Genomic DNA, 72,089 nt, shown 5'->3' on the forward strand with positions numbered 1-72,089 from the left:
AAGTAACTGCAAACAGCAGCAGAACAGCATGGCTCCTTTCACTTGACCCTTAAAACAGAGAAAAGGAAACTAAAATTGCTTCATAAGTCAGCCCTGGTCCTTGCCCAATTGCCCCATTATTTATTGTAGCTTTACACTGTCCCTGTCTCTGTATAAGGTTTCCATGACACAGGCTGTTTAAATGAAGTAATTGTGTTGATTAATTAACTTCTGGGGCTTTAGTGCTCTTTTACACTTTAAGTCTCAGCAATCCTGGTAACACACAGTCCGGTCCATTGATGCTGGCATCACCCCAGCCCTGGGGAGCTCACTGGGTGGGACAGCATCTCCTGCTGGGTGGGACCAGCCACCCCCAGGGCAGAGCCACACTCCCTGGGGCAGCACCAGGCGCAGGAGGTCTGGTCTCAGCTGATACCACTTACTTTTATGGGTGATCAAGAAATGGGAAGTTTCTGAATATAACACTTCATTTTGCCCATCAGGGGTTGAGCAGTGCCCACTGCACCATATTTTGGAGGTCAGACCTCCCTGACCCAAAGAGGAACACGCACGGGTTTGTCCTGAGGCTGCAAAGGACTGTTTCACCTTTTGTTCAGCTGAAACCCCACAATGATTTTTTTGTTTCCTCTCCACCTTAATGAAAAAAAAAAAAATGTAGAAATAGATGGTGCTACGAAAAGAAAGACGGCTGTGAGATGGCCGGCTTCAGATGACATCAGTAACGGGGGCGAACGAGAAGGGTAGAAAATGTATTTTCGTGTAGTACAGATATTGTTCTTCAGAGACAAATGATACCAGCAAACACAAGCTCCCTGCCAAGATATAAATATCAAGCTGCTGATACAAGCCTGCTTTTGCTGGTAGCTAGTTCAGCGATTCGGAAACAACGCCAGAGGAGGGTGCAGAATTACAGATGTTGCCTCTGATGTCACCCACTGCAAAGGTGCTGAGGGGCACATTTATTTTCCAGGAATAGCAACATCATTACTAAAAAATTCCATGATGATATTGAGCTCTTCAAGTTGTACCAGCTTGTTTCTTTTAAAGGTAATATCAGACTTCACTTGGAAACATATTAAATTACAGACATTTTTCGAACCAAAAGAGGATGAAGTAAAGCGACCAACATACTCTGCTAGTACTGCTTTATCTTTTCATTTTGGCAAAATATTTGCTACTTGTCTTCATGCTGACCAGCAAGAGTGACCACTTCTAAAATACTGTCCTGAAAGACATTTTCACATTAAGGATATTTAAGAATTCCCAGAGGGAATGAATTTGCATGCAGTCCAGTATATTATTAATCACATAAACCAGACATGCCAAACACAAAGTGAAAAGGAAATACTTAGAGGAGCTATTCTCTGCCAGTCTGAAGTAAAAGGATAGTTGGCAACTGAGGTACAAACTTTACTGGAAGAACAGCTTCTGTAGTGCTAATCCAATCTCAGACATTTAAATGCTTTGATTTTCACAACCATCAAAAACCTCAGTGGACAAAAGATGTGTGAGAGGATCCATTAGGCAGAGAAATCAGAGAGCATTAGAATGACTGAAAAGATGCAAAACAGCTAGAGGAGAGGAAAGACCATTTAGCTTATCCTTAGCAAAACAGAATGCTACGTGGCTTGTCAGTGTCGGTCTGATGTATCAAATTTAACACTATGTGTATATCGCTGTGAGCCTCCTCAATGCATTTGTAACTGCATCATTTTAAATGAGTCGCTAGTCCATAAAATACATCCCAGTATCTGGAAATAAAAGAGTATGTGCAAGGCTGAAGGGGAACGATTCAAACCGTATGAATAAATTTGCAATGGAACTTTTCAGTGCACATGGAAAATAGCACATCTGAATCACCTGACCGTGGCGGCTGCCAGCCAGGACCAGCCCAGTCTCCAGCAACCTGCTCGCTCTGAGTGGACACAGTTCTCAAGGGGATGGAGAGGGCTTTTGGAGGTGGGTTGGTTTGGTTGTTTCTTTTTTTTTTTTTCCTTTAAAACTTTAATACCTTCAGGACAATTAGACACACCAGTTCCCAATGTGTTTTTTAGACTCCTGAATCTATCTGTATGCTGTACACATGCACATGCCCATAGAAAGACATAAGAGGCAGGCAAAGCACTGAGTCTCCTCCTTTGGCTGCGAGAACCAAGCTGAGTTCAGTCCTCCCTTCAGTTCAATACCAAGATCTGAGCAGATCTGGGGTGAGAACACACGCTTACACATGGAGGGAAGAAAGGCTGTGCTGAATACTCACAACAGAGACAAAAACTGTCTTGTATTAGAAATCAGGTCAGAAAACCAGAGCAGTCACGTTCTTCAAGAGAGTCACTAAGTCCTAAAACACGCTGAGAGCAAAACAGCTGCAAATCATACTGACAGATCCAGCCAGCTACACTTCACATGGAAACAGCATTACCAAAGCTAATAAATTCATGATCCAACAGTCTTCATATCCATTATTTTACAATAAAATCCAGCTCATTTCAGAGTTGTTGCAGAACACCACTACAACCAAGTGCAGGACATCAAGGATGTCCTCAGGACCATGCTTCAGTCTGGGCTGCAGAGAACACAAACACAAGAGGGACAGAATTTCATTCAACTGGAATGAAAAGGGGCTTTGATGCTTCAAAAAGATACTGAAATCAAGTACAGCAAGACCTCTCCTCCAGCCTGTGCCTGTGCAGACCTTGCATGCCATCATTTCCTTTGCGAGATTTTCAGGACTTCATGCTACGACCTCTTTCCTCCCCTCCACAGCGCTGGTCCAAGCCACCACCGTGCATGTGCAAAGGCAGCAGCGAGGAGCAGTTTAACTCCCAAGGGCCACGCTCCTCCAGGGTACAGCAAAGCACCTCTCCTCCCAAACCCACTTCTGAAACTGCAAGGAAGCCACCGGCAAATGATGCACGTGCTGCTCCGTTACTGAAAAGTTTCTGTACATTTTCACCAAGCACCCTTGCTCCGTCCCGCTGAGGCTGTTCCCGGCTTGCCAGCTAACTGGCATTTGATGAGATGATTTCAGATCTGTTCAGAGATGTATTATAAATTTTAATTTGCTCTGTTTATTGAATGAAACTCATTGAGACTAATCCTCATTTTCTAGCAAGTGTAAAAAAATAGTTCCATTTAATTAAAATTAATGACCTTCACGCCTACAGAAGATTTTCGGGCTCAGAGGATTAGATTTAACACTTTGTGCAAGAGGCAAGTACAAAAGCAATGCTCAATTAGATGAGGAAAAAAATCTCTGAAAAAGACTATCATTTCTGCTGATAGTTTCAGCTTTTGCTTGAAGGGGAAAATATAGTCAGCGAAGGGAAAAAAAATTATGTTTCCTAATACCGGCTACTCTCTGCAATCATAAAAAATGCGTTTGTAGTTTAATTGCTTCCAGTAAATTTACTGAAATAACATTCATCCCTTCTTTTTAATTTTCATTTTTGAGAATTAATATCACAAAGAAAGAGAAAAAATTGAATATATCATCATTAAAAAGGCCTTCTTAATATGTGGGATTTCAGACATGGAAGATTTTAGAAACTAATGGCAAAATTAAATTATATTAAAGGTTCTGACATAAAACATGAAGACTAAGCAAATGGTGAATCACATTAGGCTGCTCATCACTATTATTCCCCTCGCACAAAGCCTATATTGTATATTGTTATCTATATGTATAATTTATTAGAGAAATGCCAGTGAAGTCCCCTTTACATTGAACGGCTGAAATTATTTTCAAAATAAATGGATACAGACTTTAAAAAAATAAAACAGTTTACATTCAAGGGAACACACCCTTAGTCTGCTGGGACACTGCTCAGAGCTCATCTCTTAATCCCACCCTCACATAAATATTAAGGTACAAAAATTAACATTATTGTTCTTTCTAAGAAAATCATCTTGTTTCATTACAACTGTAGGAAGGTACACTTCTATTTGTAAACAAGTTATTATGTGCTACTTTGCTGTGTTTTTCTGATTTACAGTTGTGTATTTTTAATGAAATAATGCATTTCTGCTTCAGGTAGATGTCTATTTTAAACTGACTGTGCTTTGCAGTGAAATTATGAAATCTTTTATTTAAATTACTGTGGCAAAGCAGAACATGGCAAATTGATGTGTGGGACTTGAATGTTCTTAATTTTCTAATTAGCACTTCAAAAAAAAATGAAAAACCAAAACCCAGAAGAAGCTTGCAACAAAAAGCCTAGCAAATGCAAGAACCATCTTAACATCATACTCAAACCAGCCAAAGGCTGAACCCCCTCCCAACCTGCTTTCATAATTGCTCTTCTTTCTGGGGGCATATTCAGGCCCTACCATTCATCTCAGATATTAGGGACTTAGTAGTAAATATAAGCTTTCATAGTCTAAAAGCTAGCAGCTTTCCATACTGATGTGCTTTTCAAACAGAAAAAAAGGAAAACAGAACCAAAAACCCATTTATTTCCACATTCATCATGTTCCCAAAGCCCCATTTCTTTTGGCATTCACATTTTACTTTTTAATTATTGTTGAAGAAAGTCAATTTTTCTTATGGTCCAGCTGATAGTCTTCACAGCTTGTTGAGTTTTGCCAAGATGCAAATGGTTTACATATTTTCACATTTATTTTTAAAAATGTAACTTTCAAAAATTTCTCCTGAAGCAACATCTGTGTTTGCATATATTTTAATTTTTTTCCCTGAAGTTTACTGGTTAGTGTCTTCTCCTTCTCCACACTTCAGTGATAAATTCTGAGGCGTAAATGAATAAATGCATTTTACTCAGTGCTGTCTTTTCAACTTAAGAAAAGAATTAAACCTGCATGGACCCTGTGCCATTCCTCCCTTCAGTTTGTCTTTAATCCATTCTGGTAGTACCACTGGCATCCTACAGGCAGTTGTTTTTAAGTAATTCTTTGTGATAACACCATTGGCAGTACAAAGTATACTCCAAACACTCCAATTTAACCACGTTTTCTTGCAAAGGAAATGCTAAGAGGGTTTTATAAGTTTTATAATGAGGGTCCTGAAGAAAATCCTCTCTACTAACCATCTCCAGTGGCCAAACACCTGGAAGCCCCCAGTGCTGCCTGTGCTTGGATCCCCTGTGCTCCTTGCTGCAGGGCACACACCAGTTGCAGCCACCCTGCACAGAGCCATCATCTCCCAGCGTCTCGCTGCCAGCTCACAGACTCAGGGCAAGGATTGCAGCTTGACAAGGAAAACCACAGTCCAATGCACAAACTCAAAAAAACAGCAGCCACTGGGCTTCCTGATGGGACACATGGTTTGATCCTGCTGTATGGGGCACCTCATACAGTAGCGAAATCAAAGCTTGGAAATACCTCATCATCCTCATATCCAACCCAAAAAATATTCTATGCAATTTTCAATGTCCATTAGCGTTTATTATCATAAGGCTCTATTACAACATGGCTAAATACAGTTTTCACTTATCAATAGCTGCTATAAAACAATATATGTAGGCATCACGGGCCACGTATAAGGGCTATGGGAACATCAGAAGAGATTTCCATGAATACGTGTAAATGCATGACCTCCTAAAATCACAGTACAGCCCTCTGTATTAGGACATCAGTGAGCCATTGCCTGCTGCAGATATTCAGCATCTACACTTCATCTGAGTTCCTGTAGCAACCTCGTAACTTGTCTGCAACACCCAGTTGGGCCGCATGTGAAATTAATGTTAACATCAAGCCATGCAGCAGTCCCCACAACTTCCCTGCCGAGAGCACAGAGCAGCCCCGTGCGCCGCTGGGCTCATTGGGTGACAGGGACGGGGGCTCAGCAGGAAGGGCAGCCCGTGTTGAGGGCAGGACTGGCAGCACCCCGCTTCCCGCTCTGCCAGGGGATCGCACTCAATGGAACTGAATATTGTTTTCTGCTCATGCCCCAGCCTTTCCCAGCTGGAGGAGGATGTTCACAACCAAAGACCCAGATGGGCTTATTCCCTCTGAGCTACTGCCCCTGCACAGGACGAAAGCTTACAAACTGCAAAGCAAGAGATTCAGAACAGGTTCCTAAAGATACACTTACAGTTCCCCTTGAAAAGGCAAAGCTGAAATAAAACAGACCCCAACCACCTCCCATCACTCAGTCCTCGTGCAAGCAAAAAGCCAGAAAAGACAGCAGGGGTTTATCAGGTGGCAGCAGGCAAATGCAGCACAGAGCACCCGGGGCTCATCTGTAACTCCAGCTACCTATCGCCAGTGCAGCTCTACGCCCATAATGATGGATAATGAAATTAAGTAGCAATTAGGACTGGGCTAACCTCTAAAGGTTACCAGAGATCCTTAAAGCTATCCAGATACACATAAGCTACATAGCACCTTTTGATTTACAAACCTAAGCTCAAAGAATTGGGCTTAGGGCCGAGGTCCCCTTTCAGCAATTACTCAGGTAAATTCTCCCAACAGCCCATTCGCATCCTTAACAAGGCCTCCACACCACTGCATCTTGAGTTTAAAGAGAAAAAAAAAAAAAAAGATACATTTTTTGTACCATTTCCAAAGAACAACAGCAGGGAAGTGTGCGAGGACAGGGACAAGCATGAAATCAGAAAGTTCACCTCTCTGTCTATGGGCATCTCCAGCTTGGGATATGATGCAGATAGCACATGGAGACACCAGATTTCAGCTGCTTCCATTAAAAAAAAATCTAAATAAATATTATCTATACAGATTAGACTTCTAATCAGGCCTTTTGAAGACTACTGTCCTGCTTAACTGCCCGAGTTCCCCCAGGCCTCAGTACAGCCCATCACCAGAGCAGCTCCACCAGCACATCCACCATCCCTGCCAGGAGCTGAGCCCCACTGCAGGATGCTGAAGTGCCCCTGAGAAGCTGCCCCTTGAACTCTGTATTTCCATTCCTCCAACTGCAACAGAGGTAAAACCTGCTTGCTTTCACCTGCCCTTGGAGGTTCAGCTAGACAATCACAGTGTTCTCTTCTGGCCTCTAAATCTACAAGTTTATCTGAGCCATTGTGTCTGTGGTGGCTTAAAATGCAGCTCAGCTGTTACAGATCATCTGCTGGAAGGCGAGATGCAATGCTCCCCCAGTGCCAGCACAGCTGAGACAACAGACCAAGGATGTACAGGTTGGGTTCCCAACCAGCAACAACAGCCACAATAGATATATTGGGAGCTAAAAATACAACACTACAGGAAGAGTGTTTGTGCCAAATAGCAGTAAATACAAAAATCCAGACAAGTTTTTCATCAGACAAAGAAAATTCTCTCCAGCATTTTGCTAATTAAGGCTTCAAAGGTGTTAAGCCAGGAGCAGCGTGGTTCCTCTCCCCTTGCAGAAAGGCAAAGCGAGGGGCACGGGCTGGCCCCAGCCCTGGGCTCGCCGCTGGCTCCTGGAACACACCATGCTCCTGTCCCCATCTGCGCCAACAGCCCCTGCAGCCAAGGGAACCTGCAGAGCTGCTAAATACCTTGCCGATGGGAAACCGAGGCACAAAGGGCGAAGTGACCTCTCTGAGGCCATTCCACAGAGCTGGGTGTAATATAGCGACATTTGAAAAAAATCATTATGTCTTAAGGTCTGTAGAATTCTTCCCAATTAAGAAGTCTGCAACTAAACTAATGGTTTTCTTTTTATTTGTTTGAATCTAAATTTGTTTCCTTGAGGAAAAATAACCAAATTCTAACTTTATTTGGTTTGAAAATATTGAAATATTATGCTTAATATGACTTCATTTGTCAGATTTCAAAAGTCATATTTTTTCTCTTCTTAAACCATGACATTTATAAGAACATTTTTCATATTCAAAATATTATCTACATATTTCTCAAACCAATTTTTCCTCAGTCAGTTACTTGTAACCAGCACCCTGAAATATTAATCACCAGGTTGAATGAATTAGTAGGATCTTTAGTGCCTGGGATTGCACAGATCACTCAGCCCCAAGTTCAAGAAAAATTCCTGAGGCTCTTCACTGAAATATATCCCAATTACCCATCACCACTAATCACTTCTCAATGCATTTAGGATAGCAGTCATGAATCATAGTCTCATCTGCTCATTGCCACAGCTTTATGCACTACCAGGGGCTCTCAGGAACATCTTCAGGGAGCACTGAGATGTAACGGCTTCCCCAGAAAGCTCTTTAATGGATCTGGGAAACAAGAGTCCTACAAAAACATGCTTCTAAATGGATCTAAAAATAATTTTGTTCTGGTATCTAAACAACTCTTTAAAATAGAAATATAAATGTTTAAAAGAAGCAAACCTCAAAAAACAAAGCGTTCCTCAGTCCAACAACATCTCCACAGACCTGCACCACAGGCTGCAGAACCCCTCTCTTGGCCCATGTGGCCCTTTTATAACCTTCCTGGGAGAGACGCGCTCTCTCCTGCCCTCCTTGGGTCACTCCTAATGCCAGGTGGCTTCAATGGACTGATTTGTTAGTCAATTAAGCTAATTAGGGTTTTTTTATGTTGAATGATTCAGAAGCATTTATAAAACCATTTCAAAATTGTGGGCTAAATCCTGTTTACAGTGGTAACCCTACAAAAACATTTGATTTCACATTGAGAGTGATTGATAAGCAGTATTTAAAATTACCATTCAAAATTCCCCCAAATTCAGACAAGCAATATTACAATTGCCTTTTCTGCAGAAATCAACTAAATAAATGTCAAGCTACCAACAGTTTGTTTCTTCTGTGGAAGCATTTGCCATCAGCAATTGTTCATGGCAAAGAGCAGTATTGTGAAGTGTATTTGTTTTTATTTAAGTGAGCCCCAGTTGGGATGGGTTGGTGTCGGGAGTAATTGGGTACATACGCTGAAATAACAAGGCACTGCAGTGTAAACGAGCTGGCGCGCTCCGTCTCCGGCCACACAAAGTCGTTAGCAGAGGACATTCAATGACAATGGTCTTTTTTGCCATCAGTACAAACACAGTGAGGAATGACCAGACTCTGGCGGGATGGCACATGGGGTCTAGCAGAGCAAGAAATGCAAAGCCAGCATAATCACCATACAGCATGGGGCTGCCAAAATCACAATATACGCAAAACCACCATACAGCACGTGGCTGTAAAAAAACTGCTGCTACAGGTTCGATACACCCCGAGCAAAGGGTGCTTGTGCTGCATGTGCTTTTGCACCATCCTCCTGCTGCAGACCTCCTGTCCCACTGCCCACTGATGCATGAGCTCCCAGGGGGCTGGAAAAGCCCCAGCTCCTGGTGAGAGCCGAGCTAATGCTGCTCTGGGCATCCCTACATGCTTTGACTAACAGAGATGCCCCAGCGTCCTTCTAGACTTCTGCCACACTTGGGAGCTTTAAATGGAAATGTCTGTTGTTTCTCCTCCTTTTCTGTTCAGATAAGCAGCTCTGTAAGATGCTTTTTGGTAACAGTGACAGCTGAGTGGAGGTTTTCAGGACCAACATTTTAGTTTTGCAAATTTAATGTGGCAAATAGGTAGGAGCTGGTGACCAAGCTCCGTCTGTAGACATAATTTCTGTGCCTTCATTCCTCCTTCCAAAAATGACATACATCTCTAGTTCATAACAAAGTGCAATGATAAATCTATTGAGATTATAAAACACATAAGATTATGAGACATTTAAACACTGTATAAGGGTAAACTGTACATGTGAGGTGGGACAAAAAGGGTAGAAAGGGGTCTCCCACCATCTTCTACACCAACTCCAGGCAAGTGTTTTATTAGCATTCAAGAAAAACAAATGCTCAAGCTTTTCTTTTTTTTTTTTTTTTTTTTTTCCTGATTTACCTTCGTTCTTTAGTTGAAAATAAAGCTTGAGAGCAGCCTGGCCCTGTCAGGGCTCTGTGAGCGAGCGGAGCAGCTGGCCTAGAGAATGGCCACAGCTGAGCCCCACGCTGCGGTCCATGCCCAGCTCGCTGAGGCAGCCAGCAGCACAGCCCGGGGGGGAGCACAGCACCTCCCACCACAGCTGGCCCCAGGCTCCTGCCCGGGCTGCACATCAGAGCGCTGTGGTAGCCCATGGGTCATGAACTCAAAATGCTGAAATTTGGGTCAAGTCAGCTCCCCTGAAAACTGCAAGAGCTTCCAAATCAAGCTGCTAGCAGAGCAGAAAGCCTCCTCTTCTCTCCCTCTCCCTCTCCCTTCCTGTCTCTCCAGGAGGCACAGAGGAGGTGATGAAGATGACTGGCATGGATGCTGGAGGGAGGAGGTTGCATTTGCTGTGCTCTGCGGTGCCAGGTTTTACGGTGCTTTGTTTATGGCACAGATGGCATTTTAGGGGAGGCCAGGGAGAGGAGACAGCAGTGCCAGGGATGCAGGGGCTGTGGGTCTGGACCAGGCTACCCCAGCCGGAGGCCAGTGGCCGAAGACGCCCACGTGGCGGTCGCAAGGGGTCTCTGAGTGGTGGTGGTGGTGGGTGTCATTTGCTGCCTGTGATGCCTGAGCTCCAGAAGTGCTCTGTTGAGATGTGGGGAGCTGATATTACCACTCTGCTTTGGAGAGGGTGATGTGAAGGACACCCTCAAACCAGCCTCTGGTCAACACATGCTGAGCTAGGGACCTGCACGGACTTGGCAACATCGTCTTTATGCTTTGGTTTATGCTTTATGTTTTATTTCTTCAGGCATGACTTGGTACCCTAAACCATCCCAAGGAAACAGGTACCAAAAATACAGAGTTTATATTGATTTATGCAGGTAAACACTATTGCAGAAGGGATTCCATCTGAATTATTTTATTTAGTATCGATCTGAAAAGATATGGAGTGGAAACCATCTTGCCACAGATATTCAAGAACTATTGTTGCAAAAATTATTCAGGAGAAAAGGGAAGTGATTTTCCTCAAGTGGTTGTGTCCAAAGCCCAAAGCTGCAGCACAGAACAGCAGCAATGGGACTTCCCTCTTGAAACCAACTTCCCTTTTTTTCCTTTTCAGCGTGTTTCCAAAGGAAAGCCTGCCCATCATCTTTGCCTCAAAATTGAATTCTTACCAATGATGAGCTATACTCACAAAAAAATGAAAAAAGAAAAAGGCAAAAAAAGGAAAGATCCATAGCAAGAGGTTCAGGTGCATCCTCTGGGGTCAGGCTCCTGTTAAGGTTATTACCCGCTGCCACATTCAGAGGATTTGGATCTCGGCTCTATGTAATTCACACTGTTAATTTTCACTACCGGTAGCTCTAATCTGAAATGATCTCCGTAAGCAAGCAGTGCTCTTGGGCTTCTGGAGTGGCTGTGCTGCTGCCGAGTAAAGCAGAACAGCTTGTAATTTTCCATGCATGTACTTTGATTTCAAAATCCGACATAGCAGATAAGCATTTGTTAAAATAATTGTAGAAACTGCTTCTACTAAAGCATCTTTAATACAAATGAGGTATCATTAGCAGCAAGACACTTATTTCATTACAATTGTTTAAGACTTAGCAGTGATTATTGTTGGCACACGTACCCAAGTAAAAATCCTTTGACATTATTTTGGTTAAGACATTTAAAATATTGTACTAATAGAATAATTAAAGAAAAAGAGAGATAAAAATAAACAGAAAGCAAAGCTTAGAGAACCAAAGAGAATAAATCCGATCACTGCCCCCTTACACCACACATGCCTGTCATGGTGGCTTGCTGTCCGGGGAGGGCGGGTGGTGTCGCGGCTTGGAGGGTTAGAAACAGATGAGAGGTGAGCAGCGACATCTCAGGTGGCCGAGGTGACACGCTAGCTGAGATAATTTGTTGTTTACATGTAACTTCCACAAATTTCATTTTTGAGTGAGAGAATAAAAGCAGCAGAATGTGGACAGAGGCTGTGTGAACTTCTGTTGCCTTTGCTGTGGCCATACTGTGCTCCATGAGAAAAAGCATCTCTAGATATCCAAAGACAGACTACTAGGAAGTTAAAGGTGAATTATGAAGCCAGAAAAAAAGTAAAGGGAAAAAAAAAGAAAAAAAGTACATAGATTCAATCCTCTCTCTAATCTACTGGAAAAACAATCAGGCAGGTTTCAGTACAAGATTCTCCTCTGAACATGGAAATCGGGACACCTGCAGGCAAAGCATTTGTGAGTGAAGCCAACCTCACTTCCCTCAGTGCTCCTCTGTTTGCAGTGAGAGAGTGCAAAGCATCTCCTGGTGCTCTAGGAAACATGGAGGAGATCCTGCTAGTCTGATTCCAGATTTCTCGTGTTGCTTCTTGCAGCCCGTGCCTCTGACTTGCCGCTGTCACAGCACGGGCTGCACCAACCTGTGCTGCCACATGCAGTCCCAGATTTAGTGTCTGCTCCTGATTTCAGCCTTCCAGGACTAGCAGGGAGCCACATGGAAACATAAAATCGAGCCCATGGAAATGGATTATGGCAATGCCAACTTTTTATGTGCCATTTAGATGCTGTTTCTAAGCAAGCTGTCAGCAAGAAACAGTTCAAAATCCAACACATCACTTAAATAATAAAAAAAGGAATTCTGAGTGATAGTACCAGGAAATAAAATTTACAATCACTTCTTCATTAATATCAGGAGGAATCTGGGGGGCCAGTGATGATAACTGACATCTCTGAACTCTGGAGAAGTGGGAAGGCACAGTTTATCATAGGCATAGTCATGGGCCTTTGGAAAAGAAAACCTGCGTTCTTGTGTCAGTAACCATCCGAGATCACTTTGCCTTCATCTGGCAAATAAAAAATATGAGGTCAGCCCACAGACACAGCTCCAGCTACCCATGTGAGAATTACTTACCTAGTGCTCACACAGCCCCACTCAGGCATGACTCTCAGTGGGGGACTCCTGCCTCATTCTGCTTATTGACTGCATGGGCAGCATTTAACAAAACATTACTTATGTTTCAGTTGCTTAAGTTTGCAGCCTGAACAACTTCAACATTGTGTATGTAGGTACATATATATCCAGCAGAAGTATGGCAGCATGAATCCAAAGGAATCTAAATCTCAACAATGCAAAAATCCAGCTGAGGAAGATAAAAAATAGCCAAAACCCTCATAGTATTCAACCTCAGGAATAAGTCTTCCCAAAACTTTGAGCCCTCATTTGCTCTTCTCTAGTTCCATTTCCAAATTCAGTATTTATCTTTCTGATTTGAACATCCCTTGTGAAATGAGCAACATTTTGATTTTACTTGGATTTAAAATATACAGTGGCCTAAAGTGAAGCTGGAAGAACAGGCACCGGCACCCAATTCTCTCTATGCACAACATCCAAAAGAAAAATCTTTATGAATGAGTTCCTTAAAGGCAGAAGTAAAAAATTCACATAAAATTCAATTAAAATAATTTAGCCTAATCTGCTGTTAAACAATTAAGACTTCACTAAATCAGGAGTAGAATTTACATAAAAATTAAACTAACCCATGTGCAGTCTTGAACCATTTCAGAATTACCAGTAATTTAATTGAATATGTTTAAATGGTTTGTTATCAGTATGATTGTTGTGGATTTCTTCAACATCAGGAAGGTAATCAGAGTAAGCACCAGACATGCACACCCCACAAAAATCAATTACGCCATAAAACTGAACGTAATGAATAGACATTTTTATATTTTTGTTTTATTTGAAGTTGCTTTATTTGCATGTTAATATAAACATGTGCAGCTAATTTCGGAAAGCAACTTGCATGCATAATTCTGCACAATTTAGGGAGCCCATGCTGTGCAGCGATGATGACTCTCACAGCATTTGCACTGGGTTGCTTGCTAGGTTTGAAGCCAACACGAGTCCCACCAAGGGAGGGCAGAGCATCCTCTCTCTGTGAACGCAACAGGCACCCCCAGCAGAAACACTGGCCCTCGTGTTATGCACAACAAGGTGTCAAAGGCCGGGCTAGCCTACTGCTTACAAACAGTCGTTCCCCATGAGCACTCATTGACTGACTATAGTCTTTCCTAAGAAAGTCTTCGGTACCTATGAAAAAGGGAGGAGAACACTTCCCACCGTCCTGATGATATCTGAGAAATGTATTCTATCCAAACAAATTTTTTTATTTTCAGTGGTGCAACCAATTCAAGGAAAAAGTTATCTGCATGGTGCCGAATGCAAATTTATAATAACCCCTCAGACAGGTATCTGCTAGTTGTCTCCTTGGCTTGGCAGTGGAGAATTCATACTTTGCCTTGTGGAAGTCATCAGCATTCAGCAAGATGGAGTCCCTGTTAAATACATGCATTTTCTCTCCTAAATGAATCCACTTGTTGCCTATCTCTGCCTATATGTGAGCACCAATTTCTCATTTTAATTCCATTTTAACTACAGAATGTTTATTCTTTTCCATCTTTTTTGCTTTTGGAAGACATGGCTGCTCCCTAACACGAGGCCAATGAAGTCAGGTGGTACCACTGTGTACGTGTGGTCTGAGCCCTCCACGCAGCCGGGGAAGCAAATGAGATGCCTGTGGATTGAATCAAAGCTGCACAGCTTGGCTGCTCAGCTGAGAAATTGGAGAAGCGGGAGGCTGCGGCGTGGCAAGCGGTGGGTCAGGCTGGATGGGCTGACTGCTGGCTTCATCACCATGTCAAAACCACTGCACATACTCAAGCACATGAAAGAATAATTGAGAACGAGTTTAAAATAGTCCAAAAGTCAAGGAAAAACTGACACCGCACTTACTAATGGGTATGATTTATTGAGCAGCATTCTTGAGGCTTTATATCTTGACAGCAGAGTTTATAATACTCTCCTTTAGGACAAGGAATATAGAAGGGTTCATCTACTGTCTGTTATAGAAACCTATTTTTTTTTAAAGCTTGATTCAAATGTGTAGCGTGGCTCTAAATGCCAAGTCACTTCTTTCTTTTCAATTAAAAACCTTTTTTTATATGTATAATAAACACACAACACACAAATATATAAATAGAAAAGTGACAAAGATATTTTAATGAGTTAGAATATGAAATCAAAGTAGGATTTTAGGGTATAACTTCAAAGACTCAACTGTCTTCTGTCAACGTACTGAGCTGCATTCAGTTAGTTAGCTCAGATCTTGCTAACTTTGTGGATGAGAAAAGCTCGAGCTCTGTACAGGCTCCTCTTGGAGACAGGCCCATGTCTCTGGGTTGGTTTTTCATGATCTGCTAGAGCCTTCGCTGGTGCAAGTATGCTATTATTTCTGTGGGACCTAGCTGGTTTAAAACAGATTCATGAATCTTTTTGCATATCAGAAACTGCAGAGGGTAAAGACAGTCTACTGCATAGCTTGGTTTTGTCTAGATTAAATTAGTGAAAATTAAGTATTTTTGTTTCCCAGCACTGAAACAGACAGTCGCATTTTATCAACGGGTACAAACAGGCAACAGCAAAACAACTTGCCCCGCAGTGACTGTGGAGACCTAATCTGGACTTGTGGCTTTATTACAGGCTGAAGAAGTAAATAAAGCTCCTTTGTCCCAGTGGCCACAGTTTAAAACACCAAAGCTCACAAAACTAAAACCTTAAGTCCTTAAATACCCTGTTTCCCTTTAGATAAATCTGGAGCACCACAGCAGGAACCCTCTGGGGTGATGCGGGGTCCAGCCCTGCACGTCGCTGCCCGGGTGCATTGTGACCAAGGGCTGGTCAGACCACAGCAGGGATGCTGGAGTGACCAGTGCTTAACTGGGTCCCCTGTGGCAGTCCAAGCTGCCAAAGCACCCTGTCCTGCTCTGTTTATTAAGGCAGCAGGGCCCCAGCAGCTGGAGAGTCTAGGAAATCAATCTAGAAATTACACCCCCTTACCATGCCCAAGAGACCAGCCAGCACATCTCTACAGAAACCGTGTGCTGTCATTATGGTCAATAATATATTAATAAGTATATTAATTTATCATTAATCGTGCAGCCTTGTTTCATGTCTGAAGCAGCACAGGGGTGTGGCCACCTCCAACACTGCGTTTTCTTACCTTGGGGCTCTGCTTGATACCAAGGAGCAGGAGATGGCAGCTCCACCAGCAAGCTGGAGCAGAAAAGAAAGCTTCAAACAGATGGTTTCAATTATAGCCCCAGCACCAAATCTGAATAATGACTGTGCAGCTGACATAATATTAAGAGCGTTGTTAAAGCTGTTAATTGTTAAAGAAGAGCCTGCAAAGCAAGGATGAATTGCATGTCATGAGTACCTCTGCAGGAGCGTTATTAACTACTAGGGAAATAGTCTGAGGTTAAAGCTACTAAATGAGGGTCAGATTTTTGAGACGGCAGTTGTGTAGCAAGTGAATTAATATGTGGCAGAAGGCATCTAAGAGGTGGATATGACTGTAATACGCAAATAACTGAATGCTATGATTCAGTCTCTACCCAAAATTTACTGATGTTTGCTGCTGTGTTTACATCAGACAACTTTAATACTTGTTATTTACTACTTAATTTATGTTAAATAACTATGTTTGACGGTCACTAGGCTGAATGCTCAGTATCTTGTTTCAATACAAAAAAATACAAAATTACCCAAAGAGAGTGTATTCTTTCTATCCCAAATTCAGCCACGCAAACTGCGATCTTGTTCTCTCTCTGATTTCAGGTGCCTTTTGTCTCTTACTCTCTGGCTGGTGAGACTAATCATCTCATTTTCCTATTGCTTTGCTACAGTTGTTGCTAATAACTGCTAAAAAAAAAAAAAAAGAGATTATATTATATCCAAATTTTAATCAAGATTTTCCTAAGAGCTTACTACTCGTAACTGGGACCAGCTGGAGTTGTCCATGGTGTCCATGACTGTTAATTCTTTCATGCTTGCTTGACAGTCACACCGTAAGTGGCTGCATTTCCTGAAGAGCTCAAAACCACTTCAAACACTTACACGCACAGAAGAGCTGTTTTGAAAACACGTCTCCAATTTTGGCTGCAGAAGACTTCAGTATTTAACCCATAACCACCTTTTGCTGTTATGCAACTTCTCCACGAAGCGCAAGAGCCGAGGTCTCTTCCCTCCGTGGCCCACAGAGCACTCACCACCACGAGGAACGAACAGCGAGGGGGTGAAGTCTGGGAGATGTCGGTTACTTAAGACACCTAGGAGTACCTGCGAGATCAAGGGCAGCAGTACATCACATTTGTTACGTCATGAAGCCACCCTGAGGAGCAGCACACTCGAGCTGAGACAGCAAGCCTCCAACCATCAAGAGGCACAGACCGGCTCCCCTACACAGGCTGCCCCGTCCGTGCCAGCAGCAATGGAAGCAAAATGGAGGGGGCTTGTCCGTTTTGTAAAAGGCAAAGGAAAGTTTTCTGCAGTTCATCTGACTTTTTCAGCCAAAAACAGCTGAGAGAAAAATGCAGAAAGATCGGGTTTGCCTTTTCCTTGCTGACTCCCACCATCATAAACTTCCTAGCTGCTTATAGCTCAGTTATACGAGCCCAGGTGGACAGAGATGTCACATTCCATGCTCTTACTTGTTTGTCTGAAAAATTTTAGTTACAATGTCTTGGACATTTCTGAAAATAAGTTTACTAAAAATAAGAGTGACCTTTTTTTTCTAGAAAACACACCAGCTTTCCCCAGGCTTTGCAACAGGGATTTCTGGTGCAGTTGTGCCAGGTACAGTCTCTGCGACCACTGGGACACTCCGCCCAAATCTGGCCCTTGGAGGAAAACAAGGAATACGTTACACACAATCAGAGAGCATTAAAGATTCAGCAGCTGGATGTCCTGCGGGCTGCCCCCACGGTGGCAGACTCAGGTGCCGTCTGTTCCCAGCGGGTGGCTAGGGCTTCAGATAAATCCCTTGGTGGTTAGGACATTGGTTGTCACAGGAGTTGAAATGTAAAAACATGAAAATGAAGGATGTCCAGGTGTGGAAGTGATACAACAAGCATCAATAATACAGAGGGAAGATCTTTGCCTGGACCGCACTGATCCTCTGCTCCATCTTGTTATGCCATTCTCAGCTTTGCTAGGGCTGATCGACACCAGATTTCTATTAAGGTAAAGAAACACAGAGCTGCAAAACTAGTGACAGCCATTAGCAAAAATAAAAAGGAGAAACAAAGTGGTTGGGTATTATTCAATAGACCATTAATGCTACAAAGACGCAAAATAGGCACTAGGGAGTCATGCCTATAATCAAAATTTTAAAAAAGATTAGGGTCAGGATGAAATGAAAGGCCAGACATATTTGATTCTCTCTGCTAGTTAAGAGAATTACATGTTACACAATGGAAGAACTCAGTAACAAAAAAGCAGGGAATAATTAGTTATTTTGGAACAATGAGAAATCTGGGAAGAGAAATCTAATTTTTTTTCTCCATTTTAAGCAGAAAGTCCAGTTGTTTTCAGTCTAGGTTAACTTCAAACATTTATTTTCTGACTGGCAACAAAGTGAAGGAAAAAAAAAACCTATTTATATTTGTAAGGCATTTCTGTTTGAGAAATAACTATTACATGCAGTCAGACTAGTGCATGAAGTTAATCTTAAACAAGGTTGAAGCTTTCTTATTTTCCATGTTCCCCAGAAACAGCAGCCACTTCTATCCCCCTGCAGACTGCAAGTTGTTCACTGCAGTTTAAGATTCTCCCTTGGCAGATGGTGCTGATCCCTTCTCAGCACCGATTTCCCTGGCCAGACACACACCAGGAGGATAAAGTGTGCTGGGAATGAGGACTGGAAGGTCAAACTTCTCTGATGTTTCCAAGCCCTATAAATAACCTCAAGTGGCAAATAGCACCAAAGATCAACCCACCCATACATACCACATCAATTCACATGGGTTGCATGGCAGCGGCGATCCCTCAGAGCACTGGCTGCTCCTGGAAGGCACTTTGGCATCTTCAGGAGGGATGGACCAGCCCCAGAAAGCACTCAGGTGCGTATCGTCTGCTCACTTGTCCCTGCTGGTGACCCAGTCAAATGGATTTGGTCTTTGAAATATTTCTTAGGCTCAGGAGAAAGTGAGTACAAATAGCAGGTTAAACACCAAAGCATCAACCTGCTGGGTGAGGAGTGATAAAGCAATTGGCAGAGGCTTCAGGTCCTTTTCAAAAACATACAATATTCTTTGGGGTACCACTCAAAACACAGGGCTTTCCCCTCTCTGCTCGGCTCTAATCACCAGGAAATACTGTTTCCCTCCTTCTTTCTGGCCAGGTGGATGTCTATTGCACTAAGAACTGGAGCAGCTGGGACCAGAACAGCTAAAATTCCCAGCCACAGCACTTCCACCAGGAAGGTGGTTGGAGCATGAGCTCCATGGGATGATTTGGCTGCTCTGAAGGGAGCGGGACTCAGCCTGGGCTCTCCTGCCCTGCCCTCTGCTGCAAACGTCCGTCTGTGCCCCCCAAAGGAGGCTGAGCACAGAGTTTTGGGAGAGGGCTCGGGTCCCCGAGCAGCCCCCCCCACCACTCCTCCCTCTCCGGGCACCGAGCACAGAGGAGCCGGCAGCATTCGGCATCACCACAGCAAAGCACCCATGGGGCTCCTTTCTTCCTGAGCCGGCGTCCTGGGCAGCAGAGCTGCAGCACGCACGGAAGGCTGCAAGGTGGGCTCCGCTGAAGCTGGAAATATGGCCCAGATCATGAGGAGTCGCCGTCTTCTCCCTCCTTCGTTGTCTTCTGCAAACCTGGTTCGGCAGCTCCTCCCTCGCTTTCTTCAAACAAGTGATTTCTGAGCCGTTGTGTGTACTCATCACACTTAGTGTCTTGTACTAATAGCCAAAGCTCTTCTAAAATGAATCTCTCTCCTCTCCTAAAAATAAATGCAAGTAATATCAGATGCCATCCTGGGTAACAAGAATTAATAACTTGTTTCTTCAGAGTCAAATGCATCCCATAGACTGGAGGGGAAATAACTGTAACCTGCCTCTGATTACAACAGGAGATAATGGGGCTGCTCCTGGGCCTTCCTCATATGTCACTGTCTCTTCTTGCCGTTAGCTATTTACTCCACACTCATTGAATCATACCTTGGATTTCATTATCAAAACCAATAACTGTGTTTTGTTACAAACCAGAATATGTTGCGCTCTGCCTGAAAAAAAAAAATGGCGTTGTATTTCTCATAATAAGTTTTAATTGGATTTTAGCTCTCTGCCTTTTATACTTCATCTTAGGCTTTATTGGGTTTAATTACAAATCCATAGCTATTTGTTATGTGGCTCTAGTTTGATATTTTGCACTGACAATTACATTTTTATTCAAAGAAAAAAATGTATTAGGAAAAAATAGCAAGAGACAGACTCATTGTATGAGCTGATTAATTGAATTTCAGTTTTATGTGCATTTATGATGAATGATTGCGTGCCAAAAAATGACTTGAATATTAGATCAGAGTGCACTTATTCATTTTAATTGGTTTGCACAAAGTGCAAGCTGCTGTAATGATAGATCAGCTGTGAAAACACAATAGCAATGCAGGCACCCAGTGCCCTGATTCTGATGTCTCCTAAAACTCTGTTTACAATTCTTTAAAATCTTTCCATGCAGAAGAGTGGTGAGATGGACGGTGAAGATTCAGCACTCTCATTTAAAGAAAGCAAGGACAAAACATCATTACCTCTGCTATGGTCCCTTCTTTTGAGAGTTGTAATTTAATTTTAATTATTCATAACACTTGTTAGCAAATAAGGTGCCATATGTTTTTGCAGAAAAATAGCAGTCTTTAAGAAATTAGAGACTGTAGCTCACTGTCATTAAACCTTTTTGGAAACATTGAGCAAATATGCACAAAACTAATAATAAAAAATTAAAAAGCAACCCCATCTCTATTGGCCATGAGCTATTTCAGGACAGGGTACGGATCTGGTGCCCACACTGGAGAACTGCCCAAGGACCCCATTGCAGCTTTGCGGGGACGCTGCAGCTCTGCTCCTCTCTGCCCCAGCCCTGAAGCGTGGCCAGCCACAAGTCACCTGCCAACAGCAGCGAGATGCAATTCTGACCAGCACCGGGACACGAAACTCCTAGGGAAAGGGTCCTGCCTTTTCTTCATATCAACATAACTTAGTTTCAACATTTTGGTCATAGGAGCAAGAAACAAACTGACTTTTTCATTACCTATTTGCCATACAGTAGCACGGCGCTCAGTTGCACCCGCCAGGAGCTGCACCACCAATTCCAGCATCCGTCTACTGCAAGCAAATGTCTTTGGCTAACGAGTCACCTCAGCCAGGATTGCACATCCTGCAAGTCATTAGAAAGAGCAGGAACCTGTTGCAGAGGAAACTTAAATGTGTATTTAAAAGTTATAACAATCATCAGCCTCACAGCAAATGCACCTGTGTAACCACAAAGGCTTTTCACCATACTTTGAATTTTGTTTAAAATAGCTTGTAATACTCTCATTCGAAGCTCTGATGTGATGCTGTGCAACTACAGTTCAGCACCATCCCTCAGCATAACTTAATGTGACATGGCACTGAGAAATACAACCTGACAAACTAGTGGCCACAGTAAGTCTTGCTGGAGAAAGCAAATTTTACTATTTGCTTTCCTCACCAACCACCATTAAATATAGTTTTCCAAGTATTGAAACTATTTAGTCACCCCAGTTTTATCATGTCACATCAAATTAATTTGAGAGAAGGCGAGGACAAACGCCAGTGCATAAGCACACCAGACTGATGCTCTCAACCAAGACCTAGGGTGGAAAAAGAAATGCAAAGTCCTACTTTTAGAGGCTGGAGCATTGCAATGACAGAAAATTTGGTAATTTATTACCACAAACTGATTCAATACAAAAAAAAAGGAAAAAATTATTTCTTACTCAGCTCTGAAAACCTGCTGGAATAACAGAAAAGGACCCCCACTCCTTGTGTATTTAGCCTCCTTTCCAGACAGCAAGTTTATTATATCAAGCCTTCATTTCAAATCAATATTCCTAGTTACTCCTTTGGCCTCTGCTTATTGACCACAGCTATCCCTGCAGCTTTCTTGTTTGTGAAATGCAGTTCACAAATAATGAAATTCGAGGGGAAAAACGCATCATTCATTACTCTCAACTTTGCAAAGCAAAGGACAATGAGCGTAAGCCAGAAAAATAAATCCAAATCTTTTTCCTCCAGAAAGCTGAGCGCCAAAACCTGGCTAAGAACATTCTGCAACCTGGAAATTTGAAAACCCTTGCAAGTTTTGACTTTGTGGGTTTTTTTTAAAGCTTACTAAACAACTCTGGAAGGAGAATTTGGTGTCACAAGCACTGACCTAGATCATAGCAAATTTACTATGTAAAAAATAAACTGTACACTCTTATTAAGTGAAGCCGTTGTGACTGTTTGATTGCACTGACACCATGCTTATACCGCATCAGTGCAATGGCTTTATAGAAATTCCTCCTGATCCCCAGTGACAGGAGAAGGGGGAGCTGGGCTCCCGCTATTAAACAGTCAGCGACGTTATGAATTGACAACAAACGTCCAGATCCATTTGCAATGATGCTGCTTTTTAAATCAACCCCTCAGCTGCACTCCAGCAAACTTAGAAAATACCATGCCTCATCAAATGTCATTAGACAATCGTGCATTTTTTCTTTATTTTTATAGTACCTTCTCAAGTAATTTGTTCATATAAAACAAAAACTTCCCATTTATGTACAGCGTAAGAAGTCAGTGACTGCAAGCACAAGTGCCGCTGAGCCCTTTCACTCACAACCCACCAAGGCTTTTCAGCCAAGGCTTCGGTTTTCTGCAGCAAACAGGACTTTTGCATGCTCCGTGTGTGCTGCAAGGAGCACAGGGGAAGCGAATACTTGGGTGTCGATACAAGAAAGGCATCCACTGGCTGCTGCAGTGGCTCTTGGCAAGGTCTGAATGAAATAATGTTCTTTTCATCTGCCCAGGCTGAAAGCCTGATGTGCTGGGCTGCGGGAACACCGAGAAAAAGCCTGGCAGAAACAAGACATGTCAGCCTATTAAACTTATTAACAAAATGGCCCGTCTGAAGCGGTCTTCATATGGTCGTATCTAGAGAAATCAGGATCAGTCAGGGAAAAAATGAAATTAATGGAGATGGTCAGCATCAGACAAAAGGCTCTCTGCAATAACAAGATGAAAGAGCTAAAAAAAAGAGAGAGAGAGAGAAGTAAAGCCAAACACTCAAATGCATTTGGCCCAATGAGAAAGCTGAGAGATCTGTGCAACATGCAGATCCAGTTACTGATTTTATTATATTCATTATCTGGAGATAGATTCACATTGGCCCAATACAGACGAGTCCACAAAGCACAGCTCACAAACGGATTTGGAGGGAGGTTCTCTCCCTTTAGGAGTCGTAGTTAGAACCACCCCATTTTTATAAGATAAGATGTTCTTATCATAGCACTACAAGAGCTATATAAAAGCCCATTAATAGAAATGGAATAATCAAAACACTCATTGTGAACCTCTGCATTGAAATATGAGTGCACAACAGCTAAAGAAACATAATACTTTCCTTAAATGTGTTTGTAACTCACAGTGAAATATTTAACGTCTGCTCTGCCCACTCTTAACATCTTTCAATTTTACCTTCTGTAGTCCTGACCTAAAAGCAATTCTGATCCTCAGCTTTCCACACTTCATAATTGGAACATCCCAAAGACAATAAGCACTCTGCAGCTGTCACCACTATGTGGAAAATAAGCTTTTCGCAACTGGTACTGGGGAAGTTGCCCAATTAATTTTTCAGACCTGAACAGCAGCACTGGAAAAGAAATGACATCTTAGAGATCTGCCAGTTTACTGTGCTTGAAGAGTCAGTACAGGTCAAGTAAAAGCAGAGTAACAAGTGGCTAAATATTTACGTGCAGGGTGGTTTCAAGGGATTTTCCGGAATGCTTTGAAGTTCTCAGACTGAGAAATCTGAATAGCTTTTGTGCCTCTGCTCATATTTTCCACAAAAATATAATTTATGACTGTTAGATGTTGCCATCAGCATATGATTAAGGAAACAGAACAACCTAAAAAACACCTAGGAGAGAAAATGAAGAAAAATCCATGTTTCTCCTCCTTTCCCTCATACTAGTCTTCCCCCTCCTCTACCCACCCCCCCCATCCCGAAGGATGCAGGGGTTCAGACACAGCACACAGTGGTGACTCCCACTAAGAGACAGGATCGAGAAACAGGGAGGTCAAACAGATCAGCTCTGCTGCACTTCCCTGCCTGCACAGCGGAGGTTCCCTGGGCCACACCAGCTCCCACAAGGTGCCTTTGAATGAAAGGCTAAACCCTGCCTTTTCCTCCTGGCGTTTCCCCTGGCGAGCGCCTGTGCTTTGCCTTTGAATCTCCCAACAGCTCCTCCTGGGTGCTAGGGGAAGAGGGGTAAAAAGCCACTAAGCTTTAGATTGAGATTGAAGCATCAAATTTGCTGGTTGAGTTCTTACCACTCACAGAGTCATCCCAAGCGGGTTGCCAGTACAGAATGTATATATATTAATAGCTATATATTTATATATTAAAAGCCACAAGGCATACCTTAGCTACAGAATAAGCAGCCTTTTTCAAAAGGCTTTTTCTCAAAGCTTTTTTCCTTTCTTATCCAGAGATGTTTATGAATATTGGTTAGAGATGGGACCAGAGGGTCTTCAGCTGATCCTGGCTTCTTCTGGTTATTCATTAACTAGCACTAGAAGATAAGTGTGGAGTCTTTTCATGTGTTACCTGTGTGAACTGAGTGCACGTCTGTCTATGTTGATCTGCAGAGCCATAGCAGACAGCTTCCACTTAGCTGGAGGAGGGAGAAGAGCCAGTGCTTTCCAGTACACATTCACCGCAGGTGAAATGATGCTCAGGAAGGTGCACGTCACTGGTGGTTATAGCTGCTGGTGGGTTGGGTCATCACTGGGGCAACCTTCTCACAGAGATCAAGAGTTGGGAGCTGCGGGGTGGCGATGAACAAGTTTAAGTGACAGACCTGAGCCCCATTAGTCACAGGAGCAGTCACACCAATGTTGACGCTTTGTCCAGAGGCTGCTGAGCCAAGGGCAAAGCAGCCCAGCAGCCCCAGTGATCCCAACTGGCTCCAAGCCATGGCTGTGACAAATTACGGGTCAGTAAAAGAATTGATATTCACGGGAGAGTAAACTAAATCTAGCTTTAAAACAGCACCAGAAAATAGATATGGTTGTTCTAGTCAAGAAAAAACTTAAAATTAATTTTACAGAGAATATTTTACTTAAATTTTTCTTCTGTTTCTTGACATCCATAGCACGCAATAACACACAATAGATTATTATTTTATTTCCCCTTTACTGGAGCAGAAAGGACAAAAATTACTGTGTTATTTGCTTGCATAAGTAAAAAAAAATCCACAGGAACAAAGAAACTACATATTAATTCTTGTTGTAACAAATCATCTGACACCAAACAGCCAAAGTCCCACTGGCTTTTAGCTGATGACTACGTGCCAGTCGAATGCAGAGATGGCAATTTCCCAGCTTGAGGTGGCACATCAGCGGCACCTCCTCCAGAGCCTGTCAAAAACCCCTGCAAGGGGAGCAGGGGAGAGGGGGCTGAAACAGGGGAGCTTAGAGATGCCAAGAGAAAATAGAGACTGCGAGTAAGTGCATGTTTACTGGTGTCAGTTTTATTGTCAATAATGGCAGTCTTTATAAATAGCCAATTTCTGTGAAGCTAATTTCAACTCTTGAGGCACTGTATTTTTTTTTTTTAAATGTCAATTATCAACCCCAGTGTAACTGCTTCTGACTTGATAGAACAAGATCACTGTTGATTTGCCGGCTATTTTCTCTTTATCAAATGGGGAAGGCGGGTTGTATTATCGAGGTTCAGAAGCAATCCCTTTTATTCTTGACTGCACAACTCTCACTGCTACAATACCTTGAGGAGATAAGAGGCTCTGCAGCATGAAGGCACCTTCCTCCTGCTCTTCCCAGTGCAGCTCCAGCTGCAAGCGGACTACAGGACTGCAGACAGCTTTCAAAGGTCCATCTTCAGATAGAAAAGTGTCTCTGATCTAAACCACATGAACAATTAAATGATCCTGTGTGCTCAACAGAAGAATCTCTGAAAAACACGCCGTGTTCAACCTCTCACTACAAGAAGGACATCGAGATACTAGAGCATGCCCAAAGAAGGGCAACAAAGCTGGTGAAGGGTCTAGAGCACAAGTCTTAGGAGGAGCGGCTGAGGGAGCTGGGGGTGTTCAGCCTGGAGAAGAGGCGGCTGAGGGGAGACCTTATTGCTCTCTACAACTGCCTGAAAGGAGGCTGTAGTGAGGTGGGGGTCGGTCTCTTCTCCCAAGTAACAAGCAATAGGACTAGAGGAAATGGCCTCAAGTTGAGCCAGGGGAGGTTTAGATTGGATATTAGGAAAAACTTATCCACCAAAAGGGCAGTCAGGCACTGGCACAGGCTGCCCAGGGAAGTGGTTGAGTCCTCATCCCTGGAGGCATTTAAAAGACAGGTAGATGTGGTGCTTAGGGACATGGTTTAGTGGTGGACTTGGCCATGCCAGGTTAGTGGTTGGACTTGATGATCTTAAGGGTCTTTTCCAACCTTAACGATTCCACAATTCCACAACAGCTGAGTGCTCTCCAAGGCAGAGCTCAGGAGCAAACAGCGTTTCCTGAAGAAACTGTTAAAATAAACATTGATAAGTCAGAAATCCTACTCCTCCTGGCATAGATGAGTAGGTGAAAATTGGTGTATTGCACTACAATTCTTCCAGTGTACTTCATGTAGTGGATGGGCGCTAGCCATAACAGAGAAGGGCAATTAAGGGAGAAATGCAGCACGATGTGCTGTGTGGATTGCCCACCTCGTACAGCCAGCGTTGCTGAGGCTCTGAGACAGCAGCACATAGGACCTTACAAATCTGACAGAACAGAAGAAAACACACTATCATAATAGCACAAAAATTCTCCCTATGCTCAGAGCAGCTAGCAACACCAAGTAATCTATTCCATAAACAGATGAGGTATCTGATATGGATGCTTCAAAATTTCCAGTTCTGACAGCATTTGATGTTCACCGATGAAAAGTTCCATTTTCTCTGGCTTGTGAGAGATTTCAGGGAATAAAATTTCTCCAATATGTTGCAAACAACTGCTTCCCAAAGTGGGAGCCCTCTCAGAGTCCTGCAGGTATCAGGCTTGCAGGAGAACGTGCCATGGGGCTGGTCCATTTTCAACGGTGTTTTCTCCTCTCCCTTAACTTGTCAGTTTAATCTCACCACCCTTGTTGAGGCCCCATATCACACCTGTAAGAGTCATCTTTTATACCAAGTAGGGAAAATGGTTTTGGTCTTCTTCCATAGCATGTAGGGAAAACGGTTCTGGCCCTGCTGAGGATTTAAGAACTGCCTGTACTTCAATGCCATCCAACGGTAGAGGAGTCATCACTGCAAGCAAGGTGCCTGGGTTTTCTCTTAATATGTAGCACAGACATGCTCAACAAGTGCTGCTTCCCCCTCCAAAATTTCTTTTGTAACTCATTGCAGTTGGACCAGTAAGAGTGGCTACTGCTTTTTTAAAAACAGAAATCAAAGTAATTTAAAGCTAGTAACAAAATTAACCCATCTTTATTTTTCATTTAAGCTGTCAGACTTCTCAGCTGGTGACTTCACAGCTGGTATTTTGGTTTTTAAGGGGCATATGTGATGTAATCTATGAAAGCTTTGACAGGCAACTATGAAGAAGATGTAAGGAAGGGGAGATGAACTGTGATCCCTTAACACAGGGACTAGTTTCCACACCTCCACATGCTTGTGCGTCTCTGGAGATCTGGGACTACTGACCTTGGAGAATTCCAATGAGAGTCATTTGTGAAATTAATACGAGAAGCAAGTTTGAAAACCTGACTCTACCGCAACTTGCAAGCCAGCACCCTGGTTCAGAGCATAGGATTAATTTAAAGAAAACAGACTGTCCCTACTCAGTGGAAACTGAGGGAAGCCTGGAACCAACCCGTGCAGAATTAAAATGGGGTTTTTATAGCGCTACAGAGCGGAATGAAGAGCACCCATTTTTAGACAAGCTGCATTGTCTTGCACTTGTCAGCACAGGTTTGTGCCAGTATCAGGACAAACAAAAGGGTACCAATATGAAAGTGAAAGAGGGACAAAAGAAAAACAAAGGCTAGACTTAGGCAAGGAGACATGCTGACAAGCAGACAGAAAACAGGACAGTTTGAGGTCACATGCTAATTTATATTCAGAAACAGCTTCCAGTTTCAGCCTCAGGATCAACTGTTATTTTTCCCACCTATTATCTTCTTGAATGTCCTTGTGCCAAGAGGAAGCGACTTGTGTCTGTCCTTGGATGAACTGCTCTGAGGACCGAGGGGCTACAGCCCTGCGGATGCTGCATCGAGGGGGCGTTTTTGACACCACCACCCCAAGCACATCTCAGCGGAGCCCTGAGCGCTCCCAAAGATGACTCCCTGTGCCTCCAACAGCATCCCGAAATCGGCACAATGACCGTGCAAAAGCATTTCATTCATTAGTAAAATTGAGGACACTGAGCAAAATATATCCCTGGAAAAAACCCAACCCTTATGTTTAAAGTAAACATCATAATAAAATAGATGTACTCAGCAGTATTTTCAAGAGTTTCAAGCAGGCAAAATATTGAAGTGCTTGAAATAGTTTTCTCTTTCTTCTACTGGCATTAGTCAGTAACAGCTCAATCGGACAAGATTCTCACGGGGAAAAAGCGTGGAGAAATCTGGAGTAGAAAGGTCAGATTTTAAGGAAGAGTTGAACCTGATAGCAGCTGTAAGCAACTCAAAACTAGGACAGAAAAAGCCATCATTGAGGTCCTCATTATACCCCATCTCACTGCTTACCATCCACCTCCATACCTGAAGGGGTTTTAATTAGCAGGACATCTCAGCATCCTGATAACCTGGCACGTGCCTGGGATAGAGCAAGAAATGCACAGTGCTGCTGCCCAGCAGCCATCAGCATTTGTTGCAGCATTGGGAGTAGATGTTAAAACTCTGCTACACTGGAGAAAAGTGATGTTTTAGCCTTTTTTACTTTGTTTTTTACCCACCACTTATTCTTAGTCCTGTTACCTTCTTAGTTTCTGTATGGAGGTCTAAAACATGCTAAGATATAAACACACATTTTGAAACAAACTGAACTGAGTAGAAAATGATTGCTATTTGTGAATATGCTAGGCATTAATTAGGGAGCCTCATACAAGATGTATGAAGAAATGTAAACATTTTAGGAAAGTGACTGTATTGATCAGAACAGGAAAAAATAACCTAAAAATACCCTAAAAATTCAGGACTATAGAAGGGCATATAAGCTGAAATGTGGTCCAAAAATAAAGATGGGGTCTACAGCACAACAAGTATTTCCTGACCAGGAAGACAAGCTGTGTGAAGGAACTGGAATTTATAAGACTAATATATAGCAGAAAGGTAGCGGGAGTGAAAAATGGAAAAGAAAAAACAAAAGAAAATGAGCCTCAAGTGAAAAAGAACATCTCAGCTGGAGAACGCCTTTCCAGCCCTGCCCAGGGGAGATGTGTTACAGGAAAAGAGTTGGTTTCCAGAAGCTTATGACAACCAGATTAAACTCCGTGAGTTGAAGCAAGACCTTTCACTAACACCCATGCATTCGTTATATATGAAGATAGTGAACATTTAGTTTGGGCCAGAAAGCAGGCTGATGGAGAAAAATTTTTTACATAGGACTGAAAATGACACCCTAGATAATGATTCAAATAAATCCCACCATTAAAATCATCTCACTTTATAGCTGCAGCAGTGGCAAACCAATAGCAAACACAGGGTGCATCAGGGCTGGCAAACGGAGAAGACACGGATGACTGCGGGCTGAGGGGACACCGCCAGGCAGGTCACCCCAAGTACCTTGCAGTGCTCCGTAGCCCTGCAGTCATGTTTCAGTTACTCCTGTGGCAGTGCAGTGGTGAAACACAAAGTGATACTTTTTAAAATAGTTTAAGAGAACTGCATGCATTACTGTCAGTGCAGGAAAAAAGAAAAAAAAAGACGACAAATGAGAAATTAATGGGATATAGTAATACTATGATCCTATTGAAAATGTATCTATGTTTTTGCTAACAATTAATGGTCCATCCTGAAACACTCAAGTTCTCATCTGTATTTCAAATATCTCATGGCTGCAGTTCTCCTGCCTCAGTTTTTGCCTCTTTTAAATGGGTGCAAGAAAGCAAAAAGTAAGTGGCTTAATACTGTAATGTCCTGGAGTGTTTTACTTTGACCTTAGCATCTAGGTGACAGTCCTCAGAAGACTGCTGAGATTGTAAGTGGTGCAGTTATCTAAATGGTGGAAAACATTGAGCTGAGCAGTGAGCCAGGTAGGAGTTGGCCAGATAGAACCAAGACCTTTCTTCAGTGGGAGGGTCAGAGAGCACCTTTACCTTCCCCATTTACAGAACTGCTGAAAACCCAGAAATTAATAACAAAGAAATACGACATGTGTAAGAGTAGGGGAAGAGCATCATTTCAACCTGCAGTATATGAAGTGTTTGCCAACATATGGGGGCTCATCCTTGGCTCATGTAAATTGCCACAGCTACATAAAAATCTACATAGTTACGACATACCATACCAGCTAAATATCATTCTCTGTTGGCAAACATTTCACAAATCCTCGTATCTATTGAGGGCTGAAACAAAACTCTTCTTCCACCCCCAGTAAACAGCTTGGTGGAAGCAAAGTTCTCAGAGCCCATGAGATCAGCTTCTCTCAAGCAGTTCTGCCTCCCCCAGACACATTGCATGAGATAGAGCATGTCAGAAGGCAGAGACAAAATGAACTGTGCTGATGGCAGAAACAAAGCTCGTTCTGCACTTCAACATATTTTCCTTCCATGGTTGTCCATCCATATTTTTGATGAACACTGCAAATTCCTAATTATGTCTTCTAAAATAAACCTCCCTGCCTCTAGCAGTTTTACAGCTGAGAGCAGGCAGAAGCGCACCTGCAGCCTGTCCACTCTTACCTGATAATTCAGCAGGAGAAAGGAGGTTGCTGTTGAACTACACGCAATACCACTTGCCCCACATTACAGACCTCACAGGAATAAAACACTACAATTTGAAAGTTATAGAAACTTGAATTACAAATATTGAAATTGTACACATCTCTTCAGGTTACCTCCCTTTAAAAAGATGCCTGAAAAAGCTACCAAATGCTATCCCATCTTAGTGTACTTCTCAAGGGGACATTTGTACATGGTACAGGAAAGGAATAATTGCATTACTGTGTAAAGACTCTGGGTGGTCTCTCAATAATGTATTTGCTGGCTAGTCAAGGAGCAGTCACACAAGCTGAAACCTTTCTGGCAGACATGCAGAGGTACATCCAGGGCTGAGTCACTGTTGTACTTGTCACACCCAGCAACTGCCTCATTTAGCTTTAGCCAAGGTGGGAAATGCATTGCAATAAGAAACTTCTCAAAACAGAGCAAGATTGTGCTCTGCAAGACGACTACGGCCATACGGCACCAGCAGCATCTCATCAACAGTATCTCTCCCCAGTCATTCAAACCCAGGTCCACCGACTTCAGGAGCACATTGCCACTGCTTTCATTCCTGATGGACCTTCAGAGAGGACACGCTGGGTGTTGGATCCTCCAACTGCAACACAATTATTTGTTCAGTCCCAAAAGCTTATACCTGCACCAGCCCCCAAAAACAGAAGGGCTGCACAAGTGCCATGACAGGGAATAAGTTGAAAACAGAGGAATTTTACAATTCTTCACCTGTACATCTATGTCACATGGATGTAACTGAGGACATAGCTTGGTAGTTTGAAAGACAAGAACTCTGCATCTCAGCACAGACTGAGTCAGCAGGGCAGGCAGGTAGAAAGGACAAAAACAGATGTTTGCCAGCATGGAAACTGATGGCAAAAACATGGGATCCCATGTCATGATTTATTCCGATGCCCATTTATAGCAGAATGACATACAGAACATTTTCCTACCACAACCCATTGATACAAATATTTTGGGTGGCCTCACGGCTGTCTGCAGTCAGTGGGCTGTCTGTTCTCATGTTGAGGGCTTGGGTGCAAGGTGGGACTGACCAAGCAGACTGTGCTCACATAACAGCAGTTCTTGTGAAGGCAGAGCAAGAGCCATTAGCTTGCAGCATGAAGACATGGTCCCTTCACCAGGCGCTCAGGCTCAGTGGTACCCTGCAGGGAAGAGACCACATTAGAGGCTCCGATCCATTTGGGCAGCCAGTGCATTATACAGAACTTATAGCTTTGTCAGGCTATTTACTCACCACCACTGTGTGGCACATAAGTAAAGGGAAAAAAAGCTCTGCAAGGTTTAAGGCTAGCAGACAAACCTTTTTCCCTTCCCAGCTTTTCAGTTTCTGGAGGCTTATGTGTTCTAAGTAACAGAAGTACTGAAATTTGCATCCAAAATCTCTGCACCCAGTTCTGGCCCCGAGATTTTTGTAGCCAGCTTTACTTCTGAGGCCAGCCAGTGCCTGGGAGGAGAGCTCTGCAGGACTCCTGGGAGATGGGACCTGGCCAGCTGAAGGCACACAGCACTCCACACTACAGAAGCAGCAGATGCTTTACTGCTACCCCGTGTTGGCACTGCACATCAGAGCCCACTTAGCTGAGTTTCAACTTACCTGTTCCACAAGTATTTTGATTACAGGCTGCCTCCTGATTTTTTCTTTGCAACAAAGAAGAGAGTGTGATCAAGTCCAAGTACTTCACTGTGTGCTCTGGTCAAATGACAAGTGGTGATCCTTCAATCAGCCACAGATGAAGCAGCAGGCAGATCAGAACAGCTGCTTCCTTCCAAAGGGTACAGGTGTGTGTATATACATATATATACACACATACACACTCACAGATTTATATACCTTAAAATATATCTCCGTATATATATGTATGTGTATATATATGTTTATATAAAAACAGGCACTTATGCAAAGAGAATATTTGTCATGCTCCATAAAGTTAACCGGATGTAATGAGCACACAGCTTGTAACTGGAGATCCTGGAATGAAGAGGAAACAGAACTAGAGAGGGTAAAATTGATTTGCCTTAGAGTCAGCTGGTATTACCAGAGTCATTGCACTCATTCCATCATTATATTCAGATAGAAAAATAATCATATCATTGTTCAGGAAAAAAGGCTTTAAAAATACAGAAGTGAAAGTCAACCAAAAAGAGGTCTGAGCAAGTGGAGCTGGTTTAAACAACTCAGCAAGGGAAATGACAGAACACAGTTGCAAGGAAAACTATCTATTTTATTTAATGGTAACTAGCTGCATAAAAGGAAAACAGATTGTTAACTTTGAGTGGAAAACTTCATAGGAAAAATGTCAGCACTAGACCCATCAGAGGTGAGCCCAGGGTTTTTCCCTGCAGCACTGTCTGCACTCAGAGCAGAATATGCTCCACGTCCTCAGAATCTGAAAGTTAATAGTTAGACTGAGCTATTATTTTGGGGAATTTAACTCATTAGTATTCTTGGTATTTACAAAGGGATTGTTTTGAAGGTGTGCAAAAAACCCTATTTAAGCTTTCCAGAATACTGAAATGTTTGTTTTTGAGAAAATTAATTGTACTTGGATAGTTCTATGAATCTTGACCCTTACAAAATTACAATAAACTTAATTTCAAAATGAAACAATTTCAAATTAGTTGAATGCTTCATCTGAAGTCAAAATTACTTTCTTTTCAGGGATTTTCTTTAATGAAGCAAACTTCTAAACTCAAGAAGTTTTAAAGCTCCTGGCTAAATTGAGGCTATCTTATGGAAAACAGGAGCCTCCAAAATAATTATCTACTTCTAAGAATGTGACTATTCATACATCGCTGTTTCTCTACTCACAGCTATGATTTTCCTGTTACAGAAATACAAAAAACCATTAGCGTCCTCATTGCTATGAGCAGATTTGCAAAGAACAGGGATAACAGCCGCTTAGGAAGTGCTGCGTGCACAGGGCTGCTGGCAAGAGTAAAAGAGATGAAACATGCTGTTGTCAAGACAGAGGAGTCATATGAGTATTTTTAAATGGTACGTTCCACAGGTTTTGTTTTTGGTTTTTACATGGATAGCTTTTTCCTCTGCCCACCAGAACACTGTGTGCAGCACATAAGTTTGCCTTTGTGGCAATTTTACCTCCCAGGCTGCAGGCAGCTTTGTGCAGAGGGTAAAGCTGTTCTTGCTCTCCAGCCAGCACCGGGCAGCCAGAGGCAGCATTACCAGGGTTAGCCCATCAGTGACCACATGCACATATAGATGGACAACATCCTTCAGACACCCACGTCCTCAGATAATCCACAGCAAGTCAGAAGCAGAGACAAGAGCAGCTTGGAAGAGGGATGACGATGGACACTACAGAAACAGGTTATTAAGGAATAAGAGGCTGACAGGCTCTGAGGGAAGAGCTGGAGGGCAGCTTTTACCTTGTATTACTCATATAAACACACAACTGGCAGTAATGAATTGCAGCAGGAGGCAAATTGGAAGAGATAGCCCACAGATTACAAATGTAAAACTATGGTACTTGCTCTTAACAGGTGCAGAGAGTAACCCTGTAAGAGATAAATGATACTGATGGGGAGAAGCTGAACAGAATGAAACAAAGGAGGTAAATCTCTGTGCTTTGATAATTAGCAAAGGACTGACCATCTAGAAGAAAAGCCACAACACACTAAGCACTCCTACCTGCTGTCAGTGGCGATTAACACCAAAGAGTACTTCATGGTAGCTCTTCAGGATTCAAGTGATATTTATTCCTTTTGCAGGATTTAACAAAATACCAACAATACCTGTGAGGAATCTTTCTACACACTGCCGGTGACAGGACCCTCCTGTTGTTCAACCTGTGATTTATCTGGGAGCTCAGAGTGCAATCATTCGACCACCACAGGAAGCAGAAGTCTTTGAAGGCTAATGATCATTGCGAAACCTTCCCAGTGGGTGCACAAAAGATAATTTATCATAATTTGCTTCTGTAATGTTGATGCATTGAGCAATATTCCTATTGTTCAGTGGTCCCTCAAACCTTCCTGGGTAGCATGGAGGCAGAGGTAGATGAAGCTGTGAGATGCAGGAGATGGGCTTGCAACTGCAAGATCACTCTTCAAGCACACTGTTTGCACACTTACATGTGTATCTATGATAGCCTCATCCAAGGAGTCTGGGAGAAACGTGCCCGAGTCAGTGGACCAATGCCAGAGTCCTCAGTGTCAGATGGACAAGTTGTCTCTGTCCTGGGCTGAGAGCAGAGTGGCCAGGTACTGCGGGAAAAGCTGTTGCTGCAGTGTCTGTTCAATTTAAACCAAAGCTGATCAAAACGTTTATTTACATCATGTTTCCAGCTGGTGTTGGCAGGCAGGAAATCCAGGCGAGCATCACCAAATTCACACAGCACCCCCAAATACAACAGATAGTCCTAAAAACCACAGAAGAATTAGGAACAACAAAGCACCAGGCACGTTTTCTGAAAAACGACATTTTACTTACTAAACCATTTCTCAGATGCGTTTTGTTTTTTCCCAGCATGGCAGAATAATGTCTATTCTCTGAAAATCTGTTGTTATTTACTTAACTGAAAAACAAAATATCCACTTCTAAAGTGAAAAGCCCTAGGTTTTGCATACATGATCTGGGACCAACTCTTGCTAACTCTATGTAAAAGGAAATAAGGTACCTAATTTTCAGATGCTTTTGAAAACCCCACTACAATTCCTTTGCATCTCTGATAAGAGACACTCTGAAAGTCAGATGCAGTGTTTGTTTTTTAAAAAAACAAACAAACAATGCAGATTTAATGATAGACTATCTACCTTTCCTTACATTCTTGATCTTAAGATAAAAATGTGAGCAAGTACTGCAACTGTCAATTTGGTTCCCAAAATACAGCCTTATCTTTTTCTTTATACAGTAAAGCATTTATCACTTTTCTTTTTTTGTAAGGTTGTCAGCATTTGTGTACTAACCCCTTTCTGGTACTTTGTCATGTACTCAGCCAGTGAGATTATCTGGGAGCATTTTGGAGGCAGCAAACAAACACAAAAGGAAGCCTATGGTGCTCTGTTTAGAGAAGCAATGCCAGTCTCATCACTGCCGAGATCCCAGAAAATGCATCTCAGATGCAAATTGGTTTCATGAAACTGGGGGGGGGGGGGGAAATAATAATAGCCATATTTCTAAGGAAATAAGGTGAAAAAAAAATATTAACTGTGAGCAAACTAGACATCATTGGCAGGATAGGTAGTCAGTATTTCAGTAGTCAGTGGGTTTTTTTCCCCTGTCAGATCTCCTGTCATTTTCTTCTTCCACCCCAAATTCTGACAATCAAGTAGGCACACTGGGGAATCAATTCTGAAATTGGAAATCACATAAGATAAAAATTAAGTAGATTTCAGAGCAGTTGGTTGGACATCTGCCATGAAGGAAATATTGGCTTTGGCTGCACCCACCCCAAAACCCAGGGATTCTTTTCCCCCTTTCACTTTGGGTAGGAAAGTCAGTTTGTTTCCATCTGCCTCTTGTATTATCAGCTGTCACTCCCCCATTGAGATGAATCTCTAATCCCTCACCCATGCACCATCTTCTTCTTCTCAATGATCCTTAGCGGGCCCCTTCCAACTCAAGATATCCTATGACTCCTACTAGGCATGACTAAATCACATCTCCCCTTTAACTCAGAAATAGAGAAAGGTGTGAGGAACAAATAACACTGATTGATGCAAAAAAGGAGTAATGATGTTGAACATTAGAAAAATTATAATTCTTAGCAAGATTAATCAACAGAAGCCAAAGGGGTTCTCACTGATCTTATTTACTTAATCCATGATCAATAGCAATATTGCCAGTGAATAAAGGACAATCAAACAGCTCTCTTGTACCAGTTATCCTTCCTAGAAAGAAAGCACTAAGCTTCCTGAAGCAACCATTTCCTTACCCTACTTAGCTACAATAAAATTACACCAAGGTATTGAAGAGCAGCAGGTTTCAAAGGGAGTTACACTCCCTGCCCATCTGGTAACAGTGAGAATATTCTGCCACAATCATGCAAAGGAGTCACTGCTAAAGCAAACTGCCAGAGACCATGTCCGCTGAGGTGTGAATGAGGCATTTGTATTGCAGAGAAGTGCTTGCTGTCCATTACAGCACAGTTTTGTTTGGCAGCTTAAGCTTGTGTACTGCAGAAGTCTGTCAGCATCATTTCTGAGGCACCGAGTTTTTGCCTCTTGGTCTGGAAGCCAAGACCTGGGAACCAAGAGTCGGGTTATGGATTATGCCTATGCGGGAGAACATAAGACCTGTGCTGGACTCTGCAGTGCTGAAGGAGCTGCTTTGGGCATCTGTGTGCACACTGGAGAGCCATCCTAACACACTATGATTCTTCTAGCACACGGGTTGATCCCAGCTGTGTTGACTCACCAAGATATTACAGCAGAGCATGATCAGTAATATCCATAAAACTCAGGAACTTTTAAACAGATGTTTTGCATTAAAGCTAGTGGAAAATGTCTCTGTTTCAGCAAGGTTAGATACTGACCTGCAGCCCCACTCATCTCTAGCGCAGTTGAAGACCAAACTGATGGTGCACTGACCAGACGGGCTCAGGCACCAAGTGCTTCAACAACAGAGGTACAGGCAGTGTCGCAGACGATGTGTCTGCCCCACTCCATGGCACCTCCAGTCTCGGGGTGCCCTGGCCTCCTACAGAACTTGGCACCCCATCGCCCATCAGACCAGCTTGAGACCAGCTTGCAGCCTCCCCCCACGCAGGCAGGGCCCCTGCAGCCACCCTGCCACAGCCCTGTCCCGTGCAGCCCACCCTGCCACAGCCCCAGCGCAGCTAACGCCTGCCTCAGTCCAAAAGCACAGCATCAAATAACTGCCATTCCAGTAGTACCCAAAAGTGTGCTAAGCATTTTAAATTTAAATAAATGAACAAATTGATGTTCACTGAACTGCTAACAGTTATTCATACGAATGGCGTTTGAGTGGCACTTCTCCAGCTATTTAGCCACTTGCTGCATGTGCCAGAAAAGTTATTGAGTAACTGACTTTTGTGCTGTGATGCATCTTGATGTTGATGCTTTATCATTTGCTGGCAGTCACAACTGTTTTCTGCTTTTCTTGCCATTGCCACTTTTCTTGAAAACTCCGACAGTCATTTTGTTTCATTGCTATTTGTCTCTAGCAGTCTTCTGCAATGCTGGAGTTTATGAGCTGGAATTAATGGCAAGTGTGGCTTTTGGCTAAGCCTGCTTAGTGTACCCATGAAACCTATAGTCATTTTTCTGTAGAGTGAAATTTTACTGTCCTAAGCCTTGCCCCCAGTCAAGTATCTATTAGTGCATAGTACAAGTACAGCATCTTCATTTGCTTTGCTGTTTCTTCCCCTACATAAGGGCTCAGTAGATTTCTCATGTGGCCACATGACTGAAACTCTTTTAGTGTCTATCAGTTTTTCTTTTTTTTTTTTTTTAATCAGGTTGAAAAGCAGCAGCCAGATCTTTTATTACCTGTATGGGTAGATTCATCCAGACTGCAATTTTTATTTTCTTCCCCCCCCCCCCCCCCCAGGGTGTGTTAATTGGCTCCCAAATGGAGGAACAAAAGAACAAGGCACTGGGGCAATACTTCAATGCAGAAGCAAGAAGTCAGTTTTTAGGGTGGTTTCTTAACTCTGTGAATGAGCAAAGTAACCTGAATCCTCATGAGAGTTGTGCACAGACTTCATAACTCAGGACACTTGTTCCTAGTCCAGTCCCCCATCATAAAGAGGTCCTTAAGAGTAAAAAAAGTAGGGATGGTAGAACAGGGAATCACCTATTCCTCCCAGTCCTCCAGGTCATCTTTCCCAATCTAAAAGTGCATATGGTCATCTCTGCTAAACCAAATAAGTGTATAGCATAAATAGGATCATCTTCTGCAGGACAAACCTTCTCCATCACATTGTTTTTTCCTTCTGTCCTTGCTTCCATTAGTATAATCTCAGAACACAAGCAGTAATACTTAAATTCATGAGTTGACTTCTTCTCTGGGCAACTGAAGGAAAGGATAGCCATAAGCCAGTTCCTCACTTATTGCACATCCAGAAGGTGGTCAGATACCACAGGAAGGAGCGCATCATAACTACCTGAAGAAAACAGGATAAACAAGCATCTCTGCTGCAACAACAATTAGGTGGTGCACTGGGCATTCAAGTCTAAAGATGAGACAATAAACAAATGCTTATCTGCAAAATCCACGTTCTTAATAGTGGTAATTACCTTTCACATAGTATTTTGTGATAGTTACTGACTAGCTGGAAGGATAATCCTTGTTCGGTTTGTATTAATTGCTGTAAAATGCATTCCTTGCTAACCATTATTGCTTTGACAACATATGCAAAGCTACTCAGAGCTGTGTTTGCTCTGTACAAACAGAGCTCAATCGTAATTAATCTGTGTGCATCCCTTATTTTCACACAGACAAAGGAACGAGAGCGGTAGTGCTCATCAACTTAGTTCATACGTATGGAGTGCTTGCCAGTTGGTGTAACTTCCCAGTAATTCTCAACGTGGCTCAAATAAACCAGCAACGCTTACTGCACAAGAAAGCTTTGCTTCCTGGTGTGATATTGCTAATTCAGGAGGAAAACAGAGAGAGGAAGACATCAAACATGTGAAAACAAAGGCCACGTCATTATTCCGCAGCATAAAACATCCCCAGACAGTACAGTGTATATTCCCCGTTTCGGTAAATGGATTATCTGAACACATTCCAACATTACACAGCCTGGGCTCCATTAGTCCCATATGCTAAATGTCTAACTATGCTCTGGTACCTGGTAAGGCATTTACACGGCCTAACCAGTCCTTTGATCACTTTTTAAATGGCTTTCACTTTAATAGGTTTCATTATGATGCTTTAACTGTCCTGTGTTCCACATGGTAACTCACTGCTCTCTCACCCATTTGTGCTGTTTGAGGATAATTAATGTCCCCAGACAAAGGCAAAATAAACCACAAATGTGTAATACTAATTCTGTTTTTTTGGGGGAGATGCAACCAAAGAAAACACGCTCCCAATCTCCCCTTCCTTTTGCATCTTTATGCTACTATAAGGAGCCCTTTTTTCTTGTATTGTTTACTGGTTTACTACTAAGGCCCCCTCAGATTTTATTTCAACATGAATATTAATTCAAGTATCATTTATATTGTGAAGAAAATGAGAAAAATATCTCAAGGCTGTTACGAATCCTTGTCTTTCTGGCAGAACAGTCTGGCTCTTTTTAGAATAATCACACACCCATTATTCATATATTAACTGGTGCTTTACAAAATAAAAAAAAAAAAGCACAGTCCTTGCATAAAAGGATTTCCACTGGACTCTTGGCTCTATCTTTGCTTTCAGCTGGATGACACAACAAACTGGATAACCAGGGATAAGACAGTAGTATTTCCTTTCACTTTTTCTATATCCATTCTCAGTTATGCTTTGTTGCATTCAGTTCTCTTCATATATACAGTCACAGCACATGCACTGTCATTGCCCACAAGCTAAAGGCACCCCTGAACCACTGAGCTCAATGGGGAGGAATTCAAGCCACATCCTCCTCTGCTTTGTTGGTCACCAACATCGTTAGCAGCTCACAGGAGCCAGAAAACGGCCAAGGTTGGCAAGGAGCTCTGGAGATCATCTAGTCTAACCCCTCTCTGGGCAACTCATTCAAGTGTTCAACTCCTTCACAATAAAAATAGGTCTTTCAGACAGAATAACCACCTTCCTCGACCAGCTGGCAGCACTATTGCTAATGCAGCCCAGGATGCTGTTGCCCTTTTTGCAGCAAGAGCACATTGCTGCCTCGTGTTCAACTCTGTGTCCACCAGGATGCCCAGATCTTTCTGCAAAGCAGCTTTCCAGCTGGTTGGCCCCCAACATGTACTGGTGCACAGGGTTATTCTTCCCCAGGTACAGAACCCAGTATTTCACAAAGTCCCTGTTTGCCCATTTCTCCACCCTGTCCATGTTCCCCTCAGAGAGCAGCACAGCCATCTCATCGATCAGCTACTCCTGTTATCTGCAAGCTCGCTAAGGGTACACTCTGTGCCATCATCCAGGTCAATAATCAAGATGTTAATCATCATTGGCTCCAAGCATATCTTACAATCTCTGTTGATCACAGAACAGAAAGCACAAAGCAGGGTGAGCACGGGGGGGGGGCGGGGGGAACAACAGATTAAAATGTAATTAATTTTTAGTGTTTAACTTAAATGGTCAAGACAGACAATAGCTCTTTTGCAGAGCAGGATTCATATATGCTGCCCAAGTTTCACTCAGGAGAAATTTTACTTCAACTTAGCTAAGAAGTTTGCAGCCTCTGAGACACCAGCAGTTCACACTTCACCATGTATCCTCTGCACCCTGTTTGTGTATAATTTCATGCTACCAGCTATGGCTGTGTGAGATCCACAGTTCGTTCCTGCCCCATACAGTACATTATGCTCACAGTGCAGGTTTGAGACTCCACACCCAGCTTCCAGAGGCTGGCCCCTGAACGTTAGTGCTTCTGTAAAATTAATGAAGGAACCTCTCTTGAGCAACTAATTCTTTGCTTCCCTGCTTAGGGCAACGTTTCCAATTAGTATCTCAAAGCCTTCTGAACTAAACACTGGGTTTACAAAGCCTGTATCTAGAACTGTGTGACATTTTGCAGTACTGCTGTTTTTCCACCCCCTGGAAGGCTGCCCATGTAAGCCTTTAGAATGCCCAAAGCCTCTCTCAATACAAGTGGCAAAAACAGACTTCCAAGACTTTCAGTAGTGTAGTATTTTACCTCTGAAAAAAGTATATTTTTGCCATAATAAACCAGGCTCTGCCCCTCGTTCTCCAAGTCTGTTCTGATCTAGTGGTCTGAGTTCATGAACTCTTAACACTTTGCCAGTGAAAAGGGGTTTCTAAGAACAGAAATGGTTTCCCTTTGTTTCCAAAACCACATAATTATTTTGCAATATCTGTTTGTTGAGCCTCAGTAGCACAAGCAGAGCTTTACAAATACTGTGGGGAAGAGCAGATCAGTCATGTGGTCCTCACACCCCCTCCCACCACTTGTTCACAAGTACCATATTTTTCCAAAATTTTTTTATGGTATATGGATATTACCCAGATAAGCAAGCTGAAGTAGATGCAGTATTTGAAGCAGGGCAAGCATAATGCTCAGGTCACTGGGCTACTAGAAACAGCTGCTGTTCAGGGAGACCTAAAACTTCACCTCGCAGGCATTAGCAGTCCCAAGGAACACTTGCAGGTGTCAGCAGATGCTGTTAGGGGCACTGCCCTAAGAAAATTAACATTTCTGTTTAAACTTCCTCTGTAGCTTCAGCTACCTACATTTTTTTTCCACTGCATGGAGCTGTAAAACACTACTCTGTTCTACTTCAAAGATTTTTACTTGGCCATATGAAAGTCAACCAGTGATAACTGAAACAACATTGGAATTAGCTGCTGTGAAAAGTCTCATTCCTTTAATTGTCTCTGGCCATCTATAATGAGCAAACAACAGTATTTGAAAGCATGTAGACCAAAACAAGTAATCCCTCACAAATATAAATACTACAAAGTACTCTCTTTCCCAAGCTGTAAGCAAGGATTAAGAGAGTTTGTCTTGCTGTGAATGAAGGAGCTGGATCAAGCTCCAATGCCAAAAACTAACATTGGGAGTGGAGAAACCTGGTTTATAGCTTTGTAGCTAAAGATGATTTCTGATGTTTATTAAGCTTATATTCCAAAAACATCAGAAAATCTCCAGCATCTATTGCCTTAGTGCTTACTGTGTCTGCCTGCCTGCCTAATGCATTTACTTGGTGCTTTCACTGTCACAGCAGTGACTTGTTTACATTCCTTTTGTTTCTCTTCTCACCTAATTGTTGCCTTTTCAATCTGTTATCCGTGGGCTCACTTTAGTACCTATGGCTTATAAAGAGAATAACTGAGAGCTTGTTGCCATTTATTGTGTTTATAGATGGAGAAATTGGGAAAAGAGGAATGGCAATTTCTCCCATTGTAACACTTACCCAAGAGAAAAGGGTTGAAAAAAGGTCAAGAAGGAAGCTACTCAAGAATTGAATACCCCAGATAGAACCTGATGTTCCCTAAAATGATGCTAGGCTGAGCATTGAGGTCAAGGAAAGAGAAGAGAAGCAGCTTCTAAAATGCACATTCTGGAGAAAGGCAGAAACCCTGTTGCAACATGCTTGGGTTGTGTTTGGAGAGCCGGACTCCTGAGGGGCACAGCATCATCAGGCTGCTGACTACACCATTTATGTATCATATATCGATCAATTACAAATAACTTAAGGAAAAAAAAAAAAGTCTGAATTTCAGGAGAACCAACAGTGTGATAAGGAAGATGGTTTACTTACTAACTAGTGCTGTAGTATGTGAGCTGGATACCCTGTTGGGGATCCCCCCCACCCCTGTATTGGTACAGGGAAGAAGCCAACCAGCTGCTGCTCCACTCAGCTCAAGAGCCTAATGCAAGTGATGTGCTGCAGTGTCTAAGCACTCTCAAGCAGCACTACAGGAAACTGTTTAACACAGATGCACCTGCAACTGCACACAAGAAACATCATGATTTTAACCTCCCTGGCCACGCTGCCTTCTGGTGATCCTTTCTCCACGAATCAGTGCAGACAGCAGCACCAATGCCACTGACAGTTATTAAATTCTGGATAAGCTAACATGCAGCCTTGGTCACAGCTTGACGGGACTGACCTAACCAAACTCTTGCACACACCTGCCATCAGCAGAGCATGCTTTTCTAACCTAGAGTAACAACTCAAGTGTTAATAAAGCTTGTGGGTATGAAAGAAAATGAGAACATCTGCAGCAGTACCTCTCCCCAGCCCTACAGAAACACTCCTGAACACCACCAAAGGCACAGTACTGATGTGGCGTAAAGAGCCTGAGCCAAACAAGGAAAAACAGAGGAGCACTGACAGATCTGCTTGGGCAGTTTGTAGCCAGCAGTGCTGTCGGCCACTGACAGAGCACTGTCCTCAGCATCAGCACCAGGTTCTGGTGCACCCACACTGCACAACACATGCAGAGGACTTACTCCACCTGCCTTAGCTGAACAAGCAGGGTCACTCAAACCCCAGAAGCAGCATAGAAACACTGGAATGGCCAGTTTTACCTTGGTTAATTAACTACAGGTCCTATTTAGATCTTGCTTAGTTATCTCCTACAACATACAAACATCCTCCAAAACAAAATTTATGGATTATTGAACTGGAGCAGTTATATCTTCCAACATCACACATTGTATTAACTTCTCACTTTTCATAAGTAGTTCTTATGGATTCACCTTGGCTGCCTGCATGTACTTTCTTTATAGGTTGCTGAAGAGTTTGCCATCAGATCTCTGGTCTTTCTCTTTGACTGTTTTGGACGTGCAAGCATCACCTAGCATATAGACAAACTTTCTTTTATAGTTGCAATCACACCAGCTGATGAGACAACCAGCCTCAGTGCAATCCTACCTGCTTATCGTCTTTGCAGTTGCTTGCCTAGATCTATCCACAGAGCCGCTGAGGCACCAGACACAGACTGGGCAGCAAACAAAAGAAACCTGGTTGCTTCGAGCCATTTAAAGGGTAGATCTTTGCTTAATAGGTTCATTCTGGCTGAAAGGGATTAGAGAGTGATCACACGCAGCTCTGCCAGCAGATTGAGATGATGATCAGCAGCTGGGAATGGGCAGAAAGCTCACCCCCAGCACAGCTGTAGCCAGGGAGGATATGTGTCCATAGTATAAATTGCACAGTATTCTCTATTTGCTGTTTTTATGGTGTGTTTCATAACAGATGGATTAGAGACAGCCTTATTTGTGTACAAATTCCAGCATTCATATACAAATACAGCTCCTGGTACAAAGAAAACTACTCCCAAAACACTTGTGTGAAACACAACTTAAAAAAAAAAAAAAAAAAGAAAAAAAGCCCTGGGAAATATTTGCAAACACAACTAGCAAAGGACACAAACATGACTGCATTGGCAACCAGTTGGGATGTAAAGTACTTCTCTGTGCTTTTTTTGCAGTGCTTGGCTGGTTTTGCTTTCTTCAACTGTAAGGAACCGAGGAAGGTGCAACAGGCTGATCAAACTGAGTAGTAAAATGCCTGGAGTATTTAATCCATCACAGGAGACTACGCACAGCCCCCGAGGGAGGCTATGGCCTTGTTAGACAATAAATCTATGTTGACTAAATTGTCCATGTGCAATTGCTTGTGTGATCAAAAAGAAAGAGGCGTAACTCAAGTAAACCTCAAACTTCATGAGCTATTATTAGCACTTTAATCATCCGTACATTGCAGATTGCAAAAGCCAAATCCTTAGCAAGTCAGTATTTCATTATATATTAGTTATTTATTATTTCCACCATTGTTGGCCATCTGAAAAAAAGAACACAAAGGCAAAATCAGCACTACAAATTCTCTTCCAGTATCCTTAAGCGAGCCAACAAGGTTTGGTTCTTGGCTTTAGGTCCCTGTCTCACCAGAACACTACGATTTTGGAAAGCCTAACTTAGCAAGTGTCCACAATAAATGAGTGAACCTCAGCAGGAAAGAAATTCCTGCCCATCTTGTACAGTAAGATACAGCTGCAAAAGGCCGCTATTTCATTTTGCTGGTTAGAGAATTGTTTATATCCTTTTTCAGTAAAGCTTAAACAACAAGCAAGCTGGTATGGCTCATCATTTAGATTTCTCATTAATCATATTTGGGCAGGTCCAGGCTTCAGAAGCTGCAGTGTAGGTACTGAACTAGAGTGCTGAATTGCTTTAAAGCTTCACAGAATAAAATAAAAGCAATATATTTTCCTAAAACTCTGAAGAAACACTGCAGGCACACAGCAGAAGTTGAAGAATAAAGCCGCATCTTCCATCAGTGTCTGCTATCTGCATTAGAGTAAAGCAGAGTTTCCTCGGACACTGGGGAAACGATGGAGAAAAGCTGATGGCCGCAGGACCAGGGCTGATGCAATGCTCTGATGTGCGTGCCCCCAGGTTGGTCACAGACAAGGAAAGAGTGTGTATTCAACAAAACAACAAAACCCGAATTCCTTTGCTCCATCTCCTTTTTGAGATTCTGCCCTGCTGAAGGCGGTGGGGAGCAGAGCAGGGACCACATCCCCCTCAGCCCAGCAAGAGCCGCTCTGCACGGCCAGTGCTGCTGCCGGGCAGCAGCTCTTTGGGAGGGAGCCCGAACGCTGGGTTGCAGGATCTCACCCCAGTGCTCCGGCTGGGAAACCACAGGCTCCCGCCTTTCTCTAGCTGAGTGTTGAGCCTCATCCTCTGCTGCAAGCTGCTTCAAATTATTTTTACCAGAATTGTGCTGGCTGATTGCTAGTCCAAAGGACAGCTCTTTTATTTTCCTTTCTTTAATTGGCAATACGAGTGAGCCTAAGAATATCTTCATTGCTTGGAAACAGAGTGGTTTTGAGCTTGTCTATCATGTTCTCCCATCTTAGCTTTCAATGAGGCATTACTGGCCTCTGGAGAAGAGCTGGCAGCTATCTTCTCTTTCTCCCAAGTGACCCCAAGTGATTAGAGACATCACAACATTCAGGCATTCATCAGGTGGCCATCGATGGCTGGGAAGTTCATCCAAGGAAAGAAAAAAAAAAAAAAAAAACAAAACAACAAAAAACAGCAAAAGAGCTTTGTGGTAGAAAAATACCCTGATCTCTGGAGAATCACTTATTGGAACGGACAATATGGAGATAGGAGTTGGTGCCAGCACCAGAGAAGCATCTGGCCATGGCCACGGTCTATGTGACCACCCAGACGTTCAGTCGAGCATGTGGCATCACTGTCACGCAAGGGGCCAAGGAGGGGATCCCTCCTCCAGTGCCCCTCCAAGACGGGTCTGAGAAACCTTTAAAAGCAGAGGACATGGGCATTGCATATTCTGGATAAAACCAGTATGAAATAGTGTAACAGAAAATCCTGCTTCCTGCTCTCTGTAACTGCAGAAATTTGCCGTATGGAAATTTTTCCTCCTGTATCCACTAATAAAGCTTTATCCCTTTGTCACAGAAAAAGTCACATCTTAAGCTCCGATCGTACCTATCATCAAAAAAGGAAAAGGGGCTTGAAATACAGTTGCTGGCATCTGGCCAGCATAGGCCCACTTTGCAGAGATAGAAATCTTTCAAAATAACAATTTACATTTGGCACAGCATCGTAGGATTAAAACACCTCTTTTGAAGCCCACAGCAATCATCCTGACTCACCCGTGTCTTGGGTTTTACACTGACATTTGGTGACTCAAACCCTGCCTGTGAAAAGCAGGGGTTTTCACATACTACGAGAAGTGTCGTACAGCAGTTTCATCTGGCAGTGTAGGGAAGAAGAGGCGGATTTTATACACAGGCTTGGAAAAAAAGAAAAAAGGAGGAGGTTGGAGTCAGCTAAAATGTTAACATGACAGTTCTCCTTCTGTTCCCTGTTTGGAGAACGCCTGAGCCATGGATTGCCAGAGGATAATGTCACATTGAAAATTGTTTTGTTACTATGACCATATTGCATGAATCGGAGTGACAAAACGGAGCAGGCGCCGGGGTACCCGAGCTGCCCTGCTCTGGGGGCAGCAGCACCCGCCTGCACCCGGGATCGGCGGGGCAGGGCTGAGGAGGGGATGCTCAGCACCCAGGCCAGGACTACACCACCTCCAACTGAGGCAGGTGCAGCCTGCCCCTGCACATCGCCAGCAGCTCCTTTCCTTAAAAGAAACAGGGTTTTTGTAGCGGTTCATGTCACCCCTTGCTACCACCCCCGTGGGGCTGCGCAGAATCACCAGCAAAACCCATAAATGTGATATCTGGTAGGAACACCCAAACCCAAACGAAGCCAACGCCTGCCCTCAAAGCTATGTGCAGAAACAAATACATGGCTACTTTCCTTTCGGCTACTAAAGCCGGATGTTATACAAATGTTTTCTTGTCCCGAGGATGGTGATTTTCTCTCTCCAGCATGTGTTGTGTGGGGCTCTAATGCCCTGATAAAATCCTTCCTGGTTGGAAAGCTGTGTGAGCATTGCCAAGGAAATAGCAAGGCATTCCAGATAATTAAGCTTTAGTAGAGTTTAATCAAAGAAGCTGTGGACTATACTAGCACCGGAGGCATCCTGCAGTTGTATTGATTTCCACTATGAAAGCCACATCTGTGTACTGTAGCATGTAGAGAAACAAAGAGAGAGGATTGTGAATCCTGGCTGGAAGATGGTTGGGATAAGCTTGATAAATCAATGTACAAATAAGCTATTTTATTTTTCAGAAATAAGTAAAGAATAGCTTTCACTCGTCTACCACCCAGGCTTTTTTCCCTTCAGAAGCAACATACATTTTTGTTTGAAGTATGTTTCCCTGGTTGGTAACTAGAGATATACTCTGTGTGATCAGGGGGGTTCAACCGTTTTATCCTCTGAAGTTGAAGTACTTCAGCAATCTGTTAATATTCTTCCCAGCAGTAGCTCAGAGGGTAGCCAGGACTGCCGATGCGAATTAGTGCATTTCTGCATTTCACATTCTATACAAAGCTGTAATTCAGGGGTAAGCTTGTCTAGACTCTATGACAAATCTCTCTTTTTCTGTCAAATCATATTTACTCCAGGATACAGAAAACTGTCTGCATTTGTGCGTTTTGATGGTGTGTTTATGTGCATTTAACACGTCCATAAACTGACAATCCCAAGACCAGCTCTGTGTGTGTGAAAAAGGGTTGATCAAAGTACTACCTCCCAAGCCTAATACATTTTATTAATGTCATGTGTGGCCTCTCTAAGAGGCTGTTAGGATGTGTGGTGTGCATGCACAGTTTGCTGTGTAAATTCATAGCTGCAGCTCACATATGGAGCTATACTTTATGTAAAGCCATACTGTAAACAAGCTAAGCTTCAACACACTCCACTTGTTTTTCTGCTGTCTCCAAACATGCACTCAAAGCTGCAGTGGAACAAAAGTTCCCGTGAATGGACAACCCCAATTTTCCAGGGTAAATTTTCACTTCATTAAAATACTGTTGTTGGTAAGCAGAAATAACTCCTCATTAGGTTGTGAGTAGGACATCACTGGCTCCAGAATGCAGAAAACTTCCCGGAACCGGGAGCAGGCAGCCTTCAAGCAGCAGAATGCTTTTCAGCTGTTCCCAAATCTTCTGGCTCAGAGGTTACAAAGACCTGAAGTGACCACTGGAGAAGAACAGTATAACAAGTATCTTTCTTGCTTGGGTTTTCTTATTTTATACGTTGACTACGTTTCCAGTTTTACAGACGGTTCTAGATCTGTGCAAGTAAACACAATTGCATTATGGCAATTGCCTGCCCTATTGGCCCAGCAGCCATCGCAGGACCTTGAGAGCCAGAACCTGCTGAACCACGCTTCTCTAAAACTGTTTCTCCATTCAAACACTGGGACTCCCAAATTTCCAGTGGGCTGAAAAATCTGTTTCTCTCCCCATCTGTAATTAAGGAGCAACTAGCTCCCCTTGTTTGTGAGACGGGCCAAAATACTCTGAACCTGGGCATTTTTAGTGTATTTTTTCTTATTTCTATTGCACTTAAAAAACACTAACTTCCAATGGGAACGCTATTAGTCACCTATACTGTCTGTAGCTGGATGGAGCTTACAATATCATGGTTATTTAAAAAAAATAGGAAAAATACAGATACATCACATTTAAATAACTTCTGTTGGTTTATTAATTTGCCCTGCAGCAGATCAGAGGCAGACACCTCCGCAGTGGCTGAAGGACCAGAGCCCTGCTGTGTCTGGGCTGTATGGACACAAACAAGTCTCTGCTCTGAGGAACTTACAATAGCATCAGCAAAGGAAATTTATTATAGTGGAAAACACTTAGGAGAACAAAGCTGTTTCAACTACATTTTTGAACTGAAAATTTTTTCTCAGCTGCTAGATGAAAGTATTGATCAAAACCAGGGAGACTTTCAGAAAAACTAAGCAATCCGGTCTGCTGTGCCCGGCTTACACGAGGGATGAAAGTGTAGGCTTCCCACCACAGACTTGAATGTCCTGCCTACCAGGCAATAAACCCTTTTTGAGGTTGTCTCTCCTCTTCCCCTCTTTCCAAATACTTCAAAAGTCTTTGGGTTTGCACTGTAGAGTAGGGGAAAAATTAAAGCTAAAAGTCTTCTGCAGGTGGCTGAGCAGTTTCCCACCTATCCAAATTATAATCTGAACAGACAAATGCACACTCAGGTTTCCATAACCCTAATTTTCAAAGAAAACATTTTCATGTTGATCCCTTTTTTCTAGTAACGTAGCAGCTCCTGGACACTGCAACATTGCAACCACATGCCCAGCTGTGCTATTCATGGATGCAGTCTTAGAAACAGATGATTGCCTCCAGTAGCTGCCTAGCAAACAGGCTGAAAAATCTTCTTTCCATAAGGTAAGACAGACCAGAATCACGTTTTATTAAAACAAACAATTGATATTTAGGTATTTGGCATATTCATTAAGCAACTTGAAAGGTCACCCTTTTAAACTTTTGCGAACAAAATGCAGGAAGAAAATCTCACTACACTCTACCTCGCATACCAATAAGAAGAAATTTAAACAGTAGTAGTCTTTCATTTAAAAAGAACAAACAGAAAAATTTGTGCTTCTCTTATCTCTAATCCTTACTTCTCTCTCCAGAGATTTGGTCCAATTAGTTATTTCATATTAACTATGGTTTGTGCTGCTCATTTCTTCCTATAGCAGCTTTCAACAGCCCTGTGTCTGTGTCAAAGGAAATAAAATACAAGTATTACTAGCTCCTATACCTTAGCAAGGACAGCAGGTTGACTACTGAGAAAGATCAAGAGTTACTTTTTATTTTTCTAAACAGCCTGCACATAGGGAGACCTATTTCTGTAATTGCAGGTGTAAATCTGCCCAGAGGCTGATCTCTGTTTGGCCAAAATAGCTGGAGTCAGTGCAAATCTCCAGCCATTTTTCAGCTGTGGACTTTTTTGATGCTATAGCTTATGGGGATGTTTTTCTTATTTTAACATTTGATGGCTTATCAAATGCTGAAGAAATGTGAGAAGTACATAATCATTTTATATGTAGAGTGGCAGAGGTTACGATGAAGTTTGTAAAATTATGAATGGCAGACTAAGGGTGAATAGGAAAAAAATAATCATTCACGTAATACAAGAATAAGGAACATAAAATTAAATTATCTAGCAGCAGTTCTGAAACAAGCAAAAGGAAGTACATGTAATTATACTTTGGAACTCATTGCCATAGAATGCTTTGAAAAAACACAAAGTGTGAATGCATTCAGAAAAGTAGGAAAACTGGCAAAAAGTGTGCCAACAGATGCCTAATGCAAAGGTGTAGATATAACATGTGGAAGTTGAATAAGAACCGCTTTATTCTCATCCTCAAACTTTGACGTTTCCTGATGACAGCAGGGCAGCTACCACGGCCGTGCACTCACAGCACCCGCACAGCCACGGGCAATTACGTTGTGCACACAGAAGTCTTTGTGTTGGCTCAGTTCAGTGTGGGCAGGAATTTGTGTGCAACTTGCTTATATACCACTCCACTGTATATTTATGAAAACATATAATGTCAAAAGGGTCACCTTTCACTGTCGCAGCAAACCATGTCTTTGTCTGAATATCTGCTTGGGCTTTTAAGTTTTGCCTTAACGTTTATTAGTGATAAACAACCTCCTTTTGATTTTAACTCTTCAGCATTAATACGATTCAGCTTCATCTCATTTCATTTGGACCTCAAGTTCTTTGGCAAGTAGAAAAGGCTCCAATCATAAAGATTTTGGTAGCCAAAGCACATTTTTTGATCCTGAGAACTGATAGACCAACCAGTGAATGTCAAAGGCAATAGGAGCTGTCCAAACTCATAGTCTTTAACTTAGGCACTTGACAAGAGTGCATGTTAACTCGCTGCAGCCTTAACCTCTTCAGTCTTGATGTAGAGGCATTCGCTTTCAGTCCGCATTATCAGCAATGGCCAAGCAGGTCCTGAAATGTTTCATCAGAGAGCATTTCAGTGTCTGCAGAAGACCAAGACTGGGAAATCCTTAGCTACTTCTTTCATTTTATTGTCACCTCTTGTAACTTAGTCTAAGAAAGACTCCATTCATAAGTTAGAGACAAGGCCAGTGTAAGAGAAGGCAAAACTGGTGGTCAGTAATTAACTGTAAATCCTCAGGGCACACTGTTTGAGTGAGATGCTGCACCACTGTCCCATGGCAGTGCCCTAATATTCTTTTCCAGATATGACAAAGGTTTTTAGGGACTCTCGTACTTAATCATCTGTTGAGTTTTGCTATGCCAAGTGTAGTCTTTTTGATTTGCTAGATATAAAGCAAGGCTGGAATTTACTACCACATTCCCATGCAGTGAGTGGTGATAAGGGAGTCTAACAGGGCTTACAAACCAGCATCACTAGAGGAGGGAATCTTTTGTGTTAGATCTTTGGCTCTCATTTGCAGATCAGGGTCATTAACTTTTCTTCTTTTAATAAATAAAGCAGGATATCACATGACCTACTGCATGGGAACCTTCCAGAAAGGAGGAAGGAGATGGAGAGTGTGTCCTCTTGATACTCTTTGCAGCCCAGACCTTTATCCAGTTCTCTCATCACAAAGGATATGTAGAAAGATGAAGGTCCCTCAGATGTCACCACTTTTATTATTACCAGTCCTCATACACTGGGAGAGGCGGGGGGGAGGAGTGAAAAACAGACAAACAAAAAAGAAAACTAACTATCCATTGACCCTCTATCACTCATAAAACAGGACTGAGCATACTCTAGCACCTCGTGGGTCTCTTCACCACTGTCCTGCTTATACTGTGCGTATGGCCATGACCCTGCCTCCAACCAGCATCCCTGTTGCTCCTGCTCAGACACAGCCCTCCTCAGTGCTTGGGAGAAAACAGGCAGCAAAAGTCTGGGCAGGAGACAATTCCCCACAGTTTGCTGCGCAGCTGCTGTACGGCTGTTTCATGGCAGGCAGATAAAACACAGCTGAAGGTATTCAGTGCTCTTCCCAGCTCTGCCAATCCATTTCTCTATCAGAAAGTGATGACACATATTCTACACTTCTGTAAGGCACATGGAGATGTGCAGATAGGGAGTGCTATTCCATAAAAATCTCTTAATTACTATTCTGCTCCTGTCCCAAAAATGTCACACAAACACCAATTTTTAATGTAATAGTTTATTCCATCTAGGGATGGAATCACCTCTGTTCTTCAAGGTGAGTATAATGATGTTGCTTCCCCTTGCTGCTGAGATTGCACTGCTGGCACTCAGTAAGAAGAGTAAGAAGATATGTAAAGAAATCAAGGTTGAGTCTTTTGTCTCTCCTAGATCACATTTTGTGTTTAATACATTTGACTTCTCTTGAGATGAATTGATAGGCATATCTCTTGAAAGGACTGTACTGTCTTACATCTCCATTTCTGTCTTTCGGAAAGCCTGCTTGATGAAGATATCCTGTTCTCACTGGGTACCAAAAACACTGTGCCACCTGAACTCTTATTGATTGCAGTGTTTAGAGAATGCTGTATTCTGTCATCTTCCAGTATACGGTTAATATATGAGATGAGACAATGTTCCCTGTCAAAGCACACTTGGTTATATCGACTTTGTCAGTAGTACTTAGAACAGAACAACAGATCCAATTTCATTGAGGAGACTCAAAAAGACACCACTGTACTCCAAAAAAAGCCATAGTCTGTCCAGTATTCAGCTTTTCTACTAAACTAGTTAAATACATTGATCAAAAGCCAATTACTTACTCAAAGGTGCGTTTGAGGTATATACTGCATTGGTATTATTACGGTAAGCCTTTTCAAACGATCCAGATGTCTGACCTGCAAAGAGAAATTACTCTTTGGAAGACCTACACTGATGTCCTTAGGACATCACTGCTTGAGGACCTTCTGCTGCTCTAAGATCGGCTAATCAAAATAACCTGAAATGTGACCTGAGTCCCAAAAGGGCCAAAGGTATTTTTAAATGCCTGATTTCTGTCCCCTTGCCCCATTCCCATAAATACCCAGGGGACTTGTTCACCTAATACTTCTGTGGGTAAAGGTTTGAACCGAAATTACTGGGGATTCAGGCTTTTCCTCAGCAAGGAGCTGGAAGCTGTTTCTCCGGTGATTTTACATAATGCTCATTTTGACTTGTATGTCCTGATTGTATGAGCAGTCAGCTAAAGAAACCTTATTGCACACTATATTAAGTTTTTAAGAAAGGAAAAAATTACCAGGTAAAAGACTTACCCTTTGCTTATATGGAACTCTGCCTTTTTTCATTCAGTTGCTGTTAATGACTGCATATAAATATGTATATTTTTAAAAAAGGATAATGTACTGCAAATACATCCAACTAACTCCCTGTGAAGTTATATAAATGACAATATTTTTCCCCTGTATCTTCACACAAAAAACATTTCCTCCTGGCAGAGCCCAGTTCTCATTCAGACCCCAAATGAAAAGCTAGTCTGTAAGAAAGTCATTTAGCTGAGTGATTCTGCTTTATCTCGTTTAGACTTCAATGATGTGTTTTTATTAAATAAAATAAAAAATACAGCAAAGAGCACCATCAATAACTTATGCCTGTTTGAGGGGGCAACAGGATGAAGATATCTGCCATAATCTTTTTTCACCAAGATTAATCTTAACATCCACCATTTCTAAGCTTTACACATTGGAACTCATAGTATTTACTGTGCTTAAGATTGCATCCCAAAAAGTGGGTACTTCAGAGTTAATTGAATTTTTTCTTTTCTCCAGTAATTATTTAAAACGTTTTGTTTCTTTCCATCAAGAAATTGTCATGAGGATTCAATAAAAGCTGTCTTGATAAAAAGTCTTTATACATGCTGTTCATGCTGTTCTGTGTCTTATTTACAAGCCTGTAGCTACTTCAGACAACAAGCAAAGATGAAGTACAAGTTGGAGAATATGAACCAAGCACAATTGTAGGTTTTAACTTTGCTGAATTTTCACTACAAAACTAGTTCAAAGATTTCTTTCAAGCTTAGGTAACAGTGCCATGAAACAGCACCAAAATGGCAAGACTGACAAAACATTTTTGTTTCAAGATAGAAGAGCAAACCAAACCAGGAGAAGAAAAAAAAAAAAAAAAAAAAAAAAGATGACGCTTTGATGTATTTTCTCCCACCGTCCACAGTTCTCCCTTCTTCATCAGTTTTTTTCCCTCTCTGAAGCTTTTTTTGTGGCTAAACTTCTTGACTTTCTTTCACCTTGCTCCTCTTTATTTCTAAGCAGTTTAGGGCACAGTTTGAATAAGAGTCATTCTTCAATGGATATGAGAGAGTCATTTGAAATAAATACGTTAAGTACACTTGATCTTTTATGCTCTTTAATTATCCAGAGCTGGATGTTAAATTTTACTTTACTGCCTGCCTAATGACTACCAAAACATTTCACTGTCTACTCAACAGTTTGAAAATACCTGAGTCAGGTACATCACGTACTGATAAGTGCTGTGGCATGGGACAGGCTGGGTAATGCCTACCCCAACCTTCAGCGCTCCTGCCTGCGGGATGAGGATGTGCAGCCAGAGGCTCCCAGGCATGGCCTCGCCGGGAGGGATGCGCTGCTGCCAACACCACGAGGCATTGCCTTCCTAGGTGTTGCTAGCTGTTTACCATCTAGAGTATCTTATATCAATCTGATTTTCAGAAGTGTTGGAGACTTGTTTTCTGAACTCATACTTCTGTCATAGCACTTATTTGGCATTCAAGTACAGGTAAATTTAATAATTCTAGTGACACTCAAAAAATTTATGCCTTTAGCTTTTATAAACAAAAACATCTGTCTGAAAGTTTGAGGGAAACAAACAAAAAATATTGCAAATGTGCAAGTGAATTTACATTTTTTTATATGAAAATGCATTCATAAATAACACTTGGTATTATTCTCTGCATTGCTTATGTAATAAAAATGAGTAAGGATACACAATTTTAAGGAAAAGCCCTCTGAAGAAGCAAATATGCTTTTGAAATAGGAATTAATTACTATTTACAACATGCCCCTAAAGTCAGAAATATTATTCCACCTTTTAAAGTAAGAGTTGAAAGAACTAATCTAAATTCCACAGTTAGTCTAGGCATGGTCAAGAAAAGACTAGGGACCAATGATATTTCTTCTTAGCACAAAATCATCTTTCCTCTATAGCACGGCTCTGCTTCACAGAGTTGAAAAGTGTAACTATGAACAATATAAGACACAGAGTAAATTTCTATGATGGTATCATATGCCTAAGGATACAATTCCCGATAACATTTGCCTTTATGATGTCTGCCTGATTAAACAGATTGGGAATGTGTACAAGGGAGCATTACCCTTTTGGCATGTTAACAACATATTTTATTGCTTTGGGGGATAACCAGACCATAGCAGGGTGGTTGTGTTTCTCTCACCTCCCAGCAACAAGCACATTTTAACAGTTTCAATGACAGATTCCCCTCATTGGGAAAACTGCTGCTCTTCCCAGCTGTAATCCCAGCCAACAGAACACCATTTCCCAAGAGCTGGTCCCAGCAGTTTTAATAACATCATGCAAGTAGGTATCAAAGGATGTCAAATCCAACAACTTCATTATGTTTGTGCCTTGAAGAATGGAGTAAATATATCACCACCATTACCAGCCTGTTGCACTTCAGCAGCTTTGAGCTCCTAAATGGACTGGGACGGATGCACAGTGCAGACAACACACGTTTGATCCGATGCAAAGCCATGACTACCCCACATACGCCAGCACCCAGCTCCGGAGCATTTCAGAAAGTTTCAAAGGAGTTGAAATCAGGTCACTAATGTGAATTTTTTTTTCAAAAATTTATGTCCTCATTTGTACCTATACGTAAAAAGAAAAGCCCAGTTGCTCAATAATCAGCTCCAAGGGGATGTTTATGGAAGTGTAATCAGAACAACATAAGCCACATTTTCATGTGAAGAAAATCTAGTGTGTGAGAGCACAGTGTGAAAAACAATACGTAATCACCAGTTTAGAAGTGGGCATTTATCAGTATAAATGCTGAGATGATTCTAGAAACAAGTGGGGTTTTTTTTCCTGATTTGAAGTTACAAATACTTGTTTTAAATACCTTTAGTAGAGCCTGGGCATCCAGACAAATTAGTAACAGAAGCCATAAGGGCCTTTGTTGGCTATCCAACAAAAGTCAATAAAAATCAAATACTGCTACTAGATTTATTTTCCACATGGAAATGCCTCACAATTCAGTCTGCAGTAAGGAGGCAGTAGTAATGTGTTAAGTTCCTACTAATAGCTTTGTTGGCTTTCTTTATGCATATGGCCAACAAGATCTCCACTTTATGGAATCTTACTCATTACCTGGGAAATGATTTGACAAAAAGATAATACTGTACAGCCTTGAATTCCCCCCACACTGGGTACTGAACTCCGCATCACTCATCCACATCAACTGCTTGAACTCAATGTTTAAATGATTATTTCCACTCCAAGTTCTGAATCCGATATAAACAATGCTAATCAAGTAATTGCCGTGAAGAGATAGACATGTGCTTTGTATTAAAATGCACTGAATCTTCAAGTTTCTTACCAATAAGTATCTGCAGCATGCTCATCTGTTCAACAGCAAAAGTAGCAAGTATCCCACAGTTCATCAAATTTCACCTTTCCCAATTTATTATTCTCATCATTACCTTTATTGAATAACTGTACTTAAACATCGTAGCTGCAACAAAATAAAATGAAGAATATAGTAAGACATGCCTGAGAGCAGAGTCCTACAGCGCAGGAGTTTACCCTGGAAGGTATGGACCAGATCTCCACCCGTCCACGTTGTGTTGCCTTGGCAACACAGACACCTTAAAGAAACCATTAACCACTCCTGCTCAGTAAAGCTGGCTTAAATTTTTCAGTAGAAACATCATAAACGGCTTTTTCAGTAAACTCAAAGATGTTATATTTGTGGTTGAAATATCGGCAAAAAATAATCAAACAACTGAAAACTGTTTCCCCCTGTTTTGACTTTTCTTGACCATAAAACGTTAGAAAAAGGTTAAGTACTGTGCCAATTTTGGACAAATTAGTCTGGTGTGCTTCATGCAGTCTGCACAGAGAGACAGCATCACAGAAGACTAGCTCATGACTGAGAGTGACATGTTTCTGCAAATACCATACATGCAACCCTCTGCAGTTTTACATATATACCATAACAAGCCCTTCTCCTGGGAAATGTTCCCATGTTTATTTTACTCCTCCAAGTAAAAAATGTAAATGTCTTTTTTTTTTCCCCTACATCTTCTGTCTTTTCTTCTCTGTATTTTGCAGAGCATCTTGTCACCGTGCTGTGGTATCACGGCAGCACTAATCTGTAAGTATGATCCAGCCTGCTTCACATGGGGTGCCAGCCTCAAAAACCACCAGATAATTCAGGGAGGAAACAGACATCAGAGCGAGCGCTCTGGAAGAACTGAATTCCCACATGGCAGAGTAAGAAATCTTCTGTTTTGGAAAGCAAATGCCTGGGTGCTGCCAGCCCACGCTCTTGGCACGGGACAACCCCCCTCCTCCTCGGTGGCAATCTCAGCTGTAAATGCAGAACTGGAATCCCAGAGCGGGGCGATGCAAGGAGAAGCTGGGCTTGTGGGAAACTCATGAAAAACACTAACCACCCACTTTTTGTCGTCACTACTCCATACCTTCATTCCTTTTGCCTCTTCTGAAGAAGAAAACTGCCTTTCCCTTAAAACTCCCAGTCAGCCTACGAGCTTTACAGAGATGGCAAAATACAGCGCCACGGCTTGTCCCCTCTGCAGCCATCCCCGGGCTTACCTCCAACCCTTTTTTGGAGCAGGCTCCTTCCTGGAAACACGCCCAGCACCGAGGCAGTCGGTCTCGCGGCGACACCAGCACCATCTGAGGGGTCGCCATTCCCCCAGCGTGGGCTCGTGGCTGGAGCCGGGCAGATGTCCCAGCCCCACTTTGGCAGTCACTCTGCCGCTGCTGCAGGTCAAAAGAAAACTTTCCTCCAGCTGCACGATCCCATAACCCACTGGAGACTGTCTGAAGCTAGGCACTCGCATGTCCTGCAATTAAGAAATAATGAGTTTTCTGAAGTGATTTATTTCCATAGATTTAGTGTCAGCTCTGAAAACATACTGTTTAAATTATTGCAGGTCTCCAAAGCATCACCCTGACAAATCACCTCAGAGACCTGTTTATCTAAACTTTCCTACTTAAGCAGAAGGCTGGATGGAGACTTGCTCCTCCAGATACTGTATAAATGAGGAGAATATCACGTGTGCGTCCCCAAACTAGCACAATGAAGAGCTGGAAACGCCACACACAGACGGTGATGATGGTGCTCTACACATAACCAAACTCCTCTCTGAGCGACTGCTCCTTTTTTCACCTCTCTGGAGGAAGCACCATGCTACAGTTCGTGCAAGACAGCGGACAGGGACCCAGGATCAGGTTTATCTGGCAGACAGCCAGTTAGCTGGAAAAAAACCCAAACTCATTAACTGAAAAAAAATCTCCCAAACTGTCATGTTTAGGGGTCACAAGTGCTTTCAATCACAATCACTTTCCGTCTCAGCAGGAGTGCACGTGACTCAAAAAGAGACCTGCTTATCAGTGAGGACAGCAGAGAGAAATCAATAAATGTCTGGGTCTTTATTAACTCTGGGATCGAGCCCTTTGGCATCACCCGTGCAGCCACCAGCTACAGACTGCGGTGAGCCAAAGCCTCCTACGTGTTACTTGAACTGACTCTGCTGAACTCCAGGACACAACAGAAAAATGAAAAAGCCAACCCAGGCCAGACTTTCACCATTTGGTCCCCAGTATCATACAGCTCCTCATATCCAGGCTGGCTAGCGCTAAACCAAAAAAGAATCAATTTGCAGAGACATGTTTTCGTGACCTCAGAATATGTGTCATTGGCTTTACATCAAACACCATTTTTGGTTTGTTTTTCCAAGGAAATCTTCAAAAGCTCATGCTTTCAATCCAATATGAGCAAGAAAACTTTCTGACATCTCAGAGACATAGGAGGAATGGGAAAACTAAAACCCACAGATTTTGAGCCAGTGCTACTTTTCACTTTCTTGAAGCGTGATAAGAAACAGTTCCTAGTTTCTGGTTCCAAGAAAAAAATTGATTTTTAATGTTGGCAGCTTTCCATGTGGCTGAGCTGCATAAGACATGACACAAGTCTGCGTAGATATCATATGAAAATGATGAATGAATACGAAATAGAAGGAGTAGCAAAAGTCATTTTCCCATGGCCTTGAAATGAAATTGAAGTTAAACTGAAAAGATACATGAGGCACAGATCTCAGACACAGACACAAACCTCCATCTAGGTCTGTGCACAGACCAAAAAAAATGGTTTTATAAGATATCCTTTATAATATATCTTTTGTGAAGCGATAGCTGTAATCCAGACAAAAAAAAAAAAAAATCATAAGTATATAAAATTCAGTCTCCTCAAACTGAAATCCCCAGGATTTTTGTGTTGTGTTGCTCTCTCCTCCTGTGACATCTGTGCTGGTAGCAGTTACAGTAAGCAGAAAACACGCTTTCCATTAATATAAGCAACAAATAGCATATATGGAAGAACAACTCAATACATATTAAGAGTAATTTATTGGTACCTCAGAAGAGCACAGGATATTTTGGACATACTACTTGGGGGAGACCCCTCAATAACAGCAATACACTGGTTTAATAAGTTTGAGTTTACAACAAGCTTGATTCAGAGAGGCCCCTGAACCTCGAACACTTACAGGGTGCACCTCCATCACTTTAACCTGCAAAATTAGGTTGGAAATAAAGTTACACCTTCCCAGCCATTCAGTTCTGGAGATGCGGTGTGTGCTACCAATTTCACAGTTTTGCACTTGTGGACTTTCCAGTCTGTACAAAACCAGAAAGGAGTAGGAAAGAAAACGTCCTTCAGCAGGGGTGTAGGAGCATGGGTGATTGGAGGGGAAAGACTTTCAGAAGCTGGTAAAAGATTTGTTTATAAAATCAGGAGGGTATTCTGGTTATAAAACCAGGCAGGCATTCACAGAAGGTGATCTCCTGCCTAATCACGCTGCCATCTTTTTGTAGAGAAAGCTGCCGTGCTACAGATTGCACTTCTCCGTGGCAATAGCTTTTGCAATGCAGCAATCAAAAGATGAAGAAAAATGCTGCATCACTCTGCCTTTTACACACTCTCCATTATTTACTTACATCATGACTAATTTCTCTACTAGAAACGAAGTGATGAACGCTACTGGGCCAGAGCTTCCCTGTTGCTTGAAATTACTTCTCAGCCACCTGAAAAGAGAAATTTCAGAGAGAATGGCTTCTATTGCCCAATCCATCTTCAGATGAGAAACCCACCACCTAATCATTATTTATCTTACCTAGGCAAATGGTAATATCTATCTGTTTTTTTCCTGATGTTGCAACGAAGGGATGACTGGGCACAGAGGCATTCATTATAAGAAAGGTTGCCTGCATTTAAGAAAAAACAAGAAGAGAAAGAAACAAAAAAAGAATAAGTCAGTAGCAGGGCAGCACTGAGTTGTTGGCACACAGAGATGCTCACTCTCCAGGCAGCCTTGATCTATCTTGTAGATTTGAACATGAGAGAACTACTATATTTGCTTAAAAAGATACTGAATTGGGATTCTGATTATTCAGAAAACAATATTTCCTGATGTGGAATAACATGGGAATTGGGAGTGGGGAGGGTGATTTGTTGGGTTTTTTTTTTTAATAACATAAGCAGCTGCTTTCTGAGGAGGAATCAAAACCAATCTTTTTCATGCTAGATTTCCGGAAATGTTTAAACAGCAAAGGTAACCGTAGTCTTCAACATGGCCAAAACACCGAGCACAGTGCAGAATTTCCCAGTGGGAATGGGGCAAATAAGCATTTAGCTTTGAAATCCTCAGCTGTCCCTAAATTTACCAGCGTTTTCTCATAGTGAGGTCCTCAGCGCCTTTCAAAGGTGGAGCATGGTGATGCATGCACCACGGAAGACTAATCAAGGATATAAATTTATTTGCTAAACAGATTATCTTGGTGTCATCCATATTCTAGAGCCGCAGAAAACTTGCTATCCAGACCCATGAGAAAATCTCAGATTTGAAGTATTATGCAGAGCTTTACCAGTATAGCTGCGGCTGATTTTCATGGATACAATTGTACTAAAACTCTCCATGTTGTCTCAGAAATTAGGAATTGCAGCATTCAGTGCAGGGGAACAGCAGTAAGAGCACACAGCAGCATTATTAATGGCATCATTCCAGAGCAGAAATGTATGGAAATTCCCAGAAGAGAGTATGTGAAATTCAGACCAAAAATATGAGGTAATATTTGAATGGTAGTAAAGAAAGACCTTACCCAGTGCCTTTATAACAGAAAACAGTTCATACGGTTAAATAAAAAGCTCAAAGCAGCACTGCAGGGCTCTCAGCATTTTGGAGATGCAGTTAACTCCTGACAGCTTCTCCTGGTAGCTGCTCATCTCAGACTCATTGGAAAGTATAACTTCCATTCTCAGCTATTTCTCTTTTTCAGAGTTCATAAGCATGCTCTTTTATTAAAAGTTAAAAGCAGCACATAAATGAGGTGCTTTTTCTTAAGAGGATGAGGCTGCTTTTAAACTGCAGGCATATGTTAAATTAGAAGGAAGTTAACTTCAGAAATCTTAGAGCAGTATGAAACAGTTGCCAGCAAGAGGGAATGATTTATTCATGCTCTGCAACGAGCTTACGCAACAAGGGAAGTTGTTCCTCTCCTTTCTCTCCACGCTGCGCAATCTGCCTTGACACTTGACCGTTCAAAAGTCCATTAAGAGGTGCTTCATTATTGATATTGTAAATTGACTTAAGATTAAATTAATTATGCATGCTCAGCCAAAAACTATTGTAGCATCCCGTAAGCACCTCTCCTGCACAGTCTTTCTGCACCTGCCTGCTCTCCAGAAATGACCACAGCCAGTCAGCGAGTACATACATGTAAATAGGCCATTTGTTACATACTGTAAATATTTTCATTGTAATGCCTTGGTGCGTTGTGTCACTTTTAATATAGAGTGGTAATTGCATACAAAACTTTGTTCAATGCTTGGCAGTATTTTGGACCATCAGACACAAATTTTCATTTAACAGCTTCCATGGTTTGCTTTTATGTTCGAGATATTTTTCCAAGTGGTTGGGATTTGTTTGTATGGACTTTTTTTCCTACTCTGAATCCATTCATTATTTGTCCCCAGCTGAGGTTAATAATAGTATTTTATCACACTGCATGTACTCGTCAGCCTAGGGGAATACTCCCTGATTTGTTGTTTTTTCTCTTCTCTCCCATAAAATTCTTCATCAGTTCTGATGATATAAAAAGTATATCAGAAGCCAAAATTGCAGTTAACACATTATTGCACTGCCCATTCTCTAGGATGAAGTCTAAGTATTGATTCCAGGTATTTTTGTGACAGAAGATCTGCTTGAATTCCCGCTCAAGTCAAATGAGGGACTCCAAAGGACTTAGCTGGGCCAGGACCTAGTGCACAGTTTCCAGCAAACTTCTTAACAGGACTGATTACATTTTTAAGGTCAAGACTTTTTCAATGGCAAATTGGATTTTCAAGTGAACACCATTTTTCCACAGAAAGAGTTTCTGCGGAAAAATGCTTTCTTCTTTATTGTAGGATGGCAACCTGAGAAGTGAAATATTTAGACCCAGAAATGCTGCTATGGACATTCCTCTTGGAAAGCACAGTTTGGCTGCCTGCTGCCTGTGCTGGTGCCTCTAGCTCAGACTCCCCAGCCTTGTCCTCCAGGAGGCCAAGAGGTAAGGTTTGCTATCCAAACCGCAGATTGAGTAGCTCAGGCTGCAGAGGAGAAATTTTAGCATGCAATCTTTTTGCACAACATGCAAATTTTCCATAGCTACGTCTCTGCTTTCTGGGTCAGCCCCTCGCCTGCAGCTGCAGTGAACAGCCGTGGGCTGGAGCGCACGGCTGAGGAACACACTCTTTGCTGAGGTGAGCTTCATCTTCTTCCATGTAGGTCAAATTGGGCTTGATTAGGGCACATTTAGCAAGTACCTGTGCAAGTAGCAATCTGTTTTCAGATAAAACCATGTATTTATAAGGATTCATTAGATGCCGTGCTTCTACGAGAGGAGCACATACATTTCATTTATTTACCTACCTTTTTCTTTTCCTCACAAAAATACCTTCACCCATTTCAGTAAAATCTTCCACACATTTAAGACTTAATTTGTTACCACCTGCTAATACTGGTAATCCTGAAACTGATAAAAAGGGGAAAGAGAGAGAGTGAGGCAGTAATTGAGAACGAATCCCCTCCTGGCCCCACGGCCTCGTTAGCAATATGCCATGTGTGGGCTGTGGGAAAAGCCACCAGCAAGCTGAAAAATGAGTTTGTTAAAATCTGTGTACAATAAACAGTCCGTATGATGTATGATTTATTAAGTATAGCAGCACTCTTGAAAAGGCTTTTAATTTCAGAAAACCCGCTCAAGCAGGAAAAACTGTGTTATTTAAGGAATACAATGGACCTATAGGCAGAAAAGCTCTCGGATAGGACTAAAGTGGCTGTCTGGCATATTTGCATTTTGTAACTGCAAGTATAACAGGCTAATAAGAATAAAAGTGGTGCAGGCTAGAAAACAGCAGAAGGGAGAATTTATACCCTGTATGGTAAAGGATAAGCTGTGCAAGAAAAAAAAAAGAACTAGGAAGAAAATGAAATAAAAAGTAGCAGACAAGTGCAAGAGAGCCTGCCTGAGCAAGGGCAGCGGCAGCCCTGGGTGAGCCTGCTCTGAAAGCCACGGTTAATATTGGCTGCCAGATCCTTCTTGCCTCTACATTATCCTTATTTAAAATTTTGCACCTCCATTATTTTGTTAGAGAGAAAAGTTTCTGAGAAGTAATGATAGTAATGTCCTAAACATAACCTGGATCTGTTAATATTTCTAGTAGAATTACTTTAATGATTATTTCTGACAACCAGGTTGTTGAACAACTTTATCTGACACATTTCCATATAAATCTGTGGCAGGAGCAATGTTTTTGCTCAGCAGTGAGTGACCCTTGTCTCCACACGATGTTCTGCCCAGGTGTGTTTGTATGGTTTATATTCCCAGTCCTGGTTAGGGTTGCTATTATATACAACCCACTACATCCTTGCAGGGTTCCCTTGCGGTTGCAAAAGCAGATTTCTTCGGCATTACCTCCTGTAGATCATTAATCAAGGACTTCAATTTCAGCAGACACTCCAGTAAAATAAATGGACAAATAAATTCTTTCTATCAATGAAAAGTGATTCATAACCACATTTTGTTTGTATCCACAGTAATGGAAGAAGATGAAATTCAGCTTTCTTCAAGTATTTTTTTTGCTAACGTTATGAGGCAAATATATCGATAGCCACTTTCTACATTGACAGTATAAATACAGAATAACCAAAAAAAAATCTGTTTTCAGAGTTCTTACTGGGATTTTAGTGAATTTTAAAAATCCCCATCTTTGAAATGATAAAATCACATTTCATGTTATTCTTCAATTTTGAATGTTTTCAAGGGACCAGTTTCATTTTTCTGTATTTTCCAGAGTCCATCAAAAAATGGCATCAGAGCGATGACAAAGTTTTATTCTGGATTTCAAAGCGATTGACTTTTAATCTCCATTGCGCCACTGATCTGTACCTCACCAATTCAATTCATTTCCCTGTGTCTTTGTTTTCAGTCTGTTGTCTACCTTGCCTACTTAATATTAAAGTTTTCCAGAGCAGGGAATATCACTCATAGGATTTCTGCAGCACCGAAAATATTGGGCCCCTAATCTACACACTAATACAATGTAAATGGCTTATTTCCAAATCTTTCTTTTGTATATTACAATGAAAGAAGTTTTCAATAATGTAAAGACAACTGGGCTGATTAAAGACTAACTCCTGGAGAAGGACAAAGACTGCTTCTATCTTAAGGGATGCATTTAGAAATTATAGCTCCCTTTGGCAGCTGCAAAGATACTGGAATCTATTATTCATCAATCAAGTTGTCATCGCCTAGAAGATTAGTTGGTGGCCCAAGAGACATAGCCAATATAAGTTTATGAATTTCTCAAGAATAAATAATAAAAATAAAATTACACTTAAGGAGGATTTGGTCAGGGAGAGGAAGATGAGGGCATGGCGGAGAGGGAAGGCACAGGAGGGGCAAACAACCTCATCACTGAGGCAGTACGAGATCCGGTGTGTCTCAGAGAGCAAGGCTTTATACACAGTTCCATAAAACAGTCTCACAAGTAAAACTCAAAAAGCATAGTCTAAATAAAATTAATGTAATGTGAATATGAAGTATGCTGAAAATCACCAACCAAAGAGTGGTTATTAGCATCCCCTGTGAAGATGAGAGGACAGATGAAGTGGAGACCCACAGTGTGCTCCTGCTCAGACTCGGGCTGGAGCAAAGAATACACTGATATAATTTGTGGATAACAGCAAGCTGGGAGTGGTTGCAAGTGCTCTGGAGGACAGGACCAGAATTCAAAATTCTCTTGATGATGGTGGAAGTGCTATGAAATAAGTAAAATGAAATATTGTGAAGGTGGTTACAAAGAGTTATGCTTAGAAAGGAGGAATCAACTGCACAGCCAGAAAATGGAGAGCATCTGGCAAAGCAGCAGGATGGCAGGAAAGGCTCCTCTAATGCCTGAATACAAAATAGTAGTTAACTAGCATAGTCTCACCCACAAATGGGCTGGCCATGGGATAAAGACTAGGAGATGGCTTTTGGAGACCAGATGCTTCAATAGGTCTGGAAATAAATCCCTGGTTGGTTGTCACCCAGGCGAAGTACCTTTGCGACTGGGAATGTTGCATCAGTCTCCGGCGCTGACTGTGCCCAAAGAAGTCTCCCCATGCTCAACACTGTTTTCTGTTTACAAGACAGGTGGGAATTGGGGAACCAGCAAATTGGGATTGCTTGAACCGAACCACTCCCTGTGAAACAGAGGCTTTCATGCACCCTCACGTCTTTCCGCTGGTAGTCCCTTGGGTGAGCCCAAAGTGGCTATTGATGTCTCCTTGTCCTAGAGCAACCACAGGTGCCCTCATTTAACAGCGGAACAGAGGAAAAACAGGGGGAAAGACCATTAAAAAGGTATATTTTTAGCAAATATACAACAAAAACGTTTCAGATCATTCACTCTGAGTGTCCCATTACCAAAATACATATAGTCATCTCTCAAGCCTTAGTACTGTTGAAATTATCTTACCCATCCTCTCCATTATTCTTGGTGACAAGTGAGCAGTATAAATGCCCCACAGCTCTAGGATAAATATACTTCCCATACAGATTAGGTTAGATGATATAGTGCTAACAAACATATCCGTGAAAAGAAAATAGACGTGCTAATCTATAAAGATTTAGATGAAGGAAGAAGCCATCAATCTGTCAAGAGTTATCAGTTTGTTTTTCTCCCTGTGTTACTACAGAGATTTCTTTTTAAACTATCTACCCTTGCTACTCAGGAGATTATTCATGAATTGCAGCTGGAACACAATTTTTCCTAAAAAACTGGGATTTACAAAAAAGGCATCCATTTCCTAAGTGTGGGAGAATGCCTTGACAAGGAAACAATCTTCTCTTTGAAACTTCTATTTCCCTAATTAGGAAAGCTCTTACTATGTACTTACCAGTAGGAATAAAGGGGGAAAACAGACAAAAATAGCATTCCAGCACTGCTATCAAAATAAATAAAAGTGTGGCTTCAGAAAAGCTGTGCCATATGTATTTATAAACACTTTGGTCTAGTTTTTGTTGTTGTTTGAGTGTTTCATTGCTTTCTTTCCTCTTTATCCTAAAAGACATTTGTTGTTTCCCTAGCCCACTCAACACTTGGTAATTCAGCTGGTACCAGCACCAGGTATTGCTCTTTCACAGGATGGGCTATCCATTGCGCCAGGGGAAATGAGAAACCCAAAACAGCCTCTTGGCTCTTCCCCATCTCACTTCATCTGCAAGACCACCAGCCACCGAAGGAGAGTCTCAGCCCAGGTCACTGTCCCCAACCACGGGGCTCAGCACCCCCTCACGTGTGTGCGATCCCAGAGGCACCAAGGCAAACAGTTTCGCTGTCACCTTACTATGCTCTACACCAGCTGAAATTCAAGACAGCCAAATCAGCAGAACACAGTATAAAATTGTTTTAAAAGCTATAAAAAAAAAAAAACCTTTCCTTCAGGCAACCTGTACCACTTTCAAGCCTAATAGAAATTTTAAAGCCCTGGCATTTAGTTAAGCTGAAAATAGGGAAACTTAGCGTGCTTGCGCAAAGATTGTCAGCTTGCATCGTGATGCCGCTGGCTATTTCAGTACTCAGCCTGAAGGACACAAAAAAAAAAAAAAAAAGGGACAATCCTCACTGTCCCCTGGGGCACAGCATGCAGCAACCGAATGGAAAAACATGCTAAAGACCATGTTTGATTGGGGTGGAACTGCAGGGAAGTTTAAGGGGGGGGGGGGATCCAGTTTCCAAACAGGAATTTGGCAGGACTGTGGACTTTAGTGGCTTCCAAAGAAGCAGAGCTCTGTCCCAGTCAACACAGAAAACAATGGGTTATTTCAGCCAGTCCACACTCTGTGTATGACCCCAGAGTTGTATCAGCAAATCTCTAGCAGAAATTTTTTTTTGCTCTTTGCTGATATTAGCTCCATAAAGCCATGCAGCTCTGCAAGACCACACTGGAGTCACCCATAATTAACTAAAGAGTTAACCAAATTCTAAACAAAAGATATTCCTGACCAATGATGTCTTATCTGGAAAGAAGCCAGCATTAGATTCAACTTGAGTTTACCAGTTAGGCAAGAAAAAAACATGGGAAACATTAACCAAGAATCTCATATTGCCACTGGTGGGAAAGGATTCATTCTTTTTACTGTGTTATACTGCTTAAAATCTACCTTTTTCTGCATATGTTAAGTAAGTGATAATCCACATCATGTTTTCTTTAATGAATGAGATAGAAATGCCTTCCATTTCTACATAAATTAGAAGCATTTATACTCTAACAACTGAATAGTTATTTGGTAAACTATAAAGATGCAGCTCTAGTCCAACTGATGTCAATAGGATTACTCATGTGAGTGATTACTTGTCGATGTGATTTAGGGTCACTCGCTAATGGCAAATGAGACGCTGTTTGCAGAACACTGTTACGAAAGTCCCACAGTGCTTTAAAAATGACAGCCAGCTTTCCACAGTTGTTTTCCACATTAATGCAGGGACATCTCCCGGTGCTGAAGGCTGCTCCCCCAGCAGTGCTGCGAGCCCCTGGACATGCACGCCCCGGGTCTCTCTCCCAGGCAGCTCGTGGATCCAGCTCTCTCCCCAGGAGGGGAAGGAGTCTACAGAATACAGTGTGTACAAAACAGCCCATGCCACTTTTCAAGTGGGAGTTAACAGAGATTTCTAAATGGCCAAACATTTATATGGTTATCTGTTTCGTACCTGCAGGCTACACCACGCACACACACCAAACGTGCACAGAAGTAACTGTCGGCATGTCACTGCTACCTCTGCCCACAGACACGATCTCCTTCTCCATTCTTCTCTGAAATGCTGCAGCCATGCACAGATAACCTCAGCAACAGGTTAGGATAGAGTGAAAAGTAATAATACATTGTCTGAAAGATCCTGGTGCATGATTAATTTTGTACATTTGATTTCGGCCAGGACATCCATTCTGTGGTTTGTAGGAAACCATATTGTATGGCTGCATTTTACACGTCCTCTGCAGATGGAGCCTGTGGTGTTCCAGCACTCTGGCTCCATGCTGGGGTATTTGTTCAGCATTGACTCACCACAGAAAGTGCCATCTTCAGTCACAAACAATTCCTCACAGCATCATGAAATTCCTATGAAATCTCTCATCCAAGTACTGGCCAACCTCCAACCAGCTTAGTTTGCAAGATCTGACAAGATCAAAGACTGAAGTGCAATAGCCCTAGGCAACAGAAAGTACAAATATATATATACGTCAATTCAGTGAATACTAATTCTACCCAAAAAAAAGTTAGAAAAATAGGAAAATAACACCTGCATCTCTCTGTGAATACTCTAAGGCAACCCATAAATCATATGGCTATGCTGGAATAGATGTGGACATTAATTTATAGGTGAGCTATATTGTTCTCCACCTCCCTGAGCGTATAGACAGACATTTTCAACATTAGTACTTGCTGCCTGTGTTCTCCGCAGCAACGTATAAAGGTTTGCCTCCCAGAAATTTCTGAATCCTCTCCCTTGTGATATCATCGTGAATAGCTTTTGGAGACTTCACTGAGGGTAAGTGGATGTCGCCAAGAAACTCAGTATAAGATCCATTCCTCCTGACAACGATTTATACGCAGAATATTAAGCTTCTGTCAAAAAAATGGCTAGTGTATTCAGATACTGCTGGGTAAGTTCCTGTAGCCCTCAGAGTAATGCATCTGCTCTTGCTTAGACTAGGCAATGACATTACCTCTAATTCTCATGCTTCAAAAAGCAGATTTAAACATTTGCACCTTTTCTTTCCACGGTAGCAATCATAATGTTAAGCAATAAATATAACAATCCCTTTTGACAGAATGCCTCAATATTCTCTAGCGGGAATAACACAGAAGGATAACTGGAGTAACATGGAGGGATAACAGGAGTAACCAAGGAATAGCGGGAAGGCATCAGGACCGAGCTGCTTTCCACTGCAGAAGAGATGGCCATATTTTCAAATACTACCAGGTTTTTAAGAGTAAAGTGTTATGTCTAAGCCGCTCACATGAACCAACACACAGGCAAGGCTTATGAGAACTGCCCTCACAAAACAGGCAGTCAGTTCTTCATCCATAAACAGCACCAAGAGGCACATTCCTGGATGAGCTGTTTCCCTCTCTATGTGAGAATCCAGATGGCACCAGATGAGCCACAGGGGATGAGCCTGGACCCGCAGCAGCCCCCGGGGCCCCAGGGTGACGTGGGGCAGCCTGGGAGCCAGGAGACAGACCTTCACTCAGCTCCACCGTGAACCCCTTGCTTATTAGAAGAGCTGTTACAGACAACCACTAATTGCTTCACACCATTTGAAGTACTATATGGGATTAGATACTCTGCTGATAATAATGAATTGATAACTGGGTCCTGAATCTTTCTGTTATCCCACTGCACAGAAAACTTGGCCAAGAGCAGCATTTGTTGGGCTCCCACTTGGGAATACACAGTCCCAGGCTGGTAAACAGACACAAAAAGGGCTATTCAACTGTAGAAGACCAGGATCCAGTGCTTTTACAGGACAGTATTAACATTAGCACAATTTAGCAAACTGATGGCTTAGAGGACCTCACTTTGTCTATTGGCTTTTAAATCTACTTTATATTATAAACATAACTTCTGCTAAGGCTGCTAACCTGGTTAGCATGCTTCCCCAGCTCCAGCTACTCCTGAATGTAAATGATGTTTCACTTAATTCTTTCCCCTTCATTTACCAAGAAAAAAAAAGTCCCTTTTTACTTGAAGGAACTTAATAACAGGCAGAGAGTGGACAAATCTTCATACATTTAAGTACCCATTTGACAAAACAAAGACCAGTTACATCTGCCAATTTCCTCTGCAATTCTGTCTTTGGGGAACCAGCAATGAGATGTGATGAAATGGCTTCCTTGCTGAAGACAAGCTCTTGTGGTACTAATGCACAGCTGATATATAGAGAGGGACCTTCAAACAGGACGTGAAGGTAGGTAGGGCAAGAAAATACAGAAAAAGGTATCAAAGTCTTACTTAGGGAAACCTGAAATGTATAGTCTCTCATGCTAAGGGAGCTTTTCTGAGAAGAAAACTATGGAGGAGCAGTCTTGTGTAAGAAGGGAAAGCAATAGTTATTTACTTATACATTTCAGCACGTTAAAGCTGTTTTTTAATCCCTCCTATTAGAGAGTAAGCTGGATGGAGCAGCAAACAACCTGTTCAAAAGTTTATGGCAAGGTGAATCAACAAAGAACATAATGAAGCGATAAGCAATTTCCCCACGTTTTTAGAGAGCCGTGAATACCGCCCTGTTAGCAAGCAGATGGACTCATTCATCCAGCAAGTCCCTTTCATCCCTCGATTCAGCAGGTACCTTGCAGTGGGGCTGGCTTTGATGCTCTCCAGTTC

Source organism: Platalea leucorodia (genome assembly GCF_965183815.1).
Source record: "Platalea leucorodia genome assembly, chromosome: 11".
Lineage (NCBI taxonomy): Eukaryota > Metazoa > Chordata > Aves > Pelecaniformes > Threskiornithidae > Platalea > Platalea leucorodia.